General features: G+C 45.0%; 1 protein-coding gene and 2 long non-coding RNA genes across 4 annotated transcripts; all 3 read right to left on the bottom strand.

The window, feature by feature from the left end:
• Positions 1-40,440: 40,440 nt before the first annotated feature.
• On the bottom strand, positions 40,441-41,211 carry LOC123395937. 2 transcript variants are annotated; one of them, XR_006609864.1, is made up of 2 exons: positions 40,991-41,211; positions 40,441-40,883 (listed from the first exon to the last, which is right to left on the bottom strand). It is a non-coding gene; the product is annotated as an uncharacterized LOC123395937 (long non-coding RNA). The 2 variants fall into 2 exon arrangements; XR_006609865.1 differs by having other exon boundaries at positions 41,010-41,211.
• Positions 41,212-43,089: 1,878 nt separating this feature from the next.
• On the bottom strand, positions 43,090-45,371 carry LOC123396613. The gene is made up of 4 exons (XR_006609919.1): positions 45,181-45,371; positions 44,777-44,905; positions 43,221-43,407; positions 43,090-43,126 (listed from the first exon to the last, which is right to left on the bottom strand). It is a non-coding gene; the product is annotated as an uncharacterized LOC123396613 (long non-coding RNA).
• Positions 45,372-47,147: 1,776 nt separating this feature from the next.
• Positions 47,148-48,478, bottom strand: LOC123397345 (peroxidase P7-like). The gene is made up of 2 exons (XM_045091926.1): positions 48,144-48,478; positions 47,148-48,034 (listed from the first exon to the last, which is right to left on the bottom strand). The coding sequence occupies exons 1-2, from the start codon at positions 48,369-48,371 to the stop codon at positions 47,291-47,293; spliced, it is 972 nt and encodes a 323-aa protein (XP_044947861.1). The 5' UTR covers positions 48,372-48,478; the 3' UTR covers positions 47,148-47,290.
• Positions 48,479-72,089: the final 23,611 nt, after the last annotated feature.

The raw sequence follows: 72,089 nt of genomic DNA, 5'->3' as shown, positions 1-72,089 counted from the left end.
ATAGATCTCCATGAAGATCATGGAGAACTTTGTATTGAAGATCCAAGAGAGAGAAGAAGCCATCTAGCTACTAACTACGGACCCGTAGGTCTGGAGTGAACTACTCACGAGTCATTGGAGGGGCGATGATGATGATGAAGAAGCCCTCCAACTTCAAAGTCCCATTCCAGCAGGGCGCCGGGAAGGGTCTCCAGATGAGATCTCGCGGAAACGGAAGCTTGCGGCAGCGGAAAAGTATTTTCGAGGCTCCCCTGATTTTTTGCTCAATATTTGGGAATATATAGGCCAAGGATCGAGGCCAGGGGGCGGCCAGGGAGGCCACAAGCCCTGACACCGCCGCCTCCCCACGTGGTGGAGTGGGAGCTTGTGGGCTCCCTAGAGCCCACCTGGCTTGGCCCACAGGCCCCCTGATCTTCTTCCGTTTGGGAAAAAATCATTTCGGGGTTTTTATTCCGTTTGGACTCCGTTCCAAAATCAGATCTGAAAAGAGTAAAAAACACAGAAAAACAGGAACTGACACTTGGCACTGAATTAATAAGTTAGGCCCAAAAAAGATATAAAAGGTACATAAAACATCCAAAGAAGACAAGATAACAGCATGAAACCATCAAAAATTATAGATACGTTTGAGACGTATCAATGCACTTCGCGTACAAATCAGACAATGTCTTTTGAAGTAACAGGGTTTCTTACGAAAACTCATCTCTTACAAAAGGGATTTCATTTTTTTAACTTATTTCAACTCAAGACTTTTTGTGTGCTCAAAATGCACTATTCAAGGCCACATCATCAATTTTCAACACTTTTTGAGTTTATTTGGTATTTTTCATGCAATATTTTTTTAGCTAAATGACCCAGAGATTGAAAAGCACTACAAATGAACTCTGAACAGGTTGAAAGTTGGCATCGTATCATCATTTCACCCACATAGCATGTGCTAAAAAGTTGAGAGGGTTGTAGCAAAAACTGGATGCACTTCATGTACAAATCGGACAATCTCTTTCGAAGTATGAGGGTTTCTTATGAAAACAAGTGTATTACAAAATGGATTACATTTTTTAAACTTATTTGAACTCAAGACTTTTTGTGTGTTCCAAATGCACCATTCAAGGCCACATCATCAGTTTTCAACACTTTTTGAGTTCATTCGATATTTTTCATGTATTTACTGATTTTTTTGAGCTAAATGACCCAAAAATTGAAAAGCACTACAAATGAACTTTGAATAGGTTGAAAGTTGGCATGGTATCATCATTTCACCCACATAGCATGTGCTATAAAGTTGAGATGGTTGCGGCAAAAACTGGATGCACTTCGTGTACAAATCGAACAATCTCTTTCGAAGTATCAGGGTTTCTTACGAAAACTCATCTGTTACAAAAGAGATTTCATTTTTTGAACTTATTTGAACTAGATGTTTCGTTTTTCACTTTATTTGCTTAATTTTGTGAATAACTTTACTAAAAATAGATTTTGAGTGATTCTTTTTCCTGGTATTTAATATGACTGTGTTTTTATCATTATATTCAATTTGGTAGGTTTTAGGTTACTTTAAATGACTATTTTAATCAAAAACAGATCTGTTACAAAAGGGATTTAATTTTTTTGAACTTATTTGAACTGAAGACTTTTTGTATATATATGTGGCAAAATACATGATACCATAAAGTTAGAAAGGGCTAAACCATTCAAAAGTAGCAAATCAAGTTAGAAAGGGCTAAACCATTCAAATTTGGAAACTATAGTGGCACAAACAGAAACTAGACATATATAAATTGGTTCAAGCAGTACATAATGATACTAGTCTAAATAGTACATAATAATAGCTAGCATAGATATATATACAAATGTTCGCCGTTGTGAACACTACTCGTCTGAATCGTCTGAATTAGAATATCCACCTCGTCTGAGGTGACGTTGGCCATAGTTGACGACTCGAAGCTTGCGGTACAACTGGTATGAAACGTATGCATCTTTTGCTGCATACTCAATGTTGATACGGTCAAGTGGGGTCCTCTCCCAAAGCCTGTGCTGGGACTTTGGGAATTTGGTCTTCATATCACCATACTCCTTGTCGATCAAGGCGACTGCCATATGAGCCATCGAAGTCCCATCATGACGAAGCCTAAATTCATGTTGGAGATCAATGAGGCAATCAGGTGGTATCTCAATATTGAAGCTGTGCCTCATCTTCAGCTTGTCGTTCCTTATGTCAACGGTAGCGAAACTAATGCCGTTGCGAAGGAAGTCCATGAGTTCTGGACAATGCTTGTCGCTACCACCACAACAACAAATTAAAATGGAACAAATGTTACATACTGCTGTAACAAGGAAAAATGTTTCACTACAACTAAAGAGAAAATTATCTTTAGGATTCAAATGGAACATATTGCTATCCTATGCAATTTTCATATTCTATGAATTGATCAAGAAATCGTAAATTACATATATATATATGTATGTATATATATATATACATACATATATATATATATACATACATATCTATCTATCTATCTATATATATATAGAAACTCTATTCATCACCCAGGATGCAGAATAGTTTATTTTTCACCCGAGATAATCTTACGATCAATTTATAAATAGATTAAATTTCAAATACAGATAGTTACATTTATATTGAATAACTACGTAAAATTTGACAAAAATACAAAAATTATAGGTCACAACCAGAAAAATTTGAATTTATTGTATTTTTTGCACTATTTTTTTATGTTCGTAATTTTACGTGACATGAAATATTTTTATGCTGATTATTTTTTTACGATCTCTTTTTAGGTTTAAAATAAGATAAATTTTACGGAACGTAAAATTGCAGTGCATTGATGTTGAAATAGAGGGGGGGTGAAGAATAACTATTCCTCACCGAGGATGACGAATAGCGCTATATATATATATATATATATATATATATATATATATATATATATATATATATATATATATATATATATATATATATATATATATTCTCCCATGGTTTTGCAAATATGCAACAAGCTAGACATATTGCATATTGCTATCCAATGGAACCTAGAGAGATCACTATAGCTATCCAATGAAACCTAGAGAGATCACTAGCTATATGCAATTTTCATAACTATGACATATCATATTGCTATCCAATGAAACCTAGAGAGATCACTAGCTATATGCAATTTTCAAAACCTTGGATAAAAGAACGTTGCATAAAATTGTTTCACTACAACTAAAGAAATTGATCTTTATAGGATTCCAAAATGAAACATATTGCTATCGATCCTATGCAATTTACATATCCTATGAATTGATCAAGAAACCCTTAATTAACTATCCAATGGAACATATATAGAAACTACATATTTCTATCCAATGGAACCTAAAGAAATCACTATATATATATATATATATATATATATATATATATATATATATATATATATGCAATTTTCATAACGTTGGATCAAAACATACCTTGCCCATTGGAAGATCAAGACATGATGTTTGAAACATAGTTGGATGACGACAACACCTCGTTGATCGGCCATGGACACCAGATCAAGACCCAAGAACTTCTCATGATCCGCGTGGCGTCAAGCCATCGTCCCTTCAAGTGTCAAAGAAAATGCGACACCCCCTGCTTTCGTTCGTGTACACGACATCGAGCTTGGTCTTGCCATGTGCGGGCACCTCTCCGTAGCGAGTTGGCATGGTGGAAGAAGAGAAGGGAAGAAGAGAGGAGAAGAAAAGAGAAAGGGCAACAGACTCTGCTTTGGTTGTGCTTTTGCGAAGCGGGAGGCAAACTGTTTGGGCCTTTAGTCCCGGGTGGAGCTACCAACCGGGACTAAAGGGTGATACGAATGGTTGCCGCCACCACTTCGTCCCGGTTTCATATACTAACCGGGACTAAAGAGGGATAAAAATGGTCCACCTAGTCCCGGTTTGACCCACCAACCGGGACTAAAGGTGGATACGAAAGGTTCCGGCCTATTGGTCCCAGTGCGTGTCCGGAACCGGGACCAAAGGGTTGACACAAACCGGGACCAATGGCCCATGATGCCCGGCGAGCGCCCTGGCCTCACGAACCGGGACCAATGACACCATAGGTCCTGGTTCGTGGGTGAACCGGGACTAATGGGATTGCAGGCCCTGGACAAAATCCCTCTTTTCTACTAGTGACTATTGCTTGGTAGAGGAAGAGAGTTCACCGCAACAAAGTGGGTTCCGCCTTCACACCATCTAAAACTATGCTAGTACTTCTCAAAACAAAAGTCCCAAGTTCATATACATTCCTAAGAGCATTAATACACCTCCTACCAAAAGAAATGAAGATCTCAGAACGATTAGTGTTCACCCCAACTTTATAAACTTGATAAAAGATCCTACCACAAGCCTCCTCTTGTTCCTACTATCCATGGTTGTGTTTTTAAGGACCTTTATATCAAAGATGACAACACTTGAAACTATGCAATATGCCTTGCTGGGGGCATAAAACAATAACGCTTGTTGGGAGGCAACCCAATAGTTATCTTTATTTTTGTTATTTACTTTATGTTTGTTTGTGATAACATGATTATTGAATCTGTAATGATTGTATTTTATGTTTTAGTTAGTGTTTGTGCCAAGTAAAGCCTTTGGGATGATTTGTATGATGAGTGGAATTTATACGGTGCAAAAGCACAAATTTTAACGTCCAGTGCAGAATTTATTTGATTTTACCGGAACGTCGTTTTATGCTGAATTTTTTACACATTATTTCTATATAAATTCCTATGGTCGACCTAATTTTCGGAATTTTTGGAGTTACAGAAGTATAGGTTCAATATAGATTACTACAAACTGTTCTGTTTTAGTCAGATTCTGTTTTTGCTTGTATAGTTTGCTTGTTTTGATGATGCTATGGATTGTAGTGGGGGTATAAGACATGAAGAGGTTACAATACAGTACCTTATGCTAAAATAAAATAATAATAAACTTATAGAAGTACCTGAAGTATTTGATATATTGCTTATACTAAATGGATCTCAAGAAGTTTGGTTGAGTTTTATGTGATTGAAGTTTTCAAGTTTTTGGTATTATACCGATGGACAAAGGAATGAGGAGAAGTAAAAGCCTAAGCTTGGGGATGCCCAATGCACCCAAGGTAATATTATAGGAAGACTCAAACATCTAATCTTGGGGCTTCCTCGGAAGGCATCCTCTCTTTCGTCTCAATCCATCGGTATGTCACTTGGAGTTACATTTTTATTCATCACATGATAGGAGTTTTGCTTGGAGCGTCGTTTGATTTTGTTTACTTTTACTTTCATTTTGCCACAATCATCATTTTCTAGACACACTTATTTGAGGTAGATACACCATCATCATAATTTGTTTGAATACTTCATTTGCTTCACTTATATCTTATGAGCTTAGCAGTTGCTCTAGTACTTCACTTATATCTTTTTTAACACGGTGGCATGTAGATTTTATAGAAATATTATGCTCTCATTCTTCACTTTTATTTGTTTGAGAGTTAAATAAATAGTGACAGTAATTTGTATGGGTCATAATACCAGATAAAAAAATACGTGTTCATTGAATAATAATTAAAACCATCATGTATCACATATGGAGAAATTATGGATTAATGATATTGATGTGATGATATGGAAAAGGTGTGAGTGCATTATTATTATTACTTCATAGATGTGTTGATATTAAGAGATGTTGAACTTCTTGTTAATCTAAAAAATCAAAAAGGCATGGTGATGATGTGTGAGCATTTCTATTCCTCGTCGAAATCCTAGTGTTGTTTCGAGTCGGAGTCGCGTGATGGATAGTTCTTCCCAACCCTCTCCCTCAAGGCATATGAGTAGTACTTTGATTTGTGATAAACCTAATAATACTTTGCAATAAGTACATGAGTTCTTTATGATTAATGTGACATCATGGACATACGCAATCTCACATCCTCATATTTGCTAGCCTCATCTATACCATGCACTGCCCGTTCTCACCTCAAGGATCGGTGCAACTTTCGCCGATGCATCCAAACCTCGTGACATGACACGCTCTGTCACACATATGCCTTCTTATATCTTTTGCAAAACACCCACCATACCTACTGAGATATGTCACACATCATATGGCATTTTCATAGCCATTCTGAGATATGTTGGCATAATGCTTTGCATGGTCATATAGAGCCAACATATTGTTTGTGGCAAAGACACCGTTCATCATAATACATGTCACACTAGATCTTTGCACATCCTGGTACACTGCGAGAGACATTCATACATAGTCATTCGGTCGTATTAGTTTTCATATTGAGTTGTAAGTAAATAAAAGTGTGATGATCATCATGATTAGAGCATTATCCCAGTGAGGAAAAAAAAATGATGGAGGCCAAATGAGCCAACCATAAAAAAATGAATGAGAGAAAAATAGAGAGATGTGACTTTGCTACTATCATTTACCATACTTGTGCCTCAAAGTGGCACCTTGTTCTTCATATAGAGAGTCTCATGTTATATCATTCATATACTAGTGGGAATCACTTTTTCACAAATATGGCTTGTATATTCTGATGACGGGTTCCCTCAAATGCCCGACGTCTTCATGAGCAAGCAAGTTGGATGCACACCCCATGTCGTGGGTATAAGTCTGACAGTAGATGTGTAGGGTACGAAAGGATGGCCAGAGCCTTAGCTACGACGAGGTTGTATGAGTTCAGGCCCCTCTACGGTGGAGGTAAAAGCCTTACGTCTCAGTGCTCTTGGGAGCTGAATGTCAAGTGGAATATGGATTACAATGAAATGCTAACCCCTGCACCAGTGGGGAAGGGCGGCTTATATAGAGTGCGCTGCCCTTCACAACGGTTCGGTGCACAGGGGTGGAGTAGTGGCGAATAAATGCCTACGTTACAGGTAACGTATGCCTTAAATGCTAATAATGGTACATGAAAACGTATGACCGTTGCCCTCCAGGGGGGTTATGATATATAGAGTGGAATCCAGTCGGTAAGTTTGATACGCTCTGAATGCTCGTCTCCGACTGGATGATGAAGGAATCATCACCGACTAGATGATGGGGAGTCCTTAATTCAGTCGGAACTGACTAAGGGCCTTGTCCCTTATGAAGGGTAGTCCTTGGGTAGGACCTATAGGGCAGGCCTATGACCCTACCCTGGGACTATAACCCCATCATTAGTCCCCGAATGGATCGGGGTTGGAACGACGAAGCGATGCTTGGAGTACGGATCCGACTGGTATGGATGCGACTTTGGCGTTGTTTGCCTCGATCCATTTTATCCTCTTGACCAGTGATCCGAGTGGATATATCCGTGAAACGAACCGTCAGAGACCGAGTGCTTCCGCGGAATCTTTTGACGTGACCGGTCAATTGACAACGACGGATTTTCTGGGATCCTCAAATTTCGGTTGTCGCGCGCTCAGCGGGGATGACGACATCGTCATCGACTAGTTTCTGCCGCCTCGATTACCGCGCCTTCATCTCCTCCACTAATATCGCAGCAGTCGGTCGGGGGATAAGATTTCGGGGCCACCTGCTAGTGACCCAGTCGGAAGCTTATTTAAACCTCTCCAGCGAGGGTTTCTCGTTGCGCTCACCTGATTACTCGCACTCGCCCCGCTTCTCCCGTGGCTCTCTGCGCACCCCAAGCTTCCTCCTTCCTCTCCTCCCCCGCGGATCTGCAGCCTCCACCATGACGAAGGGGCAGACGAGCAAGCTCGAGGCGCAGAAGAAGAAGAAGAAGAAGAAGAAGGCGGCTCCTGCTCAGCGGCGACAGCGGGCACTGCCGGCAGGTTGGATCCAGGGGGATTTCCTCCCCTCCACGGTGACGACGAATGACATGCTGGAGCTGGTGGAACAAGGTATGATCGAAAACTAGTCGTGGAGGCTGCCGGCGGAGGGCGAGATGGAGCCGGCGCCCCAGGAGGGGGAGCGCGTCTTGCTGCTCAGTCACGTGTACCGAGGCTTCTCTCTGCCCCCTCGTCCATTCTTCAGAGGTATCATGAACCACCTCGGGGCGCAGCTCCATCATTTTCCTCCCAACGCAATAGCTCATCTTTCTGCATTCGTCGTGCTTTGCGAGTGTTTTATCGGTTGTCCTCCCTATTGGGGGCTCTTTAAGTACATCTTCTCCGCTAGATCCCAAACCGTCAAAAGACTTAGCCAGTCGGACGACAAAACTCATATCCTCCAGCTCTGCGGAGGCTTAGGCTTCCAGAAGAAAAACAAAAGTAGCTATCCCGCTCTTCAGTTGTCCGAGTCCGTTAGGAACTGGCAGTCGACTTGGTTCTATTGCCAGGATGTCGCTTGCCCGAATGTCACAACTGGGCTGCCACCTTTTAGCCTAGACCGACCGGCTCCGCCCAGGCAGCTTGCGCTTACGAAGATGGAAAAGATCCAGATTCAGCCTCTGGTCGAAGCGCTGAAACATGTCATCCGCAAGGGAGTCACCGGCACGGATTTGCTGGAGATTTTTCTGGGTCGGCGCATCCAGCCTTTGCAAGCCCGACACCACGCCATGTGGCACTACACGGGGCCTGAGGACTACACTCGGACTCACCCCGAATGCGTGACCGTGGAGGTTGTGACGGCGTGGGTCCGCAGCATCACAGGCGCCTGCGATAACCCCAGAGGAGCCCGGTGAGTGAAGCCCTTCCGCGCTGACAACCCTCCTCCGAATGAGGTGAGTATATCTTGTCGAGTGCTTACAACTCTCTTAGATTTATTGCTTTTTCTTTTATCACTGTCTAACGTCTGATGTTGTCGACTGTATCTCGTGCAGGTGTGGACCAACTAGTTTTCTCCCGTCTCGAACGGGAATCCGGCTGAGGAAGAGGAAGGCAGCCAGGAGGGCAGCGTGGAGAGCGTCGAGTACGTCTCCGACAGTGGGGAGTCGGAGGAGGAGACCGAAGAGGAGGAGGAGGAAGTTGGGGAGCAGAGCTCGCCATCCCCACCACTAGAGCCTCGAACTAAGCGCCATCACGAACCCGTGACTCCGTCGGCTCCTTCAGCGGCCCCGAATGCCTCGCCAGCTCCTCCCGTGGTTCCGAGCGCCTTGCCAGCTACTCCCGTGGCTCCGAGTGCTCGGAGCATAAACAGGACCAGGGACGCTGCTGCTGAGCCCGCGGGCCAACCTTCCAAGGTGGCCAAACCGAGTGGATCCAAGCCTCGGAAAGTTTTGCCTCGGATGAGGATCGCCGTTCCCGTTGCCTCAGCGTAAGTGTCTTGTTCTCCTATCTTCTTTCAGTATTTGATTGAACTCATGCTTATTGGTCGAGTGGATTTTACTCGACAGAGCTGCTACCTCCGCCATCTCTCTGCCACGCCAGGAAGACGACCCCATGGATACGGATAACGTTGCCACATCCCAGCAAGGTACGTTGTGGCGACTCCGAGAGTTTGCATTATTGTTTCGTGAATTCTGTTTTTAATCTTGCCCTTTTTCCGTGGTCTCATGTCGTTCAGTCGGGCTTCCTTCAGAGGTGATTCATCTGGAGGAGGATGACCAGAAGGGGTCCGGGCAAGCTTTGGTGCATGTCCTTGAGGTTGTTCCATCTGCTACTGCTCCCTCCATGGACGCGCCGCCGACCGAGACGATGCCATCGACTGAGACAGTGCTCCTCGCGGCTGAACCGACTGGAGCGGGACTTGGGATGCCCAAGGAGTCTCCTGTCGTGCCGGGTCCTTCGACTGTCCAGTACGACGCCTGACACCTCCCGGAAGATCAAGTGGGAGCCGCCAAGGAGGCTATGGTGCAGGTGGAGTTGATGGCGGGTGATGCGAAGGGGGCGTACGACTCCATCGCATCTTTGTACAAGAGAAGCTTGGAGCTCTGGGATTATATCCGAGTAAGTGCGCTAGTAAGTATTTGCTTTTCCTCTTGTAACCCACAGGGGGTTTAAGCGATATACTCGGATACAGTAGGATTATTTTGCAGTGGGTTCACTCTGAGTGAACCCAGTGGGTGTAGTCCCCGAGACTTCTATCGAGTGCTTGCACCGACAGTTGTCTTTATATACATTTTCTTTGACTTGATCGGATCAAAACTAATCTGTCCGAATGGTATCAGTGGGGGCACTCCAAGTGCACCTACTGGAAGTAGTCCTCGAGAGTAATTTTACTCAGGTCGGGTAGTATTAGCCTCATAGGCTTGTTTTTTGTTATGTAGCTCAATAGGGCGGACCTGTTCGAGCTTCATGCCAGTGGGGTCACTCTTAGTGAACCCACTGGGTGTAGTCCCCGAGACCGCTGTCGACTGGTTGCGTCAGCAGGGGTCTGAAGAACTTTGAGCTTTTATTGTTTTCCTTGTTGAATGAGTCTGATCTTCTCTTCGCGCTGATTTGCAGAAGACTTGCGAGATGGGATCATCGTACAATGCTCTGAAGGCTGAAAAGATTCAGCTTGTTGCGGAACTGGAGGCAACTGTGCATGACTTAGCTGGTGTGAAGGGTGCTCTTGCTGAACGAGAGAAGTCCTTGGAGGAGTCCCGTGAGGCAAACAAGGCATTGGTGGCCGAAATTGAGAAAATGGGCAAGCAAAGGACTGAGCTGATGGTTCAGATGAAGGTGATGAATAGTCGGTGCATATCACAAGAGAAGTACGTCAGTGACTGGGCAAGGAAAATGATTGCGCTTCTCGGTGGTAAGTTTTTTCCGAGTGCTTCTTTACTTTGTATTTCATTCTGCGCTTACTTTCTGCTCGTCTTGTCTTTGCAGATTTCTGTATGGACGCCGAGGCTGAAGCAGCTGACATTGAGCGGTCGGTTATTCCGAATGTTCCACTCGGTGACGAAGCCAATCGAGACATGCTCCGAGCGCACATTCGCCTTGGCAGAGTGGGACCTTTCATCACCCGCCTGAGAGAAGTCATCGGCCGAATTGACAAGGAGCTGTGGCCCGAAGAAGAGTCCCGGCGGGAGATAGAAGGGTTGATGACTCGACTGGAGGACGTCCCGAACCGAGTGCAGGCGTGGAAGAAGTCTGCCGCTCGCTGTGGTGCGGACGTGGCACTGTCGCTGGTCCGAGTGCACTGCAAGGAAGCTCGCGAAGAGAAGCTAAAGGCGTTGCAGGTCGCCAACACCAAGAAGCTTCGATTCGAAGATTTCATGGAGACCTTCCTTGAGACTGCCACTCGCATCGCAGACGGGATCGACCTTGACACTTTTGTGGAGCCTGCCAGTCCCAGTGCCAGTCCTGACGATGCTTGAAAAACTTTACCTCGGTATGTCGAGTGGTATCTGTATTAAACTTTGGCCACTGTTGTTGGCCGTCACATTCGTGGTTCGGTGTGGATAAGCTTGATCTACACCGAGCCGACTATCGTTGAACCAATTTTTAATTCGAATCGAATATTTGCTCTTCTTTCACCAAAAATTTTTTGACACGATTTTGGCTCGTGGTTCCTGTTTGGCGTTTCTTGGTGAAGCCAATGGCAAACATGCGGAGCATGTAGTTGTCAGTTGTCTTCACATCAGCATGAGCCTCAATGAGGGTCTGCTAAGCCTCCGAGTGCATCTCTAAGATACACTCGAAGGAAGCATTTTACTTAGGCGATTCTTGATCGTAGCTAAGTCTTCGAATGCGACTGTAAGGTCGCACTCGGAGCGAGTTGCTACTCATGTAATTGTCAGTTGTCTTGACATCTACATGAGCCTTAATGAGGGTCTGCTAAGCCTCCGAGTGGATCTCTATGATACACTCGAAGGAAGCTTTTTTACTTAGGCGATTCTTGATCGCATCTAAGTCTTCGAGTGCGACTGTAAGGTCGCACTCGGAGCGAGTTGCTACTCATGTAATTGTCAGTTGTCTTGACATCTATATGAGCCTTAATGAGGGTCTGCTAAGCCTGCGAGTGGATCTCTATGATACACTCGAAGGAAGCTTTTTACTTACGCAATTCTTGATCACATCCAAGTCTCCGAGTGCGACGTTTAGTGCACACTCGGAGAAAGTTTGTACTTAGGCGATTCTGGATCGCAGCTAAGTCCCCGAGTACGACGTTTAGTGCACACTCGGAGAAAGTTAGTACTTAGGCGATTCTGGATCGCAGCTAAGTCCCCGAGTGCGACGTTTAGTGCACACTCGGAGAAAGTTAATACTTAGGCGATTCTGGATCGCAGCTAAGTCTCCGAGTGCGACGTTTAGTGCACACTCGGAGAAAGTAAGTACTTAGGCGATTCTGGATCGCAGCTAAGTCTCTGAGTGCGACGTTTAGTGCACACTCGGAGAAAGTTAGTACTTAGGCGATTCTGGATCGCAGCTAAGTCCCCGAGTGCGACGTTTAGTGCACACTCGAAGAAAGTTAGTACTTAGGCGATTCTGGATCGCAGCTAAGTGCCCGAGTGCGACGTTTAGTGCACACTCGGAGAAAGTTTGTACTTAGGTGATTCTGGATCGCAGCTAAGTCCCCGAGTGCGACGTTTAGTGCGCACTCGAAGAAAGTTTGTACTTAGGCGATTCTGGATCGCAGCTAAGTCCCCGAGTGTGACGTCTAGTGCACACTCGGAGAAAGTTAGTACTTAGGCGATTCTGGATCGCAGCTAAGTCCCCGAGTGTGACGTCTAGTGCACACTCGGAGAAAGTTAGTACTTAGGCGATTCTGGATCGCAGCTAAGTCCCCGAGTGCGACGTTTAGTGCGCACTCGAAGAATATTTTTTTTGAGACCGGAGTCTGCCAACGCGGAAGAATTTTGAATCTGCAAAAACTCAATCTGCTTTGTATTACTTCAATGATACTTGTTCTTTACATTGCCCCAGTCGGCGGTCACGTGTAGAAGCGCTTCAGGAGATCTCCGTTCCATGCTCGCAGCTCGTCCGTTTCCCTGTCGAGGTTGTTGAGTCGATATGCTCCGTTGTTCAGCACCTTGGAGATGATGAAGGGTCCTTCCCTGGCGGGAGCCAATTTGTGAGGTCTTTGCAGATCCACTCGGAGCACCAGGTCGCCTGCTTGGAATGTATGACTCCTGACGTGTTGCGCGTGAAAACGCCACAGATCTTGTTGATAAATGGTTGAGCGAGTCAGTGCCATCTCGCGCTCCCCTTCTAGAAGATCCACTCTGTCTTGCCTGGCTTGCTCTGCTTCGGCTTTGGAGAAGAGTTCGACTCGTGGAGCATTGTGAAGCAAGTCACTCGGAAGGACTGCCTCTGCTCCGTAAACGAGGAAGAACGGGGGTTGCCCTGTAGATCTATTTGGAGTTGTGCGGAGGCCCCACAGCACCGAAGGCATCTCGGTGACCAATGCGCCGGCAGCATGTCCAATTTCTCACAGGAGTCGAGGCTTCAACCCTTGAAGAATAAGTCCATTCGCCCGCTCTGCTTGCCCATTTGTTTGGGGATGTGCCACAGATGCGAAATCCACTCGGATACCTTGGCCTGTACAGAAACCTTTGAATCTGTCCGAGTCAAAGTTTGTGCCATTGTCAGTGATTATGCTGTGCGGTACCCCGAATCTGGAGATGATGTCCCTGACAAACTTGATGGCCGTAAGGGCATCTAGCTTCTTGATGGGCTTAGATTCAATCCACTTGGTGAACTTTTCGACTGCCACCAACAGATGTGTGAATCCCCCTTGGCCTGTCCTGAATGGACCGATTGTATCTAATCCCCATACTGCAAACGGACAAACAAGAGGGATTGTCTTCAGCGCAGATGTTGGCTTGTAGGACTTGTTTGAGTAGAACTGACAGCCTTCGCACCAGTCGACCATATCCTTCGCCATTTCATTCGCCTGCAACCATAAGAAACCAGCTCTGAATGCTTTGGCGACGATTGCTCTTGAGGAGGCATGATGATCGGAGGTTCCCGTGTGAATTTCTTCCCGGATTAACTGTCCCTCCTCAGGGGAGATGCATCGTTGAAGGACGCCTGAAACACTTTCTTTGTACAACTGGCCATCAATGACGGTGAACGACTTCGACCTGGGGACGATCTGTATGGCTTGGACCTCATCTTCTGGTAATTCTCGCCTTAGGATGTACGCAATGAACGGCACAGTCCAATCGGGGATGATAGCAAGAATCTCCATGATCACATCAACCACAGCGGGGATCTCGACTTCAGTCGGATGTGTCGAGCTCTTTGGTTGTACTGGTTCCTCTGTGAAGGGATCTTCTTTAACCGAGAGAATGTGTAGGTGCTCGAGGCAGACATCACTCGGGACTGGCCGCCGAGTGGATCCAAGTTTCGCCAACTCATCAGCTGCTTGGTTTTTCAATCGCGGAACATGGTGGAGGTCCAGACCTTCAAAATTTTTCTCGAGCTTCCTCACTGCGTTGGTCATGGTGGGGTTCCTTACGTCCCACTCCTTCATCACTTGATTAACCACCAAATCTGAATCGCCATAGACCATCAGGCGACGAACGCCGAGTGTGATGGCCATGCGCAATCCATAGAGGAGAGCTTCATACTCCGCCTCGTTGTTGGAGGAATCGAAATGTATCTAGAGCACATACTTGATTTTGTCACCTTTTGGCGATATGATCACAACGCCAGCGCCGGAGCCATTCAACATCAGTGAGCCGAGTAGATGTGGGTCGGTTGCTGTTGTTCTACCCATTCTGCTATGAAGTCAGCTAGAGCTTGAGACTTTATAGCTCTCTTGGCCTCGAACTTGATGTCGCAGTATAACGTCTCCATTGCCCACTTCGCCACTCGGCCTGATGCGTCCCGATTGTGGAGGATTTCCGACAACGGAGCATCAGAGACGACGGTCACCGAGTGGTCTTGGAAATAATGAGCCACCTTCTTCACAGTCATGTAAATCCCGTAAATAAGCTTTTGATAATGGGGATACCTCTGCTTGGAAGGAGTCAGGACTTTGGAGACATAATACATTGGCCGCTGAACCTTGTATGCTTTGCCTTCTTCTTCGCGTTCGACTGTGAGAACAGTGCTGACGACTTGATTTGTAGCCGCGATGTACAGAAGAAGGGGTTCTTTACTGAGCGGAGCAGTAAGAACCGGCTGGGTGGAAAGTAGAACTTTGAGGTCGTCGAAAGCGATTTGGGCTTCGTCTGTCCACTCGAAAGTATCTGATTTCTTCATGAGTCGGTACAGAGGTAGCGCCTTCTCGCCGAGTCGACTGATAAACCTGCTCAAAGCCGCTAGGCAACCTGTGAGCCTTTGAACATTGTGTATTCTGACTGGCCGCTCCATTCGGACGATGGTCCCGATCTTTTCGGGGTTGACATCGATCCCTCATTCGGAAACGAAGAAACCGAGTAACTTTCCGCTGGGAACATCGAATGAACACTTGGCTGGGTTGAGCTTGATATCGTACCTACGAAGGTTGGCGAATGTTTCTGCCAAGTCAGTCAGCAGGTCGGAACCTTTGCGTGACTTAACTATGATATCATCCATATACGCCTCCACATTTCGACCGATCTGGTCAAGGAGGCATTTTTGGATCATGCGCATAAAAGTTGCTCCTGCATTCTTGAAACCGAATGGCATAGTGATGTAGCAGAAGCACCCGAATGGGGTGATGAAGGCTGTTTTTAATTCATCGGGGCCATACAGACGAATCTGATGATAGCCCGAGTAGGCATCAAGGAATGCCAAACGCTCGCAACCCGCAGTCGAATCGACAATTTGATCAATGCGGGGGAGCAGGAAATGGTCTTTCGGGCAGACCTTATTGAGATGCTTGAAGTCGATGCACATTCGGAGAGACTTGTCCTTCTTGGGTACCATAACAACATTGGCGAGCCACTCGGAGTGGTGTACCTCGCGAATGAAGTTGGCTGCCAAAATTTTAGCCACCTCCTCTCCGATTGCCTTCCTCTTGTGCGCGGCGGGCCGACGCAGGCGTTCTCGGACAGGCCGAGCAACAGGATCCACATGCAGTCGGTGCTCAGCCAACTCCCTGGGTACACCTGGCATGTCAGCGGGCTTCCATGCGAAAATGTCCTAGTTCTCACGGAGGAATTGGATGAGCTGGCTTCCTATTTTGGATCGAGGGTGGTGGAGATGTTCGTCGGGGCGGCGGTGTCGTCCGTCGGGTGGATGCTGACCTTCTTCGTGTCTCCCACCGACTGGAATGCGGACTCCGAAGCTGGCTTCTTCGAACGCATCAAGTCAGCAGGGTCGGCTGTCTTCTTGTACTCGTCGAGCTCGAGGATAGCCATCTGCTGATCGGCGATCCTCGACCCCTGCTGAAGACACTCCTCGGCCCGTTGCCGATTGCCTGTGACAGTGATCACACCTTTGGGATCTAGCATCTTCAGCTTCAGGTACACGTAACATGGACGGGCCATGAAACGCGCATACGCCGGACGACCCAGAATCGCGTGGTATGCACTCCGGAAGTCCACCATCTCGAATGTCAGCTTTTCCTTGCGGAAGTTCTTGTCGGAGCCGAAAACGACGTCCAACGCAATCTGGCCGAGTGACTTGGCCTTTCGTCCAGGGACGACTCCGTGGAACTGCATGCTCCTCTCGCTAAGTTTGGACATCGGAATGCCCATCCCCTTGAGAGTGTCGGCGTACATGATGTTCAAGCCGCTGCCGCCGTCCATGAGGACTTTGCGCAGTCGGACTCCTTCCACCATCGGGTTGACAACCAGAGCCTATCTCCCTGGAGTGGGCACGTGTGCTAGATGATCTGACTGGTCAAAGGTGATCGCAGTCTAAGACCATTTGAGGAACGTGGGGTTGGTTGGGGTGGCGATGTTCACCTCCCTGTTCACCAGCTTCAGTCGACTCTTGCTTTCCATGTCAGCAAATATCATCAGTGTTGCATGGACTTGGGGGAACGGATCCTCCTTGTCCTCCTCATCCTGTTCATTGTCCTTTTCACTTGGTTGCCCTTCGCCGAACCCTTGGATCAGGAGGCGACATTGCCGAGTGGTATGCTTCGCAAATATGGCGTTGCCTTCTTCATCCATCTTCGTGTGGATTGGACATGGCTGATCTAGGATGTGGTTTCTGAACTGCTTCTTCTTAGGGGTGAACTGAGCCTTCCCCTTGCCCTTGAACTTGGCATTGGTAACGGCTGCGGCCTCTGCCTGCGGAGTGGACGGAGCTTTCTGCTTCTGCTTCCGAGTGCTGTTCCCATCTCCATCGGCGACTGCTTTATGCTTGCCGCTACGAATGCGGTCCTCTTCTTCGCCATTTGCATAGCGTGCCGCTATCTCCATCATCTTGCTCATAGAGATGTCGCCTGTCCGACCGAACTTCAGGTACAGTTCTCTGTACCGCACGCCTGCCTTGAAAGCGCAGACTGCTTGGTGCTCTGTGACGTTCTCCACCGTGTGGTAGAGGGTTGTCCAACGCTGGATGAAGTCGCGCACGGGCTTATTCTGCTTCTGGACACAGTGCTGGAGCTCCACGAGACCAGTAGGGCGTTTGCACGTCCCCTCGAAGGTCCTGACGAAGACTCGGGCCAGATCTGCCCAGCTGTAGATGCTTGAAGGGGCTAACTGGTTCAGCCACGCTCGTGCCGAGCCGTGGAGCATCAGGGGGAGATGTTTCATGGCGACCTGGTAATCTCCACCACCGATCTGGACTGCCACTCGGTAGTCGTCCAGCCACGTTTCTGGCTTGGATTCTCCTGTAAACTTGCTGATCCCCGTTACCAATCGGAAGTTGGGAGGGATGTTAGCCGAACGAATGGCCCGACTGAAGCACTCGGGGCCAGAGACGATGGTCCTGCTTCCACTCGGACGGTCTCTATCGTGACCATCACGGTGGGCTCGACTCCTGTCGACCTTCCTCTGGGTGATGTACCCTCTTGCGTCGGGCCTCGGATCATAAGTGTCACCGACCGAACACCGATCATCATGATGTCGGGGCCCGTAGGCCCACCCCGCGGAGGGGTGCGTGAACGACGACGATCTTCGGGGTTCATGGAACGGCTGCCTCCTCTGTGTCGCTGATGAGAATCAGGGCTGAAAACTGACTGATGCATGTTCGCGTGAACAGAACTGTTGTGGATCCTGTTGTGCGACTGGGAGACCGCCGAATTCTGCTGCTGCACCGTGTGCAGCAGGGCATGGATCTGCTCGATCCCTCTGCCAGCCTCTGAATGAGTCAGCTGGAGGGAATCGACTATCTTGGCAGCGACAGCCAGGTTGAGGACCGGTGTGCAGAACACCTCCACATTGCTCTGACAAGTGCGTCGACTGGCAGAACGGTGGGGCTGACGGCGAGCGCCGGATGTCTCGCCGACCTCGTGCTCGTTCCGATCGGTTTGGCGGGGACTTTCATGGGAGTTGGCCATGTGCACTTCGGCTGCAGGCTCGCGACCCAAGTACTCGGAAGGCAACTCAGTCGGAACTGAGTCCGAGCGCTGGGACGGCGGCGCAACTACAACCGACTCGAGGACCGCCACTTGAGAAGACGCGTTCTGGCGCGCCTGGGCGTGTGGCACCCAACGCTGGAGCCGCAGACGGCGAGACCGCTTGTTGCGGCACGTGATGGGGGCGAAGATCGACATCGGAGCCGACTACTGAAGAAGAAGGATACCGCGGGCGCCGGCACGGAAGTGCGTAGCCCCGCGACTGGGGAGTGCCTGGACGTCGAGAGGGGCATCCCGAAGCCATGCCGAATCATCGACGATGAAGGAGAGTGCGCCGAAGAGGATCTCATGACCCATGCACAAATCTCCACCGGATGACATGATGAAAAGATGTAGTCGCAAACTCGCCGGAAGTCGCTTAGACGCCTGCCCCAAGGTGGGCGCCAACTGTCGTGGGTATAAGTCTGACAGTAGATGTGTAGGGTACGAAAGGATGGGCAGAGCCTTAGCTACGACGAGGTTGTATGAGTTCAGGCCCCTCTACGGTGGAGGTAAAAGCGCTACGTCTCAGTGCTCTTGGGAGCTTGATGTCGAGTGGAATATGGATTACAGTGAAATGCTAACCCCTGCACTAGTGGGGAAGGGCGGCTTATATAGAGTGCGCTGCCCTTCACAACGGTTCGGTGCACAGGGGTGGAGTAGTGGCGAATAAATGCCTACGTTACAGGTAATGTATGCCTTAAATGCTAATAATGGTACATGAAAACGTATGACCGTTGCCCTCCAGGGGGGTTATGATATACAGAGTGCAATCCAGTCGATAAGTTTGATACGCTCCGAATGCTCATCTCCGACTGGATGATGAAGGAATCGTCACCGACTGGATGATGGGGAGTCCTTAACTCAGTCAGAACTAACTAAGGGCATTGTCCCTTATGAAGGGTAGTCCTTGGGTAGGACCTATAGGGCAGGCCTATGACCCTACCCCCGGACTATAACCCCATCACCCCACTTAGCTTCATTTGAGCTTTCATACACTTATAGCTCGAGTTCATCATTTGCATGGCAATCCCTACTCCTTGCATCGATATCTATCAACGGGCATCTCCGTAGCCCATTGGTACGCCTAGTTGTTGTGAGACAATCTTCTCTAAGTTTTACCCTTTACCTACCACCATATTCTGTTCCACCTATATGCTATGTCCAATAGTTCATGCTCATGTATTGCGTGAAGAATAAAAAGTTAATGCACATTGCAAAAGTATGATCCAATTGTGTGACTTGGGCACCGTGGTGCTTGACATTTGTTTTAATATGGTGAAGATGGAGCCATGTCTTGCTAATATAATAAGATGATTAGGGGTAGAACAATCTTTGAGGATCATATACTTTAAAATATTAATTATTTTGCTATTTATACTTATGAGTATTGCTATGTTAATGTTTGTTAATTCATAGTTTCTCAATGAGCATACATGCGGAAGGTTACGTAATGGGTAGCATGTCACATCAAAATTCTGTTTTTTTATCATTTACCTACTCGAGGACGAGCAGGAATTACGCTTGGGATGCTTGAAACGTCTCCAACGTATCTAAATTTTTTGATTGTTCCATGCTAATATATTATCATTCTAGAATACTTTTTGGGTATTTATTTACCAATTTATATTAATTTTAAGCACTAACCTATTGAACATGTTCCCAATGAAGTTGTTGTTTTCTGCATGTTTTTCACTTCTCAGGTTTTCCATACCAAACGAATTCCAATTGACCTAAAATTTTTTGGAGATTTTTTCTGGACCAAAAGAAGACCAACGAGTGGAGGTAGAAGGCTGGAGGCCACTCGAGGTCCCCACAAGCCAACCGACACGGCCTGGGGGCCCTCGATGGCTTGTGGGCTTCTCGAGTCCCTCCTGAATCTGCTCTGTGGCTTATAAAGACTCATATATCCTAAAAATCCTAAAAGAAGCCCCAAATCACTTTTTACACCGTCGCAAGTCTCTGCTACGAAGGGAGGCCATCTGGAGCTCCGTTCTGGCACCCTGTGGGTGGGGGATCGATCATGGAGGGCATATTCATCAATCTTGCTGTCCTCATGATGATGTGTGAGTAGTTCACCATAAGCCTACGGGTCCATATCTACTACCTAGATGGCAATCTCTCTCCGTATTGATCTTCAATACAATGATCATCGCATCTTCGCTTTGATCCATATGATGTAATCCTTTTGTGTAGTGTGTTTGTTGGGATCCAATGAATTGTGGGTTTATGTTCAGATTATTCATGATAATTATTTGAGTCTTCTCTCAATACGAATATGATTCTTATGTGCATGATTATGGTAGCTTCATAATTCTCCCCGATTATTGAAATAGTTTGGCCAACTAGATTGATATTTCTTCGGTGAGATAGGTGCGTTGTAGTAGGTTCAACATGGCAAATTTCTTTATCCCAATGACAGAAGGGGACAAGATGCTCCTTTATGTTGCTGCTACTAAGGATAACACGATGAGGTTTATTCATATTGCTTGAGTTTACTTTGTGTGCATCATGTCATCATTGTCCATGCATTACTCTATTTTACTTAATGCACTAGATGCATGCTGGATAACGGTCAATGAAAGGAGTAATAGTAATAGGTGTAGGGAGGACTACGACTATTTCTTTATGGACGTGATGCCTATATATACATGATCATTCTCGTGAATATCACATAACTATCCGCTTTTCTATCAATTGTCTAACAATAATTTATTTGCCCATCGTATGTTGTTTTTCATGAGACAATTCATTAGGGAAAATTATGGCCCCCGGGTCTATTCACCATATATCTATGAAACCTTCAATACCTTGTTGTCATTTACTTGTTTATGTTTTATTTTGCATTTTACAATTACTAGTATAGTACCCGTGCGTTGCCACGGGATAACAAAATGTGTGTATCAAGAAAAATGTAATGTGACATGAGGAATAGACTATGCACACATGATATCTCATGGTCCTAAAGTGGTAGATAAATACATCTCATCGTCATCCTCACCCCTCCCTCTTCTCGAGAGGAAACCTCCAATCCCTGTGTCTCGCGAGATATTAAATTTACGATGATATCTAATTTGATTGTAAGTATCAAATTTCAAGAAATTTTTTGTAGCTTCTATAAAGGTTGTCACACGGGCAAAAAGGCCCATGCGTTGCAACAGGAGAAAAAAATGCCTACACCCTCCCGCGAGGCTTGAGAATGAGGCTCTGCCTTTCCCAATGAAAGACTCATTCGTCGTGAACAGAAAAGTATTTTCCGAGGTGGATGCACGGTTATAAACACAAAAAATAACTTATTCTAGATTAATTTTGTGGTTTTTGAATTAGAATTATACAAATACATCAATACACGTGTAAATATGTGAATACATATCACTATATCACATTCAAGAAAACAAAATATAGTTGCTCCTTATGGGTAGGGACTGCACGAAGATGATGCTTATGTTGGGGAACGTTGCATGGGAAACAAAAATTTTCCTACGCGCACGAAGACCTATCATGGTGATGTCCATCTACGAGAGGGGATTTCCGATCTACGTACCCTTGTAGATCGCACAGCAGAAGCGTTAGTAAACGCGGTTGATGTAGTGGAACATCCTCACGTCCCTCAATCCACCCCGCGAACCGTCCCGCGATCCGTCCCACGATCTAGTGCCGAACGGACGGCACCTCCGTGTTCAGCACACGTACAGCTCGACGATGATCTCGGCCTTCTTGATCCAGCAAGAGAGACGAAGAGGTAGATGAGTTCTCCAGCAGCGTGACGATGCTCCGGAGGTTGGTGGTGATCTGATCTCGGCAGGGCTCCGCCCGAGCTCCGCAGAAACGCGATCTAGAGGAAAAACCATGGAGGTATGTGGTCGGGCTGCCGTGGCAAAAGTTGTCTCAAATCAGCCCAAATACCTCTGTATATAAATAGGTGGGAGGGGAGGGGCCTTGCCTTGAGGCTCAAGGAGCCCCAAGGGGGTCGGCCGAGCCAAGGGGGGAAGTCCTCCCCTTCCAAACCGAATCCAACTTGGATTGGAAGGTGGAGTCCTTCTCTCCTTTCCCACCTCCCCTTTTTTTCTCTTTCTCTTTAATTTCTTATCCTTTGGCGCATAGGGCCTTCTTGGGCTGTCCCACCAGCCCACCAAGGGCTGGTGCGCCACCCCAAGGCCTATGGGCTTCCCCGGGGTGGGTTGCCCCCCCGGTGAACACCCGGAACCCATTCGTCATTCCCGGCACATTCCCGGTAACTCCGAAAACCTTCCGGCAATCAAATGAGGTCATCCTATATATCAATCTTCGTATCTGGACCATTCCTGAAACCCTCGTGACGTCCGTGATCTCATGCAGGACTCCGAACAACATTCGGTAACCAACCATATAACTCAAATACGCATAAAACAACGTCGAACCTTAAGTGTGCAGACCCTGCGGGTTCGAGAACTATGCAGACATGACCCGAGTGACTCCTCGGTCAATATCCAATAGCGGGACCTGGATGCCCATATTGGATCCCACATATTCTACGAAGATCTTATCGTTTGAATCTCACTGCCAAGGATTCATATAATCCCGTATGTCATTCCCTTTGTCCTTCGGTATGTTACTTGCCCGAGATTTGATCGTCAGTATCCGCATACCTATTTCAATCTGGTTTACCGGCAAGTCTCTTTACTCATTCCATAATACAAGATCCCGCAACTTACACTAAGTCACACTGCTTGCAAGGCTTGTGTGTGATGTTGTATTACATAGTGGGCCCCGAGATACCTCTCCGTCACACGGAGTGACAAATCCCATTCTTGATCCATACTAACTCAACGAACACCTTCGGAGATACCTGTAGAGCATCTTTATAGTCACCCAGTTACGTTGCGACGTTTGATACACATAAAGCACTCCTCCGGTGTCAGTGAGTTATATGATCTCATGGTCATAGGAACGAATACTTGACACGCAGAAAACAGTATCAACAAAATGACACGATCAACATGCTACGTCTATTAGTTTGGGTCTAGTCCATCACGTGATTCTCCTAATGACGTGATCCAGTTATCAAACAACAACACCTTGATATAATCAGAAGACCCTGACTATCTTTGATCAACTGACTAGCCAACTAGAGGCTTGCTAGGGACAGTGTTTTGTCTATGTATCCACACATGTATATAAGTCTTCATTCAATACAATTATAGCATGGATAATAAACGATTATCTTGATACAGGAATTATAATAATAACTATATTTATTATTGCCTCTAGGGCATAATTCCAACAGTCTCCCACTTGCACTAGAGTCAATAATCTAGCCCTCACATCATCATGCGAATTACATTGTAATAAATCTAACACCCATACAGTTCTGGTGTTGATCATGCTTTGCCCGTGGAAGAGGTTTAGTCAGCGGGTCTGCTACATTCAGATCCGTGTGCACTTTGCATATATTTACGTCCTCCCCTTCGACGTAGTCATGGATGAGGTTGAAGCGTCGCTTGATGTGTCTGGTCTTCTTGTGAAACCGTGGTTCCTTTGCTAAGGCAATGGCACCCGTGTTGTCACAGAACAAAGTTATTGGATTCAGTGCGCTTGGCACCACTCCAAGATCCATCATGAACTGCTTCATCCAGACACCGTCCTTAGCCACCTCCGAGGCAGCCATGTACTCCGCTTCACATGTAGAATCTGCTACGACGCTTTGCTTGGAACTGCACCAGCTTACTGCACCCCCATTAAGAATAAATACGTATCCGGTCTGCGACTTAGAGTCATCCGGATCTGTGTCAAAGCTTGCATCGACGTAACCCTTTACGACGAGCTCTTCGTCACCTCCATACATGAGAAACATCTCCTTAGTCCTTTTCAGGTACTTCAGGATATTCTTGACCGCCGTCCAGTGATCCACTCCTGGATTACTGTAGAACCTGCCTGCCATACTTATGGCCAGGCTAACGTCCGGTCTAGTGCACAACATTGCATACATGATAGATCCTATGGCTGAAGCGTAGGGGACGGTGCTCATATGCTCTCTATCTTTATCAGTTGCTGGGCACTGAGTCTTACTCAATCTCGTACCTTGTAAAACCGGCAAGAACCCTTTCTTGGACTGTTCCATTTTGAGCCTCTTCAAAACTTTATCAAGGTATGTGCTTTGTGAAAGTCCTATCAGGCGTTTCGATCTATCCGTGTAGATCTTAATGCCTAGAATGTAAGCAGCTTTTCCTAGGTCTTTCATAGAGAAACTTTTATTCAAGTAATCCTTTATGCTCTCCAAAAACTCTACGTTGTTTCCAATCAGCAATATGTCATCCACATATAATATTAGAAATGCCACAGAGCTCCCACTCACTTTCTTCTAAATACAAGATTCTCCAACCACTTGTATAAACCCAAATGCTTTGATCACCTCATCAAAGCATTTGTTCCAACTCCGAGATGCTTGCACCAGTCCATAAATGGATCACTGGAGCTTGCACACCTTGTTAGCATTCTTAGGATCGACAAAACCTTCGGGTTGCATCATATACAATTCTTCCTTAAGGAAACCGTTAAGGAACGCCGTTTTGACATCCATCTGCCAGATTTCATAATTGTAATATGCAGCTATTGCTAACATGATTCTGATGGACTTAAGCATCGCTACGGGTGAGAATGTCTCATCGTAGTCAACTCCTTGAACTTGTGAAAAACCCTTTGCCACAAGTCGAGCTTTATAAACGGTCACATTGCCGTCAGCGTCCATCTTCTTCTTAAAGATCCATTTGTTCTGAATAGCCTTGCGACCCTCAGGTAGTACTTCCAAAGTCCACACTTTGTTTTCATACATGGATCCTATCTCGGACTTCATGGCCTCCAGCCATTTGTTGGAATCTGGGCCCACCATTGCTTCTTCAAAAAATTTCAGGTTCATTGTTGTCTAACAACATGATTGACAAAACGGGATTACCGTACCACTCTAGAACAGCACGTGGTCTCGTCGACCTGCGTGGTTCGACAGGAACTTGAACCGGAGTTTCATGATCATCATCATTAACTTCCTCCTCAACCGGCGTCGCAACGACAGAGGTTTCCCCATGCCCTGCGCCACCATCTAGAGGGATGAGAGGTTCGACAACCTCATCAAGTTCTATCTTCCTCCCACTCAATTCTCTCGAGAGAAACTCCTTCTCGAGAAAAGCTCCATTTTTATCAACAAACACTTTGCCCTCGGATTTGAGATGGAAGGTGTACCCTGTTGGGTAACGTCGCATGGGAAACAAAAAATTTCCTACGCGCACGAAGACCTATCATGGTGATGTCCATCTACGAGAGGGGATGTGCGATCTACGTACCCTTGTAGACCGTACAGCAGAAGCGTTAGTAAACGCGGTTGATGTAGTGGAACGTCTTCACGTCCCTCGACCAGCCCCGCGAACTATCCCGCGAAACAGTCCCACGATCTAGTACCGAACGGACAGCACCTCCGCGTTCAGCACACGTACAGCTCGACGATGATCTCGGCCTTCTTGATCCAGCAAGAAAGACGGAGAGGTAGAAGAGTTCTCCGGCAGCGTGACGGCGCTCCGGAGGTTGGTGATGATCTTGTCTCAGCAGGGCTCCGCCCGAGCTCCGCAGAAACACGATCTAGAGGTGAAACCGTGGAGATATGTGGTCGGGCTGCCGTTGCAAAGTTGTCTCAAATCAGCCCTAAAACCCCACTATCTATAGGAGGAGGAGGGGGGAGACTTGCCTTGGGGTCCAAGGACTCCCAAGGGAGTCGGCCGATCCAAGGGGGAAGGCCTCCCCCTCCCAAACCGAATTCTACTTGGTTTGGAAGGTGGAGTCCTTCTTCCCTTTCCCACCTCCTTCCTTTTTTTTCCTTTCCTCTTTGATTTTCTTTCCTATGCGCATAGGCTCCTCTTGGGCTGTATCACCAGCCTAATAAGGGCTGGTACGGCACCCCAAACACCCATGGGCTTCCCCTGGGTGGGTGGCCCCCCCGGTGAACTCCCGGAACCCATTCGTCATTCCCGGTACATTCCCGGTAACTCCGAAAACCTTCCGGTAATCAAATGAGGTCATCCTATATATCAATCTTCGTTTCCGGACCATTCCGGAAACCCTCATGATGTCCGTGATCTCATCCGGGACTCCGAACAACATTCGGTAACCAACCATATAACTCAAAGACGCATAAAACAACGTCGAACCTTAAGTGTGCAGACCCCGCGGGTTCGAGAACTATGTAGACATGACCCGAGAGACTCCTCGGTCAATATCCAATAGCGGGACCTGGATGCCCATATTGGATCCTACACATTCTACGAAGATCTTATCGTTTGAACCTCAGTGCCAAGGATTCATATAATCCCGTATGTCATTCCCTTTGTCCTTCGGTATGTTACTTGCCCGAGATTCGATCGTCAGTATCTGCATACTTATTTCAATCTCGTTTACCGGCAAGTCTATTTACTCGTTCCGTAATACAAGATACCGCAACTTACACTAAGTCACATTGCTTGCAAGGCTTGTGTGTGATGTTGTATTACCGAGTGGGCCCCGAGATACCTCTCCGTCACACGGAGTGACAAATCCCAGTCTTGATCCATACTAACTCAACGAACACCTTCGGAGATACCTGTAGAGCATCTTTATAGTCACCCAGTTACGTTGCGACGTTTGATACACACAAAGCATTCCTCCGGTGTTAGTGAGTTATATGATCTTATGGTCATAGGAACAAATACTTGACACGCAGAAAACAGTAGCAACAAAATGACACGATCAACATGCTACGTCTATTAGTTTGGGTCTAGTCCATCACGTGATTCTCCTAATGACGTGATCCAGTTATCAAGCAACAACACCTTGTTCATAATCAGAAGACACTGACTATCTTTGATCAACTGGCTAGCCAACTAGAGGCTTGCTAGGGACAGTGTTTTGTCTATGTATCCATACATGTAAATGAGTCTTCATTCAATACAATTATAGCATGGATAATAAACGATTATCTGGATAGAGGAATTATAATAATAACTATATTTATTATTGCCTCTAGGGCATAATTCCAACAGTCTCCCACTTGCACTAGAGTCAATAATCTAGACCTCACATCATCATGCGAATTACATTGTAATAAATCTAACACCCATACAGTCCTGGTGTTGATCATGCTTTGCCCTGGAAGAGGTTTAGTCAGCGGGTCTGCTACATTCAGATCCGTGTGCACTTTGCATATATTTACGTCCTCTCCTTCGACGTAGTCGCGGATGAGGTTGAAGCGTCGTTTGATGTGTCTGGACTTCTTGTGAAACCGTGGTTCCTTTGCTAGGGCAATGGCACCCGTGTTGTCACAGAACAAGGTTATTGGATTCAGTGCGCTTGGCACCACTCCAAGATCCGTCATGAATTGCTTCATCCAGACACCCTCCTTAGCTGCCTCCGAGGCAGCCATGTACTCCGCTTCACATGTAGAATCTGCTACGACACTCTGCTTGGAACTGCACCAGCTTACCGCACCCCCATTAAGAATAAATACGTATCCGGTTTGCGACTTAGAGTCGTCCGGATCTATGTCAAAGCTTGCATTGACGTAACCTTTTACGGCGAGCTCTTCGTCACCTCCATACACGAGAAACATCTCCTTAGTCCTTTTCAGGTACTTCAGGATATTCTTGACCGCCGTCCAGTGATCCACTCCTGGATTACTCTGGAACCTACCTGCCATACTTATGGCCAGGCTAACATCCGGTCTAGTGCACAACATTGCATACATGATAGAACCTATGGCTGAAGCATAGGGGACGGAGCGCATATGCTCTCTATCTTCATCAGTTGCTGGGCACTGAGTCTTACTCAATCTCGTACCTTGTAAAACTGGCAAGAACCCTTTCTTGGACTGTTCAATTTTGAACCTTTTCAAAACTTTATCAAGGTATGTGCTTTGTGAAAGTCCTATCAGGCGTTTTGATCTATCCCTGTAGATCTTAATGCCTAGAATGTAAGCAGCTTCTCCTAGGTCCTTCATAGAGAAACTTTTATTCAAGTAATCCTTTATGCTCTCCAAAAACTCTACGTTGTTTCCAATCAGCAATATGTCATCCACATATAATATTAGAAACGCCACAGAGTTCCCACTCACTTTCTTGTAATTACAAGATTCTCCAACCACTTGTATAAACCCAAATGCTTTGATCACCTAATCAAAGCGTTTGTTCCAACTCCGAGATACTTGCACCAGTCCATAAATGGATCGCTGGAGCTTGCACACCTTGTTAGCATTCTTAGGATCGACAAAACCTTCGGGTTGCATCATATACAACTCTTCCTTAAGGAAACCGTTAAGGAACGCCGTTTTGACATCCATCTGCCAGATTTCATAATCGAAAAATGCAGCTATTGCTAACATGATTCTGACGGACTTAAGCATCGCTACGGGTGAGAATGTCTCATCGTAGTCAACTCCTTGAACTTGTGAAAAACCCTTTGCCACAAGTCGAGCTTTATAAACGGTCACATTGCCGTCAGCGTCCGTCTTCCTCTTAAAGATCCATTTGTTCTGAATAGCCTTTCGGCCCTTAGGTAGTACCTCCAAAGTCCACACTTTGTTCTCATACATGGATCCTATCTCGGATTTCATGGCTTCTAGCCATTTGTTGGAATCTGGGCCCACCATTGCTTCTTCATAATTTGCAGGTTCATTGTTGTCTAACAACATGATTGATAAGACGGAATTACCGTACCACTCGGGAGCAGCACGTGGTCTCGTCGACCTGCGTGGTTCGACAGGAACTTGAACTGGAGTTTCATGATCATCATCATTAACTTCCTCCTCAACCGGCGTCGCAACGACAGAGGTTTCCCCTTGCCCTGCGCCACCATCCAGAGGGATGAGAGGTTCGACAACCTCGTCAAGTTCTATCTTCCTCCCACTCAAATCTCTCGAGAGAAACTCCTTCTCGAGAAAAGCTCCATTTTTAGCAACAAACACTTTGCCCTCGGATTTGAGATAGAAGGTGTACCCAACTGTCTCCTTTGGGTAACCTATGAAGATGCACTTTTCCGCTTTGGGTTCCAGCTTTTCAGGCTGAAGCTTTTGACATAAGCATCACATCCCCAAACTTTAAGAAACGACAACTTTGTCCTTTTGCCATACCACAGCTCGTATGGTGTCGTCTCAACGGATTTTGATGGTGCCCTATATAAAGTGAATGCAGCTGTTTCTAATGCATAACCCCAAAATGATAACGGCAAATCAGTAAGAGACATCATAGATCGCACCATCTCTAATAAAGTACGATTACGACGTTCGAACACACCATTACGCTGTGGTGTTCCAGGGGGTGTTAACTGTGAAACAATTCCACATTGTCTTAATTGAGCACCAAACTCGAAACTAAAATATTCACCCCCACGATCAGACCGTAGGAACTTGATCTTCTTGTTACGATGGTTTTCAACTTCACTCTGAAATTGCTTGAACTTTTCAAATGTTTCAGACTTGTGCTTCATTAAGTAGACATAACCATATCTACTCAAATCGTCAGTGAAGGTGAGAAAATAACGATATCTGCCGCGTGCCTCTACGCTCATCGGGCCACACACATCGGTATGTATGATTTCCAACAAGTCACTTGCACGCTCCATTGTTCCGGAGAACGGAGTTTTAGTCATCTTGCCCATGAGGCATGGTTCGCATGTGTCAAGTGAATCAAAGTCAAGTGACTCCAAAAGTCCATCGGCATGGAGTTTCTTCATGCGCTTTACACCAATATGACCTAAGCGGCAGTGCCACAAAAATATGGCGCTATCATTGTTAACTCTAACTCTTTTGGTCTCAATGTTATGTATCTGTGTGTCACTATCAAGATTCAATATGAACAATCCTCTCACATTGGGTGCATGACCATAAAAGATGTTACTCATAGAAATAGAACAACCATTATTCTCTGACTTAAAAGAGTAACCGTCTCGCAGTAAACAAGATCCAGATATAATGTTCATGCTCAACGCAGGCACTAAATAACAATGATTTAAGTTCATAACTAATCCTGACGGTAACCGAAGTGAGACTGTGCCGACGGCGATTGCATCAACCTTGGAACCATTTCCCATGCGCATCGTCACTTCATCTTTCGCCAGCCTTCGTCTATTCCGGAGTTCCTGTTTCGAGTTGCAAATATGAGCAACAGAACCGGTATCGAATACCCAGGCACTACTACGAGAGCCGGTTAAGTACACATCAATGACATGTATATCAAATATACCTGATTTTTCTTTGGCCGCCTTCTTATCAGCCAGATACTTGGGGCAATTGCGCTTCCAGTGACCCATACCCTTGCAATACTAACACTCTATTTCAGGCTTAGGTCCAGCTTTGGGTTTCTTCGTCGGATTAGCAACAGGCTTGCCGCTCTTCTTCGAATTACCCTTCTTGCCTTTGCCGTTTCTCTTGAAACTAGTGGTCTTATTCACCATCAACACTTGATGCTCTTTACGGAGTTCAGACTCTGCGACTTTCAGCATCGCAAACAACTCGCCGGGAGACTTGTTCATCCCTTGCATGTTGTAGTTCAACACAAAGCCTTTATAGCTTGGCGGCAGTGGTTGAAGGATTCTGTCAGTGATAGCTTCTTGCGGGAGTTCAATCCCCAGCTCAGCTAGACGGTTTGAGTACCCAGACATTTTGAGCACATCTTCACTGACAGACGAATTCTCCTCCATCTTGCAAGCATAGAATTTATCGGAGACCTCATACCTCTCGATCCGGGCGTTCTTCTGAAAGATAAACTTCAACTCCTGGAACATCTCATATGCTCCATGACGCTCAAAGCGACGTTGAAGTCCCGGTTCTAAGCCATACAAGACTGCACATTGAACTATTGATTAGTCCTCCTTACGTGTTAACCAAGCGTTCTTAACATCCTGGTCAGCCGTAGCGGGTGGTTCATCTCCTAGCGCAGCATTAAGGACATAATCCTTCTTCCCAGCTTGTAAGATTAGCTTAAGATTACGAGTCCAGTCTACAAAGTTGCTTCCATCATCTTTCAACTTAGCTTTCTCTAGGAACGTATTAAAATTCAGGATGACTGTAGCGTGAGCCATGATCTACAACACAAATATATTCAAAGTGGACTTAGACTATGTTCAAGATAATTAGAGTTTAACTTAATCAAATTATTCGCTAAACTCCCACTCAAAAAGTACATCTCTCTAGTCATTTGAGTGGTTCATGATCCACTTACACTAGCTCAAGTCCGATCATCACGTGAGTTGAGTATAGTTTTAGTGGTAAGCATCCCTATGCTAATCATATCATCTATATGATTCACGATCGACCTTTCGATCTCATGTGTTCCGAGGCCATGTCTGCACATGCTAGGCTCGTCAAGCTTAACCCGAGTGTTCCGCGTGTGCAACTGTTTTGCACGCGTTGCATGTGAACGTTGAGTCTATCACACCCGATCATCATGTGGTGTCTCGAAACGACGAACTATAGCAACGGTGCACAGTCGGGGAGAACACAATTTCGTCTTTAAATTTTTAGTGAGAGATCACCTCATAATGCTACCGTCGTTGTAAGCAAAATGAGGTGCATAAAAGGATTAACATCACATGCAATTCATAAGTGACATGATATGGCCATCATCACGTGCTTCTTGATCTCCATCACCAAAGCACCGGTACGATCTTCTTGTCACCGGCGCCACACCATGATCTCCATCAACGTGTCGCCATCGGGGTTGTCGTGCTACTCATGCTATTACTACTAAAGCTACATCCTAGCAAAATAGTAAACGCATCTGCAAGCACAAACATTAGTTATAAAGACAACCCTATGGCTCCTGCCGGTTGCCGTACCATCGACGTGCAAGTCGATATTTTCTATTACAACATGATCATCTCATACATCCAATATATCACATCACATCGTTGGCCATATCACATCACAAGCATACCCTGCAAAAACAAGTTAGACATCCTCTAATTTTGTTGTTGCATGTTTTACGTGGTGACCATGGGTATCTAGTAGGATCGCATCTTACTTACGCAAACACCACAACGGAGATATATGAATTGCTATTTAACCTCATCCAAGGACCTCCTCGGTCAAATCCGATTCAACTAAAGTTGGAGAAACCGACACCCGCCAGTCATCTTTGAGCAACGGAGTTACTCGTAGCGATGAAACCAGTCTCTCGTAAGCGTACGAGTAATGTCGGTCCGAGCCGCTTCGATCCAACAATACCGCGGAATCAAGAAAAGACTAAGGAGGGCAGCAAAACGCACATCTCCGCCCACAAAAACTTTTGTGTTCTACTCGAGAAGACATCTACGCATGAACCTAACTCATGATGCCATTGTTGGGTAACGTCGCATGCGAAACAAAAAAATTCCTACGTGCACGAAGACCTATCATGGTGATGTCCATCTACGAGAGGGGATGTGTGATCTACATACCCTTGTAGACCGTACAGCAGAAGCGTTAGTAAACGCGGTTGATGTAGTGGAACGTCTTCACGTCCCTCAATCCGCCCCGCAAACTATCCCGCGAAACAGTCCCACGATCTAGTACCAAACGGACGGCACCTCCGCGTTCAGCACACGTACAGCTCGACGATGATCTCGGCCTTCTTGATCCAGCAAGAGAGATGGAGAGGTAGAAGAGTTCTCCGGCAGCGTGACGGCGCTCCGGAGGTTGGTGATGATCTTGTCTCAGCAGGGCTCCGCCCGAGCTCCGCAGAAACACGATCTAGAGGTGAAACTGTGGAGATATGTGGTCGGGCTGCCGTGGCAAAGTTGTCTCAAATCAGCCCTAAAACCCCACTATATTTAGGAGGAGGAGGGGGAGACTTGCCTTGGGGTCCAAGGACTCCCAAGGGAGTCGGCCGAGCCAAGGGGGAAGGCCTCCCCCTCCCAAACCGAATTCTACTTGGTTTGGAAGGTGGAGTCCTTCTTCCCTTTCCCACCTCCTTCCTTTTTTCCTTTCCTCTTTGATTTTCTTTCCGATGCGCATAGGCTCCTCTTGGTCTGTCTCACCAGCCCACTAAGGGCTGGTGCGGCACCCCAAACACCCATGCGCTTCCCCGGGGTGGGTGGCCCCCCCGGTGAACTCCTGGAACCCATTCGTCATTCCCGGTACATTCCCGGTAACTCCGAAAACCTTCCGGTAATCAAATGAGGAAATCCTATATATCAATCTTTGTTTCCGGACCATTCCGGAAACCCTCGTGATGTTTCGTGATCTCATCCGGGACTCCGAACAACATTCGGTAACCAACCATATAACTCAAATACGCATAAAACAACGTCGAACCTTAAGTGTGCAGACCCTGCGGGTTCGAGAACTATGTAGACATGACCCGAGAGACTCCTCGGTCAATATCCAATAGCGGGACCTGGATGCCCATATTGGATCCTACACATTCTACGAAGATCTTATCGTTTGAACCTCAGTGCCAAGGATTCATATAGTCCCGTATGTCATTCCCTTTGTCCTTCGGTATCTTACTTGCCCGAGATTCGATCGTCAGTATCCGCATACTTATTTCAATCTCGTTTACCGGCAAGTATCTTTACTCGTTCTGTAATACAAGATCCCGCAACTTACACTAAGCCACATTGCTTGCAAGGCTTGTGTGTGATGTTGTATTACCGAGTGGGCCCCGAGATACCTCTCCGTCACACGGAGTGACAAATCCCAGTCTTGATCCATACTAACTCAACGAACACCTTCGGAGATACCTGTAGAGCATCTTTATAGTCACCCAGTTACGTTGCGACGTTTGATACACACAAAGCATTCCTCCGGTGTTAGTGAGTTATATGATCTTATGGTCACAGGAACAAATACTTGACACGCAGAAAACAGTAGCAACAAAATGACACGATCAACATGCTACGTCTATTAGTTTGGGTCTAGTCCATCACGTGATTCTCCTAATGACGTGATCCAGTTATCAAGCAACAACACCTTGTTCATAATCAGAAGACACTGACTATCTTTGATCAACTGGCTAGCCAACTAGAGGCTTGCTAGGGATAGTGTTTTGTCTATGTATCCACACATGTAAATTAGTCTTCATTCAATACAATTATAGCATGGATAATAAACGATTATCTTGATACAGGAATTATAATAATAACTATATTTATTATTGCCTCTTGGACATAATTCCAACATACCCAACTGTCTCTTTTGGGTAACCTATGAAGATGCACTTTTCCGCTTTGGGTTCCAGCTTTTCAGGCTGAAGCTTTTTGACATAAGCATCACATCCCCAAACTTTAAGAAACGACAACTTTGGCCTTTTGCCATACCACAGTCAGTATGGTGTCGTCTCAACGGATTTTGATGGTGCCCTATTTAAAGTGAATGCAGCCGTGTCTAATGCATAACCCCAAAACGATAACGGCAAATCAGTAAGAGACATCATAGATCGCACCATCTCTAATAAAGTACGATTACGACGTTCGGACACACCATTACGGTGTGGTGTTCCAGACGGTGTCAACTGTGAAACAATTCCACATTGTCTTAAGTGAGCACCAAACTCGAAACTCAGATATTCACCCCCACGATCAGACCGTAGGAACTTGATCTTCTTGTTACGATGATTTTCAGCTTCACTCTGAAATTGCTTGAACTTTTCAAATGTTTCAGACTTGTGCTTCATTAAGTATACATAACCATATCTACTCAAATCGTCACTGAAGGTGAGAAAATAACGATATCCGCCGCGTGCCTCTACGCTCATCAGACCGCTCACGTCGGTATGTATGATTTCCAACAACTCACTGGCATGCTCCATTGTTCCGGAGAACGGAGTTTTAGTCATCTTGCCCATGAGGCATGGTTCGCACGTGTCAAGTGAATCAAAGTCAAGTGACTCCAAAAGTCCATCGGCATGGAGTTTCTTCATGCGCTTTACACCAATATGACCTAAGCGGCAGTGCCACAAAAATATGGCGCTATCATTGTTAACTCTAACTCTTTTGGTCTCAATGTTATGTATATGTGTATCACTATCAAGATTTAATATGAACAATCCTCTCACACTGGGTGCATGACCATAAAAGATGTTACTCATAGAAATAGAACAACCATTATTCTCTGACTTAAAAGAGTAACCGTCTCGCAATAAACAAGATCCAGATATAATGTTCATGCTCAACGCAGACACTAAATAACAATTATCCAAGTTCATAACTAATCCTGATGGTAACTGAAGTGAAACTGTGCCGACGGCGATTACATCAACCTTGGAACCATTTCCTACGCGCATCGTCACTTCATCTTTCGCCAGCCTTCGCCTATTCCGCAGTTCCTGTTTCGAGTTGCAAATATGAGCAACAGAACCGGTATCGAATACCCAGGGACTACTACAAGAGCCGGTTAAGTACACATCAATAACATGTATATCAAATATACCTGATTTTTCTTCGGCCGCCTTCTTATCAGCTAGATACTTGGGGCAGTTGCGCTTCCAGTGACCCATACCCTTGCAATAGTAGCACTCTGTTTCAGGCTTAGGTCCAGCTTTGGGTTTCTTCGTCGGATTGGCAACAGTCTTGCCGCTCTTCTTTGAATTACCCTTCTTGACTTTGCCGTTTCTCTTGAAACTAGTGGTCTTATTCACCATCAACACTTGATGCTCTTTACGGAGTTCAGACTCTGCGACTTTCAGCATCGCAAACAACTCGCCGGGTGACTTGTTCGTCCCTTGCATGTTGTAGTTCAACACAAAGGTCTTATAGCTTGGCGGCAGTGATTGAAGGATTCTGTCAGTGATAGCCTCTTGCGGTAGTTCAATCCCCAGCTCAGCTAGACGGTTTGAGTACCCAGACATTTAGAGCACATGTTCACTGACAAACGAATTCTCCTCCATCTTGCAAGCATAGAATTTATCGAAGGTCTCATACCTCTCGATCCGGGCGTTCTTCTGAAAGATGAACTTCAACTCCTGGAACACCACATATGCTCCATGACGCTCAAAGCAACGTTGAAGTCCCGGTTCTAAGCCATACAAGACTGCACATTGAACTACTGAGTAGTCCTCCTTACGTGTTAACCAAGCGTTCTTAACATCCTGGTCAGCCGTAGCGGGTGGTTCATCTCCTAGCGCAGCATTAAGGACATAATCCTTCTTCCCAGCTTGTAGGATTAACTTAAGATTACGAGCCCAGTCTACAAAGTTGCTTCCATCATCTTTCAACTTAGCTTTCTCTAGGAACGTATTAAACTTCAGGGTGACTGTCGCGTGAGCCATGATCTACAACACAAATATATTCAAAGTGGACTTAGACTATGTTCAAGATAATTAGAGTTTAACTTAATCAAATTACTTGCTAAACTCCCACTCAAAAAGTACATCTCTCTAGTCATTTGAGTGGTTCATGACCCACTTACACTAGCTCAAGTCCGATCATCACGTGAGTTGAGTATAGTTTCAGTGGTAAGCATCCCTATGCTAATCATATCATCTATATGATTCATGATCGACCTTTCGGTCTCATGTGTTCCGAGGCCATGTCCGCACATGCTAGGCTCGTCAAGCTTAACCCGAGTGTTCCGCGTGTGCAACTGTTTTGCACCCGTTGTATGTGAATGTTGAGTCTATCACACCCGGTCATCACGTGGTGTCTTGAAACGACGAACTGTAGCAACGGTGCACAGTCAGGGAGAACACAATTTCGTCTTGAAATTTTAGTGAGAGATCACCTCATAATGCTACCGTCGTTCTAAGCAAAATAAGGTGCATAAAAGGATTAACATCACATGCAATTCATAAGTGACATGATATGGCCATCATCACGTGCTCCTTGATCTCCATCACCAAAGCACCGACACGATCTTCTTGTCACCGGCGCCACACCATGATCTCCATCAACGTGTCGCCATCGGGGTTGTCGTGCTACTCATGCTATTACTACTAAAGCTACATCCTAGCAAAATAGTAAACACATGTGCAAGCACAAACGTTAGTTTAAAGACAACCCTATGGCTCCTGCCGGTTGTCGTACCATTGACGTGCAAGTCGATATTATCTATTACAACATGATCATCTCATACATCCAATATATCACATCACATCGTTGTCCATATCACATCACAAGCATACCCTACAAAAACAAGTTAGACGTCCTCTAATTTTGTTGTTGCATGTTTTACGTGGTGACCATGGGTATCTAGTAGGCTCGCATCTTACTTACGCAAACACCACAACGGAGATATATGAATTGCTATTTAACCTTATACAAGGACCTCCTCGGTCAAATCCGATTCAACTAAAGTTGGAGAAACCGACACTTGCCAGTCATCTTTGAGCAACGGGGTTACTCATAGCGATGAAACCAGTCTCTCGTAAGCGTACGAGTAATGTCGGTCCAAGCCGCTTCAATCCAACAATACCGCGGAATCAAGAAAAGACTAAGGAGGGCAGCAAAATGCACATCACCGCCCACAAAAACTTTTGTGTTCTACTCGAGAAGACATCTACGCATGAACCTAGCTCATGATGCCACTGTTTGGGAACGTTGCATGGGAAACAAAAATTTTCCTACGCGCACGAAGACCTATCATGGTGATGTCCATCTACGAGAGGGGATTTCCGATCTACGTACCCTTGTAGATCGCACAGCAGAAGCGTTAGTGAACAACGCGGTTGATGTACTGGAACATCCTCACATCCCTCGATCCGCCCCGCGAACTGTCCCGCGATCCGTCCCACGATCTAGTGCCGAACGGACGGCACCTCCGCGTTCAGCACACGTACAGCTCGACGATGATCTCGGCCTTCTTGATCCAGCAAGAGAGACGGAGAGGTAGATGAGTTCTCCGGCAGCGTGACGGTGCTCCGGAGGTTGGTGGTGATCTGATCTCGGCAGGGCTCCGCCCGAGCTCCGCAGAAACGCGATCTAGAGGAAAAACCGTGGAGGTATGTGGTCGGGCTGCCGTGGCAAAATTTGTCTCAAATCAGCCCTAATACCTCTGTATATATAGGTGGGAGGGGAGGGGCCTTGCCTTGAGGCTCAAGGAGCCCCAAGGGGGTCCGCCGAGCCAAGGGGGGAAGTCCTCCCCTTCCAAACCGAATCCAACTTGGATTGGAAGGTGGAGTCCTTCTCTCCTTTCCCACCTCCCCTTTTTTTCTCTTTCTCTTCGATTTATTATCCTTTGGCGCATAGGGCCTTCTTGGGCTGTCCCACCAGCCCACCAAGGGCTGGTGAGCCACCCCCAAGGCCTATGGGCTTCCCCGGGGTGGGTTGCCCCCCCCCCCCTCGGTGAACACCCGGAACCCATTCGTCATTCCCGGCACATTCCCGGTAACTCCGAAAACCTTCCGGCAATCAAATGAGGTCATCCTATATATCAATCTTTGTTTCCGGACCATTCCGGAAACCCTCGTGACGTCCGTGATCTCATCCGGGACTCGGAACAACATTCGGTAACCAACCATATAACTCAAATACGCATAAAACAACGTCGAACCTTAAGTGTGCAGACCCTGCAAGTTCGAGAACTATGCAGACATGACCCGAGTGACTCCTCTCTCAATATCCAATAGCGGGACCTAGATGCCCATATTGGATCCCACATATTCTATGAAGATCTTATCGTTTGAACCTCAGTGCCAAGGATTCATATAATCCCGTATGTTCCTTTGTCCTTCCGTATGTTACTTGCCCGAGATTTGATCATCAGTATCCGCATACCTATTTCAATCTCGTTTACTGACAAGTCTCTTTACTCGTTCCGTAATACAAGATCCCGCAACTTATACTAAGTCACATTGCTTGCAAGGCTTGTGTGTGATGTTGTATTACCGAGTGGGCCCCGAGATACCTCTCCGTCACACGGAGTGACAAATCCCAGTCTTGATCCATACTAACTCAACGAACACCTTCGGAGATACCTGTAGAGCATCTTGATAGTCACCCAGTTACATTGCGACTTTTGATACACACAAAGCACTCCTCCGGTGTCAGTGAGTTATATGATCTCATGGTCATAGGAACAAATACTTGACACGCAGAAAACAGTAGCAACAAAATGACACGATCAACATGCTACGTCTATTAGTTTGGGTCTAGTCCATCACGTGATTCTCCTAATGACGTGATCGAGATATCAAACAACAACACCTTGTATATAATCAGAAGACCCTGACTATCTTTGATCAACTGGCTAGCCAACTAGAGGCTTGCTAGGGACAGTGTTTTGTCTATGTATCCACACATGTATATAAGTCTTCATTCAATACAATTATAGCATGGATAATAAACGATTATCTTGATACAGGAATTATAATAATAACTAAATTTATTATTGCCTCTAGGGCATAATTCCAACAGCTTAATGGCCTAAAATTGCTCAAATCACATCCATGCGCTAGATGGGCAGGTATGTGTAGGGCCTTGCATTGGATCTTGCCCTCTCGTCCTCTAAGTATAGATCGACAATGTAGTACTGATTGAGAGTTACAAAAGAATGTATTCAAAAAGATTTATATGTTCAACTATTGGCCTTGTTGCCCTGAATTTTCAAGACAATAATAATGTTCCGCCAAAGCTCCAATCCATCATTTTCTCCTCTCCTTTTCCCAAATGGAAATGCAATAATCCGTTCTCAACTTAATATTGAAAGAAAATTAAGATAAACAGTGGTACGTACCATTTGACATCGCTTCTGAATAATTAAAATACCTTGTCGCAATGGACCGAAAAACTTACATGTGAAGCATCATCAACAAGCCGATAATGGTTCATGAAGACTAATTCTGGTGTTCTTCAGCATATGCTTCTCTGAATTCAAACTTTATGGCCTCATAATACTCTTTGCTTTTTTCCTTACGGTGACAGGGTTAGATCTCTTAAGGGGGTGAGTCCAATTGGTAAACATAGAGAATGACACTTCCCGACTGTACAAATACTATTGCATCCTTTAGCATTCACTATACATAGGAAGCCGAGTATGACTTTTGCATCCTTCCAGAAAACTAATAAAATACTATTTAGACTGCATAAATCGCATAGAAAAAAACTACAAGGACAAAACAACACTTTTAGCATAGGAACACTCTGCTTAGGGAACAGTGGATACATGGTACTAACTGCAACAATTCTCAAGCAGTAAGAATAGACGAGAAAAATAATGAAGAGAGCTTTTCAAAAAATAAAAGGACTGTCTTTTGTTTTCATGAACTCTCCTTTCCAAATATCTTCTAGGAAATTCCATATTTCTAGTAATCAGATCTTCTAAAAGGTTATTGTGGTACTAATCATATCATAAATAAAATAAAAAATTACATGTCCAATAGGATGCTACTATTTTTACGCAAAAATATCCAGTATCATTCCTGTATCTAGCGTACGAGCAAATCTCCAGCGAGCCCTCCAGGAGGCTTTTGGTTTGCGCCTTTCGTCACTGCACATGTCACGTAGGGTGGTGCTCTCGTATTGTAGATGCCGCCTTGCCAGAGACATGGTCGGAGTCATGGCAGGGCTTCAGTACATGTAATGATCTAGTTTACCCTGCAGCTGGAGGCTTGGCATCCACGAGAACAGGGAGATTGATCCAAGACAAGATAGCACAGTTGGAGACTTACAAGCACGCATATTCTCTGTCTTCACTAAAAAATAACACAGAAGTAGAACATGTATTAGCAAGTGAACAGGTAATAGAAGAAGAGGTACTAGCAAGCTAGACATGGTCGGAGTCATGGCAGGGCTTCAGTACATGTAATGATCTAGTTTACCCTGCAGCTGGAGGCTTGGCATCCACCAGAACAGGGAGATCGATCCAAGAAAAGATAGCACAGTTGGAGACTTACAAGCACGCATATTCTCTGTCTTCACTAAAAAATGGCACAGAAGTAGAACATGTATTAGCAAGTGAACGGGTAATAGAAGAAGAGGTAGTAGCAAGCTAAAAAATTAGTACGTTAGAACAGGTAATAGAAGAAGAGGTAGTAGCAAGCTAAAAATTTAGTACGTTAGAACAGGTAATAGAAGAAGAGGTAGTAGCAAGCTAAAAATTTAGTACGTTTGAATCTACAAATACTCCACTTATTGTGTGACACTAAAAATGACAAATCAAACATATTGACAACTCCCTGTAGACGGCGTGTAAAAATATGTTTGTGCTGCTAAATCCTAGTAACAAGGTGAGAATTATTCTAAACTGTTAAGCTCATAGAAAAATCTTGAAAACTTGAAATAAATCTTGTTTAACCAGTTATTATTTACAACAATCTTGGAAACTTAGCAGAGATCATTTTTTAACTTCTAGCTGTAACAAATGGTCGAATTCATGTCTTGTCGTTCTTCACATGATAACCTGCAAGAAAGAACATTTGTGTAGATGGAGAAGAGAGTTCACATTTTGATGGTCCTTATTCCATGAATCCCATAATAACCTTGGAATCAGAACTTAACACAATATATATCATGACCATGAGAACACAATTTGTCGCTATCATATGTTCCTTACTTTTGATCTATCTCTGTCAAACTTTTTTGCCACACCTGTAGATGCCGACATCTTTCTCCCAAAGATAGTAGGTTGACAATGTATTTGTTGGGACTCTTAGTACATGCTTATTACCGAGTTTCAGTTTTACTCTACTACAATAAATTATAGGTCATTATAATTATTTATATGTTGTTTGATTAGTGTCACACAAATACCACATCACCAATTATTTAAGAGAATGTCATCCATTGTACAATGACGTTTGGACTACTTTAGCAATACGAACATGTGTTGAACCTCTAAAAACATATAGGGAAATTCTGAAATTGTAGTGGAAGATTAGGTAACCTCGGACTATATTTATTAAGGTATAAAATGGAAGAAAATAAATGGGCATCCCCTTGTGAACATTACATAAAGGGAACAAACTTACCTTGTGGCAAAAATAGTGATAGGAAGGAAATGACATGGTTAGATAAAAAAATATAATAGAGGCATACTTGTGTGTGTGTGTGAGAGAGAGAGAGAGAGAGAGAGAGATCTTTCTCTGCAGTCCTCCTTTCACTTCACCTTCATTCTTGTGACCATGTCTGAACCCTCTCTCTTTAAAGTCTTATAATTCTACAGAATCCCTGGACCGTTGAAATTCAACGGGGGACCACAAATTCCCCATCGTGGATTCAACCATGCTAATCAAATATATTACTGTATATCAAGGATATACTCAATTTCGAATTCAGAGTTGTAATTTTTAGCTTAATAGTAAGACTAATCATTGGAATTAAATGAATTAGTTAATTAATTCGAGATGGAGACTTTAGTGAATAAATTTACCATGTTGTTATTGCCGACCTCGGTGATGATGTGTTGATACAGCTTGTATGTTGTACTCTCGGCAGGCCTCTTCCATGGTTACACCTTCTCTATGGTGATGTACCCATTGTTCTCCTTGTCGAAGTAGGCAAAGGCAGCCAGCAGGTGCTCCTCCCGCTACATCTCGTATAGTGTACTCTCGGCAGGCCTCTTCCACCTTCTCTATGGCGATGTACCCGTTGTCGTCCATGTAGAAATAGGCCTGGGCAGCTAGCATGTGCTCCTCCAGCTACACCTTCTTGATGTGCACTATCGCCTCGATGAACTCATCATAGTCGATGCTCCCACCCTGCTTCATCTTTCCTAGCCCTCTGAGAATCAACCCTTTTTGACGTGAAAATGAAAGTTGGCCCTATAACACATAAATGAGTCGGTAGGTAGCAGACAAGCAGTGTCATTTCTCTATGCGATGGAATCTGTAAGTGCAGGCACATATGCCCAGATCAAGCAAGGACAATGACACCCCAGCTGTCTCCATTAGGAACTCCTTCGAGAGCATGAACAATAACCAATCAATCATCAATAAAACTGGAAAATAAAACTGAAACTTCTTACCCACCAACATTGATCTGATTTTTCATAATACAAGAGTTCACATAATGTGAAAAAAATCTGGAGGTACCTAGACATGACTTTGTTCATAATGATTAATGTAGAGCGTTGTGATTGACATGTTTCTCATTGATGTACTGGTCCAGAAGGAATTTACAGACACTGTCTACATCCTGGCGGAGCTTGGATTGGTCCATATGATGGTCAATCTAAATCAGTCACAAGTTCTAAACAGTCATACATCAACCTGCTGCATGCTACAATTCAGCATAAAAATAAATCAATAAATGACTCAAGTACAGTAGTAATAAACCATCTAAAATAAAAAATAATAAGCACTGATATCAGGGGTTGTGCTTGCCATATATTTAAAAATCTGGAAATATCATCAGACAAACACACTCCATGTATAATGAAACTGAGCTTGTCAATGTAGGAGCGGATTAAAGCAGAGTCGGATATGACCAAATAAAGCAAGCAATTAGTAGTACTAAAGTTTATAGTATGTGTGTGTATCATCAAAGTCTTGATCAATAATATGGGAGGAAGTCACAAAGAACTCATACACCGGAAAAGGCATAGCATGGATCTGCATTGTAGCAATTGAATGGAACATATGATACCAAATCTTACCTACTAATAAAGCAAATAGTGCTTCTTCCGTACGTCATTCAAATTGTCCTTAAAGTTGACTAAAATTACCCACCAATGCCACCTATAAGTTATAAAAAACGTTTCAAACAGGAAAATCACCGGACTGGGCCGGCCCATGTAGGCATCTCCTATATTACGCTCTGGGCGTTGGAAAAAAAATGCAACACACTTGTTTGGGCCGGCCCATGCGTGGGCGCCTGTTTTTTAGTTTATTTTTTTTATTTTTTTTCTTTTCAGTTCTATTTTGTTTTTCTACTTTAAATAATTTAGAACTTCAAACAACTTTTCTCAATTTTAAGAAACTGAGAATTTCGAAATAAAATATTCAAAAAAACATATTTTTTTAGAATTCAAAAACTACTCAGGAGTTTTGAAAAATGTTTGCATATAAAAAAATGTTTAAACTTTGAGAAAATGTCCATAAAATAAAAAATTCAACGATTTTAAACAAAAGTGCGTGTAAAAATCTTAAAAACAGTGCGTGCCTCTGTTTTTAGTTTCATTTTTTATTTTCATTTTTCTGTTTAAATAATTTAGAACTTTGAAAAACTTTTCAATTTACAAAATTGAGAATTTTGAAATAAAAGTTTGAAGATAATATAAAATGTTTGTGAATTCAAAAAATGCTCAGGATTTTTGTAAAAATATTCGCATATTCAGAAAATTGTTCATAATTTTGAGAACAATGTTGGTGAAAACAATAAAAGTCCATGATTTGGAAAAAAAGTTTGTGTGTTATTTTTTGAGTGCAATTGAAAAAAATGTTTGCTAATTAAAAAAATGTTCATGCATTTCAAGAAATGTCCTAAAATTTTAAAGACATAATATGATCAGCATCAGTGGAGATTATAATTGTTTTTTTCCCGTTGCAACGCATGAGTCCTTTTGCTAGTGATACTAAACATAATTAATAGGGGTTGTGACATTGCTCCACATCTCCTTTGTTAGCAATTGAATAAACATTAGTCATACCTCTTTTTGTGCCAGTTGTTGAGCTACTTTCCTATGTACCCGAGATACAACTCGATCATATCATAGCAGGATGCTTGCTTCATCTCCTCAATCATACATCCATCTGCATTCCAGGAGAAAATATCCATCCTAGTACCAAGAAAGAAAAAATCCTTGAATATATGCAGGTAAAAGTGATACACAAATGTTAAAAAATATAATCAACGCAACTCAATAGTCATGACCGCAGAAATCCAAAAATCAAACAAATGACGGTTAATCGCAAGGACAAATCAATGCTCGTCTAAGAAAGATGAAGAAAGCATTAGCACAAATCATTACCATTAAAATCAAGTCAACTTCAATAACTAAATCTTTCATGAACCAGGGTCGAAGCTACAGAAAGAAGGGATCCATGCTTGTACCATTTTTTGTGGAACTTGCAGTTGAGCAAGCCATCACCATGCTTGTTTCCGAGACGCCTTCCTCGCTGCCTTGCTTAATCTAATTATTTAATTCTTATGCAGCATGCCTCTGTGCTAGCCGACAAACCCCTTGACCGAAATCCGTCGCTCGGTCCCCAACCCGAACCGCAGATGCATGAACTCCTAGGTCTACAAATCAGATCAAGAATCACTTTTCTTTAGGTGGTCAGATCACCTTGGAACCTAGTATTTTTAGATAGAAAACAATCATGTTGCTGACGGTAAACAAATATACATGGCATATAATTCACATATTGAGCAATCCATTTAAAATTGATAGTTTATTCGTCAAGTAAAAAATTAGAGAAAATGATTGCAGCCTCTTTGTGCTATGCTCGCTGCTCATGTAAAGAGGAAACGAGCAGAAAACAAGAACATAAATACAGAGGAGCAGCTCGTGTTTGCTATAAAACAAACATCCACACATGAAAGTTAATCTTTATTTTGCTAAAAACTGTAATAATCATCAGATCTACTACCAATGCAAGAGATGAGTGTAAGGAGCATATCCTGTGTGGTTGTACCCCGACCTCAGGCGGATGCATGGTGTCCCTATCCGCGGCCGCACACTCCGGTATGGCACCACCACCCAACTTCCTATCCACGGCCGTCCACGCCCATACGTCGACGTACACGACCTTCGCTTGTCCCGCTCCCCAACCCGCCAAGCTGCGCGCGCTTCTTTTCCATCAGCGAGCAATATATGGAGTGAGAGAGATAGAGAGATAACACAATTCAACTAGATTGGCCAACTAGATTGATATTTCTTCATAATTCTTCCTGATCTATTAAAATAGTTTGGCCAACTAGATTGATATTTCTTCGGTGAGATAGGTGCGTTATAGTAGGTTCAACCTGGCGAATTTCTATATCCCAGTGACAGAAGGGGACAAGACGCGTCTTTGTGTTGCTGCTACTAAGGATAACACAATGGGATTTATTCATATTGCTTGAGTTTACTTTATATCTACATCTTGTCATCATTCTCCCTGCATTACTTTTTTTACTTAATACACTAGATGCATGCTGCATAACGGTCAATGAATGGAGTAATAGTAATAGGTGTAGGCAGGAGTCGGCCTATTTGCTTATTGACGTGATGCCTATATATATATGATTATTATCGTGAATATCGCATAACTATCCGCTTTTCTATCAGTTGTCCAATAGTAATTTATTTGCCCATCGTATGATGTTTTTCATGAGACATATCATTAGGGAAAACTATGGGCCCGGATCTATTCACCATATATTTATGAAACCTTCAATGCCTTGCTGTCATTTACTTTTTTATACTTTATTTTGCATTTTATAATTATCTACACACCTCACTTGCTTGCAAGTAACAAGATCAACGGAGCTGACAATCCTTTTGCCCGCCTTGGGTGCACGTTGTTTGTTCTTTTGTCTACAGCCGCTGAAGACGGTTGTGGTTGATATTCCTGTTGGTTCGATAAACCTTGGTTTCATAACTGAAGGAAATACTTAGCCACATTGTGTTACGATAACGCGTTCCTCTTCACAAAAACCCAACGCAGATCATAAGTATCACAAGGATATATCGACGACCGCCTTCAGAGCCGTCGGCATATATTTCACGGCGTCAACCTACCGTCTGTCAATGGGCCGCCGTGCCCACATGTATGCCGACGGCTGACCTATGCCGACGGTCACCATAGGCATAGATTGATCTATGCCGACAACCTTCCTATGCCGACGGGGGCTGTAGGCATACCTCGACGTATGCTAACGACTTTTCCACCACTACGATTGCCTGCCAGCCGCCGGCATAGGGCAATCTATGCCGATGGCCCGTGTCGGCATAGATTACGTCGTCGGGAAAAAGCTTTATTCTGTAGTGAATGTATATTACCCGATAAAACAAACTTGGGAATAGCCATTTATTGCACACACATGTATGGGAACATTTGTGCGGAACATTCTGTTTACAACAAACTAAAAACGAATACTTGTTATAAACAGTGGTACACTAAATGAATGAATCAAATATGACCGGGCAAGGTTACATGATGCATTTGGGATCGAGCAATCAATAGTTGGCCATGGAGCACTTGAGCCTCACCTCCACGGGCATTCCCTTGGGCGGAGGTATGTTTCCCATCTTCACCATGGCCTTGGCGAAGTCCCTCGCGAACGCCTCGCCGTCGGCGCTATACATCTCCACGAGATTGTCCTGCAGACCTCCACCGCCGTAGAGAGTCTGGTCGGAGGTGAGGAGACCGCGCCGCGCGATAAGGTTCCGGTAGTAAGCGTTGTCGAACCTCATGGGCGTCTGCACGTCGAACGGCGCTCTACCAGAAGGAGCCTGGCACGTCTGCCGGGTGGCCTCTGCGAAGGAGGGGTCGATGTCGCCGTTGCCGCCGTAAACGCGGTCCCTGTACGTCTCGCAGTTGGCCATCCCGACGGTGTGGGCGCCGGAGAGCGCGGTCATGTCACGGGCGTCGAGGTTGAGCTCTGCGAACATGGTGACGAGCTCGCCGAGGTTGTCTTTGGGGCTAGGGAGGCCCTTCTTGGTGGACTCCGGGTCGGCGGCGAAGCGTGAGTCCTTGCGGCCGAGGGGCACGCTCCAGGTGGGGCCTCCGAGCAGGGCCACGGCGTCGCGGGAGGCGAGGGCGATGACGTCGGCGCAGGAGACGGTTGCCGGACAGCCCTGCTCGAGCGCCGACTTGATGTCGTCAATCACGGAGTAGCCGGTGAGGGAGTCGTTGGGCTCCGCATCCTTCTCGCCCGGGGAGAAGGGAGTTGCGTCCAGGAGAACGGAAGCATCACATCCCTGTCGTCACGCCGTATTTGTCAACCATAGCATCAGCAAAGCAAATGAAACTCTAGTAGCAGGTAAGAATATATATGTGGAAGTAGCTAGTATAGAGATGCGTATATACGTTGATGAAGCAGTCGTGGAAGAAGAGGCGGAGGACGGCGGGCGCCATCCTCGGCTGGGCGGCGACCCTGCTCGCCATCACTGATCGCACGACGTGCTGCACGTTGGGGCACGTCTTCTCGTAGTAACCCGCGGAGAGCTCGTCGCCATTGGCGGTGCTCACCAGAGCAACGAAAAGGAGCAGCGCGAGCGCGACCCAACAAGGGCCCCTGGAGCTGGAGGACGCCATGGATGCCTGTGTCGGTTGACTATGGATGATGAGAAGCGATCGCTGCACAGTGGAGAAGAAGCAAAGCAAGGAGAGCGTGTGTGGAACATGAATGAAAGCATGTGCTTATATAGTGCTCGTGCACAAGTTGCATGCTTTTATGCGCGTGTGTGCGTATGTGCGAACGCTCTGCAATATTTTGTAGCTCCACTCGCGAGCTGCAGCCTCGTGTTTCTTGGCCGGAAGGCTGACGAGGTCAGGACCGGATCGGACCCGAAGAAGAGAAAAGAAAAGCACCGGGAATGGACAGGCTAACTAATACATGCACGTACCTGGCTTGAATTACATTACACAAGAATAAAAAAATTTCCCGTCGACACGGTTGCTTGCTTGGATGGTGCAACTGTCCAATCGTTGGCTGGAATGAAACGGTGTGTTAGAGAAGGGGCTCCGGCAAACCGTTGAATGGCAAACATGCATGTTGTCCACTTGGGCTGTTTGCCTAGTTCAAACATGAGTAGTCTGAGTTGTGAGTTCATAAAAAAAAAAGAGCGGCCGATTTCTGCATGGTTTGAGAAAACACCATTGAAAGCACACGCTTTCTGAACGCATGAAACCTATGCATTATCAGGACAGTAAAACCGAGCCTATTTCGAGCCCTCTCACTAATCCTTGCTTATGGGTCATTGATTTCGTGTTTGGAACGTAGATCGCCGTTAAATCAGTTTTGAGGTCGCGAACTAGGCTGTCTAATATGCCTCTCCTCGCGCGTGGGCATTAATGAGCTGACTATCCCGAGTGCCGCTACTCCCGATACCAATTTGAAGCCATCTCGATCGACTATAGGGGTTAATGTCCGATCCAGACGGAGCGGTTGTGATACGGTATAGATGGGCTAAGCCCATCCCACACGCCTCGCGACTTGCCTTGTCTCGCTCGTCTCAATCTCACACACGGATGAAAACGACGGCGACGGTGCAACAAGTTCCCAAGCTCGTCGCAGCCTTCCTTCGGGGGGACGCGCCATTGGACATGCCGCTGAGCACCCGATCCCCGTGGAGCCGCATCGAGCAGCATGATTCTCCCAGCATCATCAGCAAACGGGGGTGCAGCGACGGCGATGGCGAGAGGAACTAATCACCGGTTGCCCTTTATCCACATCTTTACCCTTTCCTGTGATTTTTCTTTCATGAAATTTCTACCGTGTACCAGTTTGGTGATGCTTTGATTGTGTAATTGTACTTTATTTTTTTAGCATGGTTAGATCTTTAAACAGATACATCTTTGTTGATTGTTGCAGATCAGGTGTTTGACAAATTGTTTCTTTGCCATCCATGGTGTTGATTGTATGGCTTGACCATAGAGCCTACTAGATCATTGATGGCGCGCGTTGCTGCGCCCGTCTATTTTGACTTATATTTGCTATAGTACAAAGTAATTGGTATCCATTTGTTTGATGTATTGTGCTTTCTTGTGGTTTGTGGTTATTTCCTTGTTTCTCCAAACCATGACCATGATGGCACACCCATCTATTTTGGCTTATAGTTGTTAGGAATACAATGTAATTGGTATCCATTTGTTTGATGTATTGTGCTTTCTTGTGGTTTGTGGTTATTTCCTTGTTTCTCCAAACCATGACCATGATGGCACACCCATCTATTTTGGCTTATAGCTGTTAGGAATACAATGTAATTCGGATACATTTGTTTGAGGTATTGTTTTTTGTAACTTCTTTCATTCATTTTTTAAATAACGATGACCATGATGTCGTGCCACTCCCATACATTTGTCCAACAAAATTATAACACTTACTGTAATATATGGCAGCATGAAGCATCAAAGTAAATTTTGCATGAACAAATCTATGGTCATCGGCTGCACATGATTTTGTTTAATCAATATGCAGAGAAGTAATGCAGCATTAGTGAAGAACCAGATTACTTCTTGGATCTTATATTGTCTTAAAGTTGCTTCAAACTTCCTCCGCTGTATATGTTTTTAATGATGACGGTTCATGGTAAATACAAGATTTGTCACACCCATCCATATTTACAGAAAATTGAAGATGAAGAATTTAGAACATCAATGAACTGAATGTGAAATGTGTAAACTCGCTGCTCAATTTGCTAGCAAAGTAAGATGGCCATCCAGCAGGCGGCTTTAGACATCGGATTGAAGAGTGACATGGAATCTAGAACTCACGGCTACATGCTACACTTGTCTGCAAGAAGATGATACCTTTGACCACATCCTGCTGCAATGCATCTTAGTGTGGCAAACATTGACTGGATGTTTTAGGAGACTGCAATTAACATTGTTATGCCATCTCAAACTGACGACCTTGAGGCTTGGTAGATCAATGCTAGGACTGCATTTATAGGGAGAGCTAAAGAGGGCTTCGATTGCCTCATCGTCCTGGTAAGAAACCCGGGGTCTTTGAAAGCCTCGATCAACAAATCTGGAAATACTCTGTTGGACTTAATTCCAGGTAAGTTTATGCTATGAAAATGCACAGAAATGGTGAAGACGAGTAATTTATAGGGGTGAATAGTTTGTATGTAGGATGAGTAGGGCTGGGTGCGTTACCTCATATCGTTGTTTAGAAATTTTTGAGCTTCTTGTAAATTTTTGATTCTACCTTCTATAAAACTATTGTATGACTTGGCATACTCTCAAAACAAAATGACCTTCCTGACCTGCCATCAACAAAGAACAAAGGAGAATATCTGAATGATAACTTGATACATATTTGGTTTTCAGAAATAATGCATGAGTAATTCTCATTTATCACCAAAGGTGCCATATCGTAATTATTTTTGAAATTTTGCTAAAAATGTCTACCAGTATTTCAAATCATCTCCTCAGCAAGTTCATATATGTTCTCTAGTGATAATCTAACTCACTTGAAATTAGAAAAGGTTACAAAATAATGACACCTATGGGCTCACCATGTATCACTGTTTTTTGTGTGGCCATGATGCTCATCTTGCCTTAAGCGTACTACAAGGATAGATATGAGCTAGGCCATCAAAAAGATATGAACTAAACTCAATGAAATTGCCGTGATGAAGAAATAGAAAATTCAAGAAATTCAGTGAAAGAAAATGAAAAGGTTGTACATGAGTAGGCATCTTACCTGAATGAAAAAAAAATGATTTCAAGCGAGTGGGGTGGACGGAGCTGCCGAGGAACATTTCCACACCTTTCCGGAAGAGAAACACACATCTCTGAAAGCGTCATATAAAGGAGACAAAAGTTTGTGGTAAAAAACTTACTTTTTATTAAGATCAAATCAAATGAATACTGCATGTTTGACATAGCAAGGAGGTCCAATCATAGAATTTTAAAACAAAAGCTTAGACAGAGTGGTGGAACGCCGAAAACATTTAGATTTTCGTTTCACCGCGCATCGTGCGAGGCGGTCGTTTCCGGGTTGCTGCTCTGGAAATTGACTTGGGCTACCTCTCATTAATCGGGCCTCGTTCAGAGGCGATCTGGTTTCACTTGTTGCAACCCAGCTGCGACACATTGTTCAGCTGCTGCTCGGGATTTCAAGCCCTCCAGTCCGTTGTGCCTTGGTATGTGTGTTTATTTGGGCGGACTTTGTGGTTACACTGAGGCTACATTCTAAATCAGTCGCCGATTCGTCCATGTGGTGCTGAAAGTGTGGCCTGACATAGGATGCATATGGATCACTGTGTGTTGTATTTTTTTAGCTGGTGTGTTGTGTTGTTTGCCTCAAACAGTTATAGTTTACAGAGCAAATATCAGAAGCAGCAATCTCTCAGTTGTGTTGCTTTCTCTATGAATTGAGACTTCCAGTTAATAGACAGCCTCGCTTTTGGTCTTATGAATGATAATAGTTATTTTTAAAAAAGAAAATGACAACAGTTGGTACAACTTAATAACTCTGGCCTACTTGGTCTAAACAAAAGCTACTATTTTAGATTCCTCGGGAAATCAGGCGTTCTAAAAAATGCCATGAAAATTTACAAGGCTTTGTAAATTTAACGTTTAGTTTTTTTTCCTGAATAACTTTAACCTTTAGTTGAATGAATTTCTAATATTAATACACGTACACGATCAACACTTATACAGAATGGCTCGAGTATTTCCATCAATAATGCCATTTGTCATTTCCTTATATTCCTATACCTTGGTTTTCTTCGTGGTATGATCATTAGAATCTGGATGTTGATTTCCAACATTTTCATAAACTAATATCCTCTATGCGCACACGTCTAGAGCTCATTTGATATTAGAGAGGATATCTTTTTATTTTGTTTTTGGCATTGGAGAGCAAATCTGAACTAAGAGCCTTTACTGTGTTGTTGTTCACATATTGTACGTATAGCGTTGAGAGGCATCAGGAAATACATACAAGTTATGCTACACTACACCATCTAGTGCCAACATGGTCCAGATATGGTTATCCTTTACCTAGGCGGTTGTCATGAGAGAGACATGGACCAAGAATCATTGTGAAGCAGAGCACGCAAACACCGCTTATGCCTCAGGCTGGAACCGATGGAGGCCGACTGATTGGTCAATATCGAACTGGAGTTGCTAGCACAAAGTGCGACTGTATCAGCAGTTGTGTTATGGGAACAAAATTTAAGACATTAAATTGGCTATCGTTGCAAATTATAGTTTAGCAAGAAAGATGTTTGGACTTTGGAGTATCAATTGGATATTATCTATGAGCATGAATAAGGATTGGCAACCATTTGGAGTAGAAGGCTGGGAATAAGACTTACGTCAAAGAAACTCTACAAATTGTTACAAAACAACTGAATCCATTGCCCATAATCAAAAACAAAAATGATGTAGGTTCTGCAAAAGTTTCACCTCCAATGTGGCCACGCAGTGTACATCCTCATCCAAACTCGCGGGCCGTCGAGCACATCCTAATCAAGTATGATGGACGAAAATAAGTAACGAATAACCGCAATGCAATGTGGACCTCTCGAACAAACAAAAGTGGATTTGCCTTACTGAGCAGCCCAAGCATAAAAGCAAGATGTGAGGGCGAGGAGTTGGAAGGCGACTAGATGTGGCCGGTGACGTCGACGCCAGGAGTGGAGACACAAAGGGAAGGGTAGCATCCTCCCGCGCCTCCGCTCAAGCGCCTCCGCTGGATCCCGCGCCTCCGCTCAATCGACACAAAACGTCCGCTCCTTTGTATCCTTCGTTGCATCCTCTGTGTCGAGCGCCGCTGCGCCTGGGCTGGACCCGTATCCTGCGCCCCCGTTCGATCCCAGCGAGCGCCCGCAACTCCGGTGGATTCTGCTTCCTGGAGTCGATGCGGTCTCGCTCCCCCCAGCCTTGATCGAGATTGGATTAGGTTTCACGACTGGAGTCGATGCGGTCGCTCGTAGGCCTCCCTCCTTCGGATGGGTTGGCGGCTCGCGAAGGCCCAATGCACCAGGGGCCTTCGTTTCGGCCCCTGGAACAGCAGCCCACAGGACAGCTGCCTAGTTTAGTAAGATTGCGGAACAATTCGCTCTAAACACTAAATCTGACGGCCAGGAACTCTTAGATCTCCAAAACGGACGGCCGAAAATGCAAATCGCTGTGAGGGCAGGGATTAGGTGCGGTTATACTGTCCTTAATTCCGAGCCCTCTCACTAATCCTTGCTAGTTCGTGTCTGGGACGTAGATCGTCGTTAAATCGGTGTTGAGGTCGCGAACTGGACTGTATGATGCGCCTCTCCTCGTGCGTGGGAATTAATGGGCCGACTGTTCTGAGTGCCGCTACTCCCGAAACCAATTTGAAGCCCTCTTGTTCGACTATAGGGGCTACGTCCGATCCACAAGGAGAGGTCGTGATATGCTATAGATGGGATAACCCCATCCCACCCCCTCGCGACTTGCCTTGTCTCGCTCATCTCCATCTCACACACGGATGAAAACGACGGTGATGGTGTAGCAACTTCCCAAGCTCGTCGCAGCCTTCTCTGGGGGGGCGCCACTGGGCATGCCGCTAAGCACCGGATCCCCGTCATTTGTAGAAAATAGGTCTTACGGTTTGACCCTTTAGTCCCGATTTGGTTTTGAACCGGTACTAGTGTGACCATTAGTCCCGGTTCCAGTAGCTAGGAGCGGTCGGGGGGCATGGGCTGTTGGAAATATGCCCTAGAGGCAATAATAAAATGGTTATTATCATATTTCCTTGTTCATGATAATCGTCTATTGTTCATGCTATAATTGTATTAACATGAAACAGTAATACATGTGTGAATAAATAGATCACAATGTGTCCCTAGGAAGCCTCTAGTTGGCTAGCTCGTTAGTCAATAGATGATCATGGTTTCCTAGTCATGAGCATTAGATGTCATTGATAACGGGATCACATCATTGGGAGAATGATGTGATGGACAAGACCCAATCCTAAGCGTAGCACTAGATCGTATTGTTCGTATGCTAAAGCTTTTCTAATGTCAAGTGTCTGTTCCTTCGACCGTGAGATTGTGCAACTCCCGGATGCCGTAGGAGTGCTTTGGGTGTATCAAACGTCACAACGTAACTGGGTGACTATAAAGGTGCACTTCGGGTACCTCTAAAAGTGTCTGTTGGGTTGGTACGAATCGAGATCGAGATTTGTCACTCCGCGTGACGGAGAGGTATCTCTGGGCCCACTCGGTAGAACATCATCATGAGCTCAATGTGACTAAGGAGTTAGTCACACGATGACGTGCTATGAAACGAGTAAAGAGACTTACCGGTAACGAGATTGAACAAGGTATAGGCATACCGACGATCGAATCTCCGGCAAGTTCTATACCGACACACAAAGGGAATTGTATACGAGATTGATTGAATCCTTGACATCGTGGTTCATCCGATGAGATCATTGTGGAGCAAGTGGGAGCCACTGATACGTCTCCAACGTATCTACTTTTTCAAACTCTTTTGCCCTTGTTTTGGACTATAATTTGCATGATTTGAATGGAACTAACCTGGACTGACACTGTTTTCAGCAGAATTGCCTTGGTGTTATTTTTGTGCAGAAATCAAAGTTCTCCAAACGTCCTGAAAATTTACGGGGAGCAGTTTTGGAAAATATCAAAAATATATGCGCCAAGTTCCACCTCATGGGGTGGGCCAGTGGGCCACAAGCCCCTGCTCCGCCACCACCCTCCTGGTGGCGGTGGGCAGGCTTGTGGGGCCCACAGGCACCTGCCGCCCCCAACTCCAGCTCTATAAGTTGTCTTCCGTCCCAGAAAAATAAAAAGAGAAGTTTTCATCGCGTTTTCGATACGGAGGCGCCGCCACCTCCTGTTCTTCATCTGGAGGGCAGATCTGGAGTCCGTCTTGGGCTCCGGAGAGGGGAAATCGTCGCCATCGTCATCATCAACCTTCTTCCCTCTCCAATTCCATGAAGCTCTTCGTCGTTCGTGAGTAATCTATTCGTAGGCTCGCTGGGCAGTGATGAGTAGGATGAGATCTATCATGTAATCGAGTTAGTTTTGATAGGGATTGATCCCTAGTATCCACTATCTTTTGAGATTTGATGTTGCTACTACTTTGCCATGCTTAATGCTTGTCACTAGGGCCCGAGTGCCATGATTTCAGATCTGAAATTATTATGTTGTCACCAATATATGTGTGTTTTAGATCCGATCTTGCAAGTTGTAGTTACCTACTATGTGTTATGATCCGGCAACCCCGGAGTGACAATAACCGGAACCGCTCCCGGTGATGATCATAGTTTGAGGAGTTCATGTGTTCACCAAGTGCTAATGCGTTGGTCCGGTTCTTTATTAAAAGGAGAACCTTAATATCCCGTAGTTTCCTTTTGGACCCGCTGCCACGGGAGGGATGGACAATAGATGTCATGCAAGTTCTTTTCCCTAAGCACGTATGACGACACACGGAATGCATGCTTACATCACATTGATGAACGGGAGCTAGCCACATATTTCTCCGTGTTATAGCTGTTGCATGATGAATATCATCCAAACAAATCACCGACCCATTGCCTACAAGTTTGTCCTACTACTGCTGTTACTTGTCTTGCTCTGTTGCTGCTACTACTGTTGCTACTACTGTTGCTTGCTACTGTTGCTACTTTCTATTGCTGTCACTATTGCTGTTCCTTGCCACTGCTATTGCTCGTTACACTGCCGTTACTCGCTACTTTGCTGTTACTACTGTGCTTGCAGATACTAATCTTTCAGGTGTGGTTGAATCTGACAAATTCAGCTGCTAATACTTGTGAGTATACTCTCACCTCCCGGCTTGTAAACCAACAAATTGGGTCGAATACTCTACCCTCGAAAACTGCTGCGAACCCACGCGTTGGTGGGCCACCAACAACATTCTTCCAGTCTCATTGCCGGGGAGTGCTATCAGCATTCTTCTGGTGCCGTTGCAGGAGAAGGTTTGTTGTTATAAGCATTCGTGTAACTAACGCCAGAGATTGCAAGATCAACCCTTTTCTGGAGCCATTGCCAGGGAAGCACAGCTGACGTCATCCACCATGGGTATCTAGACCCCGCTGATGGTTATTGGCCGGAGAGGTGTCTCGGTCATGTCTGACTATCTCCCGAACCCGTAGGGTCTACACACTTAAGGTTTGACAACGCTAGGGTTATAGGGAATTGTTATACGAGGTTATCGAAAGTTGTTCGGAGTCCCGGATGAGACCCCAGACATCATGAGGAGCTACGGAATGGTCCATAGGTAAAGATTGATATATAGGACGGATGGTTTTGGACACCGGAAGTGTTTCGGGCGTCGCCGGTAACGTACCGGGACCACCGGGAGTGGCCCCGGGGGTCCACCGGAAGGGGGCGACGACCCCGGGAGGCTAGATGGGCCAAATGCGGGAGGGAACCAGCCCCTAGGTGGGCTGGTGCGCCCCCCACACTCAGCCCTAGGCGCAGGAGGTGGAGAGGGGGGGAAACCCTAGGCGCTGGTGGGCCTAAGGCCCACCTAGGGGTGCGCCACCCCTCCCCCCTGCCGTGGCCGCCGCACCTCCCATCTGGGGGGGGGGCTGCCACACCACCTAGGATGGGAACCCTAGGGGTGGCACCCCTCCCCTCCTCCTATATATAGTGGGGGTTTCGGGGCTGTTTTACACACAGTTTTCCCTCTCCCTCGGTGCAGCCCTGCTCTTCTTGCTCCTCCTCTCTGCCGGTGCTTGGCGAAGCCCTGCCGAGAGACCTCGTCTCTCCATCGACACCACGACGTCATGCTACCGGAGATCTTCCCCAACCTCTCCCTCCTCCTTGCTGGATCAAGGTGCGGGAGACGTCACCGAACTGCACGTGTGTTGAACGCGGAGGTGCCGTGGTTCGGCACTAGATCGGAATCACACCGCGATCTGAACCACCGCGAGTACGACTCCATCAACCGCGTTCTAGCAACGCTTCCGCTTAGCGATCTTTAAAGGTATTAAGATGCACTCACCCCTCTTTCGTTGCTGGTCTCTCCATAGGAAGATCTGCATATGCGTAGGAATTTTTTTGAATTTATGCTACGTTACCCAACAGTGGCATCCGAGCCAGGTTTTCTATGCGTAGATTCTATGTACGAGTAGAACACAAAAGGTTGTGGGCTATGATTTGTCAATTGCTTGCCGCTACTAGTCTTATTCTTTTCCGGTGGTATTGTGGGATGAAGCGGCTCGGACGGACATTACACGTACGCTTACGTGAGACTAGTTCCACCGACAGACATGCACACCGTGCATAAAGGTGGCTAGCAGGTGTCTATCTCTCCTACTCTAGTCGGATTGGATTTGATGAAAAGGGTCCTTATGAAGGATAAATAGCTTTGGCATATCATCGTTGTGGCTGTCATGTAGGTAAGAAAGCGTTCTTGCTAGAAACCCAAATCAGCCACGTAAAACTTGCAACAACAATTAGAGGACGTCTAACTTGTTTTTGCAGGGTTTGACATGTCATGTGAAATGGCCAAAGTTGTGATGTTGCATGTATGATGTATGAGATGATCATGTTATTGTAATAGATTTCACAACTTGCATGTCGATGAGTATGACAACCGGCAGGAGCCATAGGAGTTGTCTTAATTTATTGTATGAGATGCAACGCCATGTGCTTACTACTTTTACTTCATTGCTAACGGTTAGCTATAGTAGTAGTGATAGTAGTAGTTGGCGTGACGACTTCACGGAGACACGATGATGGAGATCATGATGATGGAGATCATGGTGTCACGCCGGTGACAATGATGATCATGCGATGCCTGAAGATGGAGATCGAAAGAGCAAAGATGATAATGGCCATATCATGTCACTATATGATTGCATTGTGATGTTTATCATGTTTTTCATCTTATTGCTTAGAACGACAGTAGCATAATAAGATGATCCCTCTTAAAATTTCGAGAACGTATTCCCCTAAGTGTGCACCATTGTGAAGGATCGTTGTCTCGAAGCACCACGTGATGATCGGGTGTGATAGATTCTAACGTTCGCATACAACGGGTGTAAACCAAGTTTACACACGCGAAACACCTAGGTTGACTCGACGAGCTTAGCATGTACAGACATAACCTCGAATACAAGAGACCGAAAGGTCGAACATGAGTCGTATGGTTGAATACGATCAACATGAAGTTGCTCACCATGATGACTAGTCCGTCTCACATGATGATCGGACACAGGTTAGTCAACATGGATCATGTATCACTTAGATGACTAGAGGGATGTCGATTTAAGTGGGAGTTCATACTTAATTTGATTAAATGAACTTAACTGTCATGAACTTAGTCTAAAAGTTGTCTTTATATGTATTGTAGATGGCCAACGTCAACCTCAATTTCAACGCATTCCTAGAGAAAAACAAGCTGAAAGATGATGGTAGCAACTATGCGGACTGGGTTCGCAACTTGAAGCTCATCCTTGAAGCAGCTAAAAAGGCTTATGTCCTTGATGCACCGCTAGGTGACCCTCCCGCTCCCGCAGCAGCCCAGGACATTCTGAACGTCTCGCAAATGCGGAGTGATGACTACTCTCTGGTTAGGTGTGGCATGTTATACAGTTTAGAAATGGGGCTCCAAAGGCGTTTTGAGCAACACGGTGCATATGAGATGTTCCAAGAGCTGAATCTAGTTTTTCAAGCTCATGCCCGTGTCGAGAGATATGAAGTCTCCGACAAGTTCTTTAGCTGTAAGATGGAGGAGAACAGTTCTGTCAATGAGCACATACCCAAAATGTCTGGGTTACACGATCGTCTGACTTCACTTGGAGTCGAACTTCCGGATGATGCTATAATTGACAGAATCCTCCAGTCTCTCCCACCAAGCTACAAAGGTTTTGTGATGAACTACAACATGCAAGGGATGGAGAAGACCATTCCCGAGTTGTACTCGATGCTCAAGTCTGCAGAAGTAGAAATCAAGAAAGATCATCAAGTGTTGATGGTCAACAAGACCACTAGTTTCAAGAAGGCCAAGGGTAAGAAGAACTTCAAGAAAGACGGCAAAGCCATTGCCGCGCCCGGTAAGCCAGATGCCGGGAAGAAGAAAAAGAATGGACCCAAGCCTGAGACTGAGTGCTTCTGTTGCAAGGGAAAGGGTCACTCGAAGCGGAACTGCCCCAAATACTTAGCGGACAAGAAGGCCGACAACGTTAAAGGTATATGTGATATACATGTTATTGATGTGTACCTTACCAGCGCTCGTAGTAGCTCCTGGGTATTTGATACTGGTGCTGTTGCTCACATTTGCAACTCAAAGCAGGAACTGCGGAATAAGCGGAGACTGGCAAAGGACGAGGTGACGATGCGCGTCGAGAATGGCTCCAAGGTCGATGTGATCGCCGTCGGCACGCTACCTCTACATCTACCGTCAGGATTAGTTTTAAACCTTAATAATTGTTATTTAGTACCAGCTTTGAGCATTAATATTGTATCAGGGTCTTGCTTAATGCGAGACGGCTACTCATTTAAGTTAGAGAATAATGGTTGTTCTATTTATATGAGTGATATGTTTTATGGTCATGCTCCGCTGGTGAATGGTTTATTCTTCATGAATCTCGATCGTGATGTTATGCATATTCATAGTGTGAGTACCAAAAGATGTAAAGTTGATAATGATAGTCCTACATACTTGTGGCACTGCCGCCTTGGTCATATCGGCGTTAAGCGCATGAAGAAGCTCCATACTGATGGACTATTAGAGTCTCTTGACTTTGAATCATTTGACACATGCGAACCGTGCCTCATGGGCCAGATGACTAAGACTCCATTCTTAGGAATAATGGAGAGAGCAACCGAATTATTGGAAATAATACATACTGATGTGTGTGGTCCAATGAACGTTGAAGCTCGCGGTGGCTATCGTTATGTTCTCACTCTCACCGATGATTTGAGTAGGTATGGGTATATCTACTTGATGAGGCACAAATCTGAGACATTTGAAAAGTTCAGGGAATTTCAGAGTGAGGTCGAGAATCAACGTGACAGAAAAATTAAGTGTCTACGATCTGATCGTGGAGGAGAATATTTGAGTCACGAGTTTGGCACACACCTAAGGAAGTGTGGAATCGTTTCACAACTGACTCCGCCTGGCACACCGCAACACAACAGAGTGTCTGAACGTCGTAATCGCACTTTATTAGATATGGTACGATCTATGATGTCTCTTACCGACTTACCGCTATCATTTTGGGGATACGCATTAGAAACTGCAACATTCACTTTAAATAGGGCACCGTCTAAATCCGTTGAGACGACACCGTATGAACTATGGTTTGGCAAGAAACCTAAGTTGTTGTTTCTTAAAGTTTGGGGCTGCGATGCTTATGTGAAGAAACTTCAACCAGAAAAGCTCGAACCCAAAGCGGAGAAATGTGTATTCATAGGATAACCTAAGGAAACTATTGGGTATACCTTCTATCTTAGATCCGAAGGTACAACCTTTGTTGCCAAGAACGGATCCTTTCTAGAGAAAGAGTTTCTCTCGAAAGAAGTAAGTGGGAGGAAGGTAGAACTTGATGAGGTAATTACACCCCCTCTCAAACAGGATAGTAGCACAGTGCGGGAAGTTGTTCCTGTGGTCCCTACACCAACTGAAGAGGAAGTTAATGATAATGATCATGAAGCTTCGGATCAAGTTACTACTGAACCTCAAAGGTCCACAAGGGTACGCTCCACACCAGAGTGGTACGGTAACCCTGTAATGGAAATCATGTTGTTAGACAACGGTGAACCTTCGAACTATGAAGAAGCGATGGCGGGCCCGGATTCCAACAAATGGCTTGAAGCTATGAAATCCGAGATAGGATCCATGTATGAGAACAAAGTATGGACTTTGGTGGACTTGCCCGATGACCGGCGAGCCATAGAAAATAAATGGATCTTCAAGAAGAAGACTGATGCAAACGGTAATGTGACCGTTTATAAAGCTCGACTCGTCGCAAAGGGTTTTTGACAAATTCAAGGAATTGACTACGAAGAGACTTTCTCTCCCGTAGCGAAGCGGAAATCAGTCCGAATCATGTTAGCAATTGCCGCCTTTTATGATTACGAAATTTGGCAAATGGACGTCAAAACAGCGTTCCTTAACGGGAACCTTAAGTAAGAGTTGTATATGATGCAACCAGAAGGTTTTGTCGACCCTAAGGGTGATAACAAAGTGTGCAAGCTCCAGCGCTCCATCTATGGGCTGGTGCAAGCATCTCGGAGTTGGAACATTCGCTTTAATGAGGTGATTAAATCGTTTGGGTTCATACAGGTTTACGGAGAAGCCTGTCTGTACAAGAAAGTGAGTGGGAGCTCTGTAGCTTTCCTCATACTATATGTGGATGACATATTATTGATGGGGAATAATATAGAGATGTTGGAGAGCATAAAGGCCTATTTGAACAAGAGTTTTTCAATGAAGGACCTTGGAGAAGCTGCATACATATTAGGCATCAAGATCTATAGAGATAGATCAAGACGCCTCATAGGTCTTTCACAAAGTACATACCTTGACAAGATATTGAAGAAGTTCAATATGGAAAACTCAAAGAAAGGGTTCTTACCAGTTTTGCAAGGTATGAGATTGAGTAAGACTCAGTCGCCGACCACAACAGCAGATAGAGAGAAGATGAGTATTGTCCCCTATGCTTCAGCCGTAGGCTCTCTTATGTATGCCATGCTGTGTACCAGACCTGATATAAACATTGCCATAAGTTTGGTAGGGAGGTACCAAAGTGATCTCGGTATGGAACACTGGATAGCGGTCAAGAATATCCTTAAGTACCTGAAGAGGACTAAGGAAATGTTTCTCGTTTATGGAGGTGACGAAGAGCTCGTCGTAAAGGGTTACGTCGACGCTAGCTTCGACACAGATCCGGAAGTCACAGACCGGATACGTATATGTTTTGAATGGTGGGGAAGTGAGCTGGTGCAGCAGCAAGCAAGAAGTCGTGGCAGCATCTACATGTGAAGCGGAGTACATAGCTGCTTCAGAAGCGGCTCATGAAGGAATTTGGATGAAGGAGCTCATCACCGACCTTGGAGTGGTTCCAAGCACGTCGGGTCCAATGACACTCTTCTGTGATAACACTCAGGCCATTGCCATAGCCAAGGAGCCCAGGTTTCACCGGAAGGCGAAGCACATCAAACGCCGCTACAACTCCATCCAGGACCATGTCTAGAGTGGAGTAATAGAGATTTGTAAAGTACACACAGATCTGAATGTTGCAGACCCGTTGACTAAACCTCTTCCACGAGCAAAACATGATCAACACCATAATGCTATGGGTGTTCGATACATCACAATGTAACAAGATTATTGACTCTAGTGCAAGTCGGAGATTGTTGGAAATATGCCCTAGAGGCAATAATAAAATGGTTATTATCATATTTCCTTGTTCATGATAATCGTCTATTGTTCATGCTATAATTGTATTTATAGGAAACAGTAATACATGTGTGAATAAATAGATCATAACGTGTCCCTAGCAAGCCTCTAGTTGGCTAGCTCGTTAGTCAATAGATGATCATGGTTTCCTGGTCATGGGCATTAGATGTCATTGATAACGGGATCACATCATTGGAGAATGATGTGATGGACAAGACCCAATCCTAAGCGTAGCACTAGATCATATTGTTCGTATGCTAAAGCTTTTCTAATGTCAAGTGTCTTTTCCTTCGACCGTTTGATTGTGCAACTCCCGGATGCCGTAGGAGTGATTTGGGTGTATCAAACGTCACAACATAACTGGGTGACTATAAAGGTGCACTTCGGGTACCTCTGAAAGTGTGTGTTGGGTTGGTACGAATCGAGATCGGGATTTGTCACTCCGCGTGACGGAGAGGTATCTCTGGGCCCACTCGGTAGAACATCATCATGAGCTCACTGTGACTAAGGAGTTAGTCACACGATGACGTGCTATGGAACGAGTAAAGAGACTTACCGGTAACGAGATTGAACAAGGTATAGGCATACCGACGATCGAATCTCGGGCAAGTTCCATACCGATAGACAAAGGGAATTGTATACGGGATTGATTGAATCCTTGACACCGTGGTTCATCCGATGAGATCATCGTGGAGCAAGTGGGGGCCACCATGGGTATCCAGACCCCGCTGATGGTTATTGGCCGGAGAGGTGTCTCGGTCATGTCTGCCTGTCTCCCGAACCCGTAGGGTCTACACACTGAAGGTTCGGTGACGCTAGGGTTATAGGGAATTGTTATAGGAGGTTATCGAAAGTTTTTCAGAGTCCCGGATGAGATCTTGGACATCACGAGGATCTCCGGAATGGTCCGGAGGTAAAGATTGATATATAGGACGGATGGTTTTGGACACCGGAAGTGTTTCGGGCGTCGTCGGTAACGTACCGGGACCACCGGGACCACCGGGAGTGGCCCCGGGGGTCCACCGGAAGGGGGCCACAATCCCGGGAGGCTAGATGGGCCAAGTGCGGTATGGAACCAGCCCCTAGGTGGGTGGTGCGCCCCCCACACTCAGCCCAAGGCGCAGGAGGTGGAGAGGGGGGGAACCCTAGGCGCTGGTGGGCCTAAGGCCCACCTAGGGGTGCACCACCCCTCCCCCTGCCCTGGCCGCCACACCTCCCATCTGGGGGGGCTGCCGCACCACCTAGGGTGGGAACCCTAGGGGTGGCACCCCCTCCCCTCCTCCTATATATAGTGGGGGTTTAGGGGCTGTTTTACACACAGTTTTCCCTCTCCCTCGGCGCAGCCCTGCTCTTCTTTCTCCTCCTCTGTGTCGGTGCTTGGCGAAGCCGTGCCGGGAGACCTCGTCTCTCCATCGACACCACGCCGTTGTGCTGCCGGAGATCTGATACGTCTCCAACGTATCTATAATTTTTTATGCTTCCATGCTATTATCTTGTCAACTTTGGATGTTTTATATGCATGAATATGCTTTTTTATATCTTCTTTGGGACTAACCTATTAACTCAGTGCCAAGTGCCAGTTTCTGCTTTTTCCGTGTTTTTGGCCCATTTTCAGACGGAGTCCAAATGGAATGAAACTTTACGATGATTTTTTTTGGACCAAAAGAGACCCCCGAAGCTTTGGGAGAAGGCCAGATGGGCCACGAGGGAGTCACAAGCCCTCACGCCGCCACCCCCCCCCCCCCCGTGGTGGCGTGCAGGCTTGTGACCTCCTCGTGGGCCCAACTGACGCAATTCCACCGCCATAAATTCCTATAAATTCAGAAACCCCCAGAAAAACCTTGATCGGGAGTTCCGCCGCCGCAAGCCTCTGTAGCCACCAAAAAGCAATCTGGAGCCCGTTCTGGCACCCTGCCAGAGGGGAATCCATCTCCGGTGGCCATCTTCATCATCCCGGCGATCTCCATGACGAGGAGGGAGTAGTTCTCCCTCGGGCTGAGGGTATGTACCAGTAGCTATGTGTTTGATCTCTCTCTCTCTCTCTCGTGTTCTTGAGATGTCTTGATCTCGATGTACCATGGGCTTTGCTACTGTAGTTGGATCTTATGATGTTATTCCCCCTCTCCCTCTTGTAATGAATTGAGTTTCCCCTTTGGAGTTATCTTATCAGATTGAGTCTTTGAGAACACTTGATGGATGTCTTCCACGTGTCTATCTGCTGTGATCAACTTGCGGGTTTGTGACATTGGGAACCTATGCATATGGGTTGGCACACGTTTGATTCATGTGAGTACTCGATGTATGTTTTGGTGATCAACTTGCGGGTTCGTGACATTGGGAACCTATGCATAGGGGTTGGCACACGTTTTGACTCTCCGGTAGAAACTTTGGGGCACTCTTTGAAGTTCTATGTGTTGGTTGAATTGATGATTCCGAGATTATGTGATGCATATCGTATAATCATGCCCACGGATACTTGAGGTGACAATGGAGTATCTAGGTGACATTAGGGTCTTGGTTGATATGTATCTTAAGGTGTTATTCTAGTACGAATTATATGATGGATCAAACGGAAAGAATAGCTTCGTGTTATTTTACTACGGACTCTTGAATAGATCGATCAGAAAGAATAACTTTATGGTGGTTTCGTACCCGACAATAATTTCTTCGTTTGTTCCCCGCTATTAGTGACTTTGGAGTGACTCTTTGTTGCATGTTGAGGGCTAGTTATACGATCCAATTATGTTATCATTGTTGAGAGAACTTCACTAGTGAAAGTATGAACCCTAGGCATTGTTTCCACGCATTGCAATACCGTTCGTGCTCACTTTTGTTACCTTTCTGTTTTTGTAATTTTAGATTACAAAAACCTATATCTACCATCCATATTGCACTTGTATCACCATCTCTTCGCCGAACTAGTGAACCTATACAACTTACCATTGTATTAGGTGTGTTGGGGACACAAGAGACTCTTTGTTATTTGGTTGCAGGGTTGCTTGAGAGAGACCATCTTCATCCTACTCCTCCCACGGATTGATAAACCTTAGGTCACCCACTTGAGGGAAAATTGCTACTGTCCTACAAACCTCTGCACTTGGAGGCCCAACAACGTCTACAAGGAGAAGGTTGCATAGTAGACATCAAGATCTTCCCCAACCTCTCCCTCCTCCTTGTTGGATCAAGGTGCAGGAGATGTCACCGAACTACACGTGTGTTGAACGGGGAGGTGTCGTGGTTCGGCACTAGATCGGAATCACACCACGATCTGAATCATCGCGAGTACGACTCCACCAACCGCGTTCTAGCAACACTTCCGCTTAGCAATCTTCAAAGCTATGAAGATGCACTCACCCCTCTCTCATTGCTGGTCTCTCCATAGGAAGATCTGAATTTGCATAGGAATTTTTTTGAATTTATGCTACGTTACCCAACATGGGCACCATTAGTCCCGGTTCAATTTGGACATATAGTCCTGGTTTGTGATACAAACCGGGACTAAAGTGTTGGTGGCAGTCTGTTGTCAGGCTGGGCCCCCCACTAGCGCCTTTAGTACTGGTTTGTATCACAAACCGGGACTATAGGTAGACCCGGGACTAAATATTTTCCTATATAAACCTCTTTGTCCAGCCCGAGCACATTGCTCAGTTTTCTCCATTCCCCTCTCTGTTCTCCCCCTTGGTTCGAGCTCTCCATTTTTTGCCAAGATTTGTCAAGGTTTGAGGCACCCCATCTCTCCAAGTGTTCACAAAGGTTAACAGCTTTGTCCTTTCATCTCTCACTTGTAGATCAGCCCATGCAATGCTCAATAAGTATAGTGATTTGTGGATTTTAGTTTGGGAGTAATTATGTGGGAGTTTATTTGATTGATATGCAAATTGAGCTCAAATTAACTTGTTGGTTTGCATATGTGTAGGTGTGATTTACTTAGTGTCGTCCCCATCCTAATCCCCGTCGATCGCCTGCACCGTCCCGTCGCCGTCGGCACCACCTCAGTGAGCCCCTTGTTCTTATCCTTTTTACAAAAAAGATCTTATTGTATGATTTAGATAGTTACTTGCATAATTTCTTACTTGTATGATTATTTGTTGTACATAGTGCCATGGTTTTGATATCCGTGCTCGTCGGCCCTCATCCGGTTTACGATTCATATGTGCTATATTCTCTTTTTTAACTATTTGTTGCATTTTGTGTTTATGAAAATTATGCCCATAAAGTTGACATAGATATTTTTATCTAGGAGGTAGTTGAACTGGACATTCCAATGGACCCTATTGTCAAGAAGTTAAATTTAGTTGAAAAAGAAAACGAGGATTTGAAATGAAAGTTGAAAAGAGTTGAAGAAGAGAAGATGATATTGGAGTTGTACGTTGCCGATGTCGTCGATGATCAAAAGATCAAGCTGGATGCAACGCGCTTGAAGATTAGAAGGATTAAAAAATATGCCCTTAATAAAGAGGTTTGGTATCACTATGTTGTTGGATCAATTGTTACCTTAGTTGCGATCTTGGTCGCATTTGTTGTTGCATTTAAATGCTTTAGCTAGAAACTCTTCTATGTTGTTTTATGAGAATAAGTGTGTATGAACCTTATGTGTGAACTTGTATTAATTTGGTCTTTTCGGTCTTGTGTAATGAAGATGAACCGACAATGGATGTACGATGAACGACGCTCTCTCTAGTTCATTAGTGGCTTGTAGAGTTTTATGCGTACGGCTGAGGCAAACCAGCGGGATGGTTTTATGTGTTGTCCACGTGGTGTGTGTAAGAATGATAAAACTTACTCTAAGTCAAGAATCATTCACGTCCACCTGTTTACATCTAGTTTCATGTCCGGATAAAACTGTTGGACAAAGCACGGAGAAAGAGGGGTTGTAATGGAAGAGAATGAAGAAGAAGATATGATGATGACTGCTATCCTTCATTCCCTGAATATGGTGGTACTACAATGGGGGAAGAAGCTGAAGTAGAGGCACCAAATGAGCCTGCTGATAATCTTGGTCGGGCCATTGCTGATGCAAAGAAAAACTGCGCAAGTGAAAAGGAGAAGCTGAAGTTGCAGCGCATGTTAGAGGATCACAAGAAATTGTTGCACCCAAATTGCGAAGATGACAAGAAGAAGCTGGGTACCACACTGGAGTTGCTGCAATGGAAGGCAGAGAATGGCGTATCTTACAAGGGTTTTGAAAAGTTGCTGAAATTGTTAAAGAAGATGCTTCCAAAGGATAACAAATTGCCCGATAGTACGTACGAAGCAAAGAAGACTATATGCCCACTAGGATTAGAGGCACATAAGATACATGAATGCCTAATGACTGCATCCTGTTACACGGTGAGGAGTACGAGAATTTGAATGCATGCCCGGTATGCGGTGTCGAGCGCTATAAGATCGGCCGTGATGACCCTGGTGACGATGTTGAGGTCCAATGCCTCAAGAAGAGGATTCCTGCCAAGGTGATGTGGCATGCTCCTATAATACCATGGTTGAAACGTTTGTCCCAAAAAAAGAGCATGCAAAGTTGATGCGATGGCACAAAGACGAGCGTAAGAAAGACGGGAAGTTGAGAGTACCCGCAGATTGGTCGTAGTGGAGGAAAATTGAGAGAGAGTGGCCGGACTTTGCAGATGACCCAAGGAACTATTGTTTTGGTTTAAGTGCAGATGGTATTAATCCTTTTGGGGAGCAGAGTAGCAATCATAGCACCTGGCACATGACTCTATGTATCTATAACCTTCCTCCTTGGTTGTGCATGAAGCGGAAGTTCTTTATGTTGCCAATGCTCATTCAAGGCTCCAATCAACCCGGTGACGACATTGATGTGTACTTGAGGCCATTAGTTGAAGAACTTTTACAGCTGTGGGATATCAAAGGTGTACGTGTGTGGGATGAGCACAAACAACAAGAATCTGACCTACGAGCGTTGTTGTTTGTAACCATCAATGATTGGCCTGCTCTTAGTAACCTTTCAGGATAGACAAACAAGAGATACCACACATGCACACACTATTTAGATGATACCGAAAGTATATACTTGAATAAATGTAAGAAGAATGTGTACCTAGGACATCGTCGATTTCTTCCGATCAAGCATATCTTAAGAGAATAAGGCAAGCATTTCAAAGGTGAGGCAAATCACCGGAAGAAGCGTGACCACTCTACTGGTGATCATATACTTCATATGGTCAAGGATTTAAAAGCAATTTTTGGAAAGGGTGCTGGCGGACAATCGGTTCCGAATGACGTTGACGGACACACACCCATGTGGAAGAAGAAATCTATATTTTGGGACCTACCTTATTGGAAACTACTAGAGGTCCACTCTGCAATAGACGTGATGCACGTGACGAAGAATCTTTGCGTGAACCTGCTAGGTTTCTTGGGCTTGTGTATGAGAAGACAAAAGATACACCAGCGACACGGGAGGACCATCAACGTATGCTCAAAAAAGAATGCATGCATCCAAAGCAGTATGAAGGTCCTGCAAGATACGGTCTTACCAAAGAAGAGAAGGAAATATTCTTTGAATGCCCGATCAGTATGAAGGTCCCGTCTGGCTACTCATCGAATATCAAGGAAATAATAAATATGGTAGAGAAAAAATTCCAGAACCTAAAGTCGCATGATTTTCACGTGATTATGATGCAATTTCTTCCGGTTGCATTGAGGGGATTCTACCAAAAAACGTCTGATCATCCATTGTGAAGCTATGTGCATTCCTCAATGCAATCTCTCAGAAGGTAATCAATCCAAAAATCCTACCAAGGTTACAGAATGATTTGATGCAATGTGTTGTCAGTTTCGAGTTGGTGTTCCCACCATCCTTCTTCAATATCATGACACACGTCCTAGTTCACTTAGTCGAAGATATTGCCATTCTGGACCCTATATTTCTACACAATATGTTCCCCTTCGAGAGGTTCATGGGAGTCTTAAATAAATATATTCATGGCCGTGCTAGCCCAGAAGGAATCATCTCCAAGGGTCATGAAATAGAGGAGGTCATTGAGTTTTGTGTTGACTTTATGCCTGATATCAAGTCGATTGGTCTTCCTGAATAGCGGCATGAGGGCAGACTAGGTGAAAAAGGCACGCTAGGAAAAGATTCAGTAATATGTACGTACATGCATTCTTGGGCGAAAGAACGCTGCACAGTTCTACAAAATTCCACCTTGGTGGCTCCGTATATCGAGGAACATATGGATATTGCATGCTCCAAGAACCCGGAGCTGTCTGATCCCTGGATCAAACGTACACACATGTAGTTATTCGGCGGTTGGTGGCAAACACACCTCATACATGATCCTCAAGTTGAAGATGACCTGTACTTACCGACCAAGGACACATATTATGGTTACATAGAGGAGTTGGGACATTGACTATGGAAACAATTTGAAGGTCCCTTTGTTTCGGTGCAAATGGGTTAATCTGAAAGGAGGCGGGGTAAAGGAAGACCCGCGGTATGGAATGACAACAGTGGATCTCAACGATCTTGGGTACACAAATGAACCATTCGTACTACCCAATGATGTGGCGCAGGTTTTCTATGTGAAGAACATGTTTACCAAACCGAGAAAAAGAAAAGGTAAAGAAGCAAATACATCATACGATGAGCCAAAGCACCACACAGTTCTTTCACGGAAAAGAAACATCGTGGGAGTGGAGGACAAGACAGACATGTCACAAGATTATGAAAAGTTTCACTGAATTCCTCCCTTCAGAGTGAAGACTGACCCAAGCATCATGTTAAATGATGAAGATTGTCCATGGTTACGGCGCAAAGGGACACACGCGAAGAAAAAGTTTTATACCCCAACATCCCAATCTCGGATCTGACCGGTTTTCACTGTCATTACTTTCTTCCTAGTGAGTTTCCCGGTATATATGTGTTTGTGTTTTGGCATTTGAAACGTGAAGAAACATTATGTAGCTAACTAGACTATCTCTTTCGAATTATCAGTGTTCCGGACGAATAGTCATCTCTTACAAAGGCTTTTCATTTCAAATTTGGCATGGTATCATCATTTCACCCACATGGCATGTGCTAAAAAGTTGGGAGGGTTACCGCAAAAACAGGATACACTTCGTGTACAAACTGGACTATCTCTTTCGGAGTATCAGGGTTCCGAACGAATACTCATCTCTTACAAAACCATTTCATTTTTTAATTTTATTTCAACTCCACTCTTTTTGTGCCCTCAATATGCATCATTTAAAGCCACCTCAAAAAATTTCAACCCTTTCTCGCCTCATTTGCTATTTTCCATGTATCTAATAATTTATTTGAGTTAAATGACTCTCGAGTTGAGGGTTGTGCAAAAAATACAAATCTGAAACTTTTTAACACATGTTACTATTCATCATTTCAGACCATGAATTTGTCTTTTTTTATACAGGTCGCGTTTCTGCATAGTTCGTCAATGCAGTTTTCCGTTGCTTTAAGTTTACATTTTGGGTGGGGCTCGCAACTTAATAAGAGCGAGATGTTCTGGATAGATATCTCAAAGTGCATGATTAGTAAGTAGATGCTGATGAATAAACGGTCTGCTTGTCTTGGCGTACTGTCCATTACTATTGAGCCTCTACCTTTCAAGTAGTATAATTAGCATTGCGGTGCATTTATAATTCTGTCAATTGTCCAACTGTAATTTGTTTACCCAAGCATAGTTGTTTATCTTATTTTGGGAGAGAGACATCACTAGTGAACATCATGTGACTCCGGTCCATATCACCACCATTGCTTACACCTCCATCATTTACCGCTTTCATTTACTTTTCCGTTACAATCACTATCACTGTTCCAGCTTGTGTTTTGATCCTTTGCAAACTACAAGGCCAGAGGTATTGACGACCTCTCTGTACTCGTTGGGAGAAAAGTTATTTGTGTGTGTGCAGGTCCATGTCTTCTGTTTGCGCCAGGGC

The sequence above is a fragment of the Hordeum vulgare genome, chromosome 5H, assembly GCF_904849725.1.
Source record: "Hordeum vulgare subsp. vulgare chromosome 5H, MorexV3_pseudomolecules_assembly, whole genome shotgun sequence".
Lineage (NCBI taxonomy): Eukaryota > Viridiplantae > Streptophyta > Magnoliopsida > Poales > Poaceae > Hordeum > Hordeum vulgare.
This window is presented reverse-complemented; position numbering and strand designations above follow the sequence as displayed.

What these genes read in the sequence shown, in the direction of transcription:
- LOC123397345 (XM_045091926.1), bottom strand. Translation starts at nt 48,371, where the DNA reads ATGGCGTCCTCCAGCTCCAGGGGCCCTTGTTGGGTCGCGCTCGCGCTG. An exon ending in TCCACGACTGCTTCATCAAC is followed by an intron (nt 48,035 to 48,143) that starts GTATATACGCAT and finishes GCGTGACGACAG; the next exon opens with GGATGTGATGCTTCCGTTCT.